The sequence below is a fragment of the Phocoena phocoena genome, chromosome 19 (assembly GCF_963924675.1).
Source record: "Phocoena phocoena chromosome 19, mPhoPho1.1, whole genome shotgun sequence".
Lineage (NCBI taxonomy): Eukaryota > Metazoa > Chordata > Mammalia > Artiodactyla > Phocoenidae > Phocoena > Phocoena phocoena.
In genome coordinates, this window is record NC_089237.1 from 7,958,862 (window position 1) to 8,027,563 (window position 68,702).

At 55.6% G+C, this 68,702-nt stretch overlaps 4 protein-coding genes and 1 non-coding gene across 5 annotated transcripts in view; 2 read left to right on the forward strand and 3 right to left on the reverse strand.

Annotated features, from left to right (window-relative positions):
- Positions 1-28,318: 28,318 nt before the first annotated feature.
- Positions 28,319-37,045, reverse strand: CYGB (cytoglobin). The gene is made up of 4 exons (XM_065896965.1): positions 36,771-37,045; positions 31,648-31,879; positions 31,190-31,353; positions 28,319-28,845 (listed from the first exon to the last, which is right to left on the reverse strand). The coding sequence occupies exons 1-4, from the start codon at positions 36,911-36,913 to the stop codon at positions 28,812-28,814; spliced, it is 573 nt and encodes a 190-aa protein (XP_065753037.1). The 5' UTR covers positions 36,914-37,045; the 3' UTR covers positions 28,319-28,811.
- A 2,521-nt stretch (positions 37,046-39,566) lies between these two features.
- PRCD (photoreceptor disc component) lies at positions 39,567-42,050 on the forward strand. The gene is made up of 3 exons (XM_065898107.1): positions 39,567-39,640; positions 39,929-39,997; positions 42,029-42,050. Exons 1-3 carry the CDS (start codon positions 39,567-39,569, stop codon positions 42,048-42,050), a joined length of 165 nt encoding a protein of 54 aa, XP_065754179.1.
- A 14,613-nt stretch (positions 42,051-56,663) lies between these two features.
- LOC136139573 (small nucleolar RNA R38) lies at positions 56,664-56,747 on the forward strand. Its single transcript, XR_010657094.1, has one exon. It is a non-coding gene; the product is annotated as a small nucleolar RNA R38 (small nucleolar RNA).
- A 3,902-nt stretch (positions 56,748-60,649) lies between these two features.
- The window catches only part of LOC136138725 (alpha-N-acetylgalactosaminide alpha-2,6-sialyltransferase 2-like), a 14,377-nt gene continuing 6,324 nt past the window's right edge, over positions 60,650-68,702 (reverse strand). The window contains exons 3-9 of the mRNA XM_065897549.1: positions 68,021-68,195; positions 67,211-67,379; positions 66,615-66,753; positions 65,016-65,119; positions 63,218-63,301; positions 61,820-61,919; positions 60,650-60,817 (exon numbers count right to left, since the gene is read on the reverse strand). Coding sequence (XP_065753621.1) covers positions 60,650-60,817; positions 61,820-61,919; positions 63,218-63,301; positions 65,016-65,119; positions 66,615-66,753; positions 67,211-67,379; positions 68,021-68,195 — 939 coding nt within the window. The remainder of the gene's footprint in view (positions 60,818-61,819; positions 61,920-63,217; positions 63,302-65,015; positions 65,120-66,614; positions 66,754-67,210; positions 67,380-68,020; positions 68,196-68,702) is intronic.
- Positions 63,401-64,144, reverse strand: LOC136138316 (uncharacterized; the record flags this gene model as incomplete). The annotated part of the gene is made up of 1 exon (XM_065896980.1): positions 63,401-64,144. A coding segment is annotated over exon 1 (744 nt), but the record flags the coding sequence as incomplete, so codon positions are not given.

Genomic DNA, 68,702 nt, shown 5'->3' on the forward strand with positions numbered 1-68,702 from the left:
TTCAAATGATTCGGAAATGTTTTGCTGTTGTTTTGGTTCTTTAAATTAATAATTTTTTTAAGGTAAAATCCACACAACATAAAAGTAAGGATTAAAAAGCGAACAACTTGTGGACTTCCCTCGTGGTCCAGGGGTTAAGAGACTGTGCTTCCACGGCAGGGGGCACGGGTTCTAGCCCTAGTCGGGGAGCTAAGATGTCACATACGCAGCTTGGTGCAAAAAAAGTGAACAACTCCAGGGTAAGCCTTTGTTTCTGAGAAGTCCCGCATAGGGGACATTGCCATGTAGCAGAGCACTCGGCAGCCCCGGCTTGGTAGAACGCCGAGGGCCGTCGGGGGCAGGACAGGGTCAGGGCTCCAGGTGGGCCAGGCCTCGCTCGGCCCTTCGCGTGCATTATCCTGCTTTGTCCTCAAAACACCCTTCGAGATAGACATTATCATCACTTTCATTTTGTGGATAAGAATGGAAGCTCAGGGCTTCCCTGGTGGCGCAGTGGTTGAGAGTCTGCCTGCCGATGCAGGGGACACAGGTTCGTGCCCCGGTCCGGGAAGATCCCACGTGCCGCAGAGCGGCTGGGCCCGTGAGCCATGGCCGTTGAGGCTGCGCGTCCGGAGCCTGTGCTCCGCAACTGGAGAGGCCACGACAGTGAGAGGCCCGCGTACGGTAAAAACAAAAACAAAAACAGAAAAATGGAAGCTCAGAGGGGTTGAGTAACTTGCCCAAGCTCACACAGCCAGGAAGGGGAGCAGCTGGGACTCAAACTGCTCTGGCTATAGGGCCTGAAGTCTCCTCAGGAAACAGGCGCCCCCCCCTCCTTAAAGCTGGGGTACACTTCGGGCTGGACAGCCTCCTATCAGGGAGACAGAGTAGAGAGTCCAGCCTGGAGGGAAACTTGGTTGAGCATCTCAGCACTTTACAAACTGTGTTCCTCAGAGGGCTGGGGTTACCCAGAGGTGCCCAAGGGGCTGCCATGGGGTGAACTGGAGGCCGGGGGAGGGTTTGGGCTCCCCTCTGATTCCATGGGACAGCACCCCTCTGGCTTTACGTATTAGAGCGGGGTCTTTCACTTGGTTGCTGAAGTCGTCCAACTAAAGGTGAGTGAGAGGAACTCTGGGTGCGGAGGGGGTGCCAGAGAGGGATCTGAGGCAGAGCTGGAGGCCCAGGACGCTCCCTGCTTAAGGCCTGAGCAAGACCTGGACATCACCCTTCTACCCTTAGCGCAGGGAGTCCTGACCCTTCATCCCAGGGCAGACAGGCCATGGATGATGAGGCCACTCGGAGATCACAGACGGGACGTGGTGCTGGCCTGGCTGGCGCCTCGGACGCCACTCTGCACCACTCTGGGGACAGCTCCAAGACAACAGCCTCACCTGGGACGCCTGCACAGAAAGCTCTCCAGCTTGGCCTCCTCTGGGACCAGGGTACAGCAAGAAGGCACCAGGTGGGCACTGCCCTTGGAAACTGGCACCAAGGAGGGAGGGATGCAGTGGAGGAAGGCTGGTGGTAAGCGTGGGGCTGCCAGGTTTGAGCTTGGGTAAGGTCACCAAGCAGGTAGGATCCTTCTGGAGCTCACAGCTGATTACATCTCCCCACAGTCAACACCAGTGCCCTTCAAAACCTGCCCCACACACCACTGGACACACCACATCCCCCACAGCTCCCCAAGCTCCTGCTTCCTCTCATCTGAGGCCCTGCACCTGGCCCACCAGGCTCCACCCCATCTGCCTGGCCAACACCTACCAGCTGCTTTAAGGAGGGTAAAGTGTCATCTCCTCCAGGGAGCCTGTCGCATTACCACCAGCCCAAATCAACCACTTTCTCATAGCATCCTACAGAGATTTGCCTACATGTAGGTATCTCCCACCCACCCCTGGGCAACACAGGGTCCACAACCCAGTTAGCCCTGTTAATGGCTAACTGGATGGAAGGCGGGGGAGAGGGTGGGCGCATGCACGGCTGCAGATGGTCAGTCCACACTGACCCTGAACAGAAACTCTTTCAGAATCCCGCAGCCAGCCCAGGAAGTGGCTCATTCTGGAAGGCCCTACCGAGTGCTGCTTGCCCCACCCCTGCTCTGTGACCACTGCCCGGCCAAGGATGGAGGATGCTGTCCCAGGATGAGTCCCCAGAGGACCTCCTGTTTCCCCGCTTCTCCAGCACAGCCCAGATTCCCCAACTAGCCCTCCCATCCCAAGGCCATACCACCCCTGGCTGGGACCCGTAGCCCAGGACTTGCCGTGCTGCTGGCATCTGTCCCAATCTTCTGACAGGAAGAAGGGCAGACTCAATCCAAGGCCGAAGGACTGGTGAGACCGGACCAACCCCAGGGAAATCCTAGGGATCCCAAAGAGAAGTGGCGTGGCCCTGGAGAGCAGAGGCAGGGCTGGGGCACATCTTCCCAGGGAGCCACTTAACTATCTTCATAAGGCAGTGCTGAGAGCCCTGGCCTGTAAGCAGCGTGACCGGCACAGCCTCAGTTTCCTTCTCTGTTAAGCGAAGGGATTGGACAAGGTGATGGCTCAGCTTTGACACACATGAGGCCCACACATTTGGCATAAAAACACCACTTTGGGGACTTCCCTGGTGGTCCAGTGGTTAAGCCTCCGCGCTTCCATCGCAGGGGGCACGAGTTCTATCCCTGTTTGGGGAACTGAGATCCCGCATGCTGCAGGGCGCGGCCAAAAAACAAATGCACAAACACACACCACTTTGCCCCAGTCGCTCTCCACCACAGATGGGAGGGCCTGCTCCTGAGGCCGCGTGCCCCCAACTTGTGCAGAGATGGTAGGCAGGTGCACCAGAAGCCCAGCCCCTGCCTCGGGGCTCAGGGAGGGAGGGGGAGGGGGCGGCAAGTGCTCGGGGCAGATGCAGGGGTCGTCAGACCCACTCTGGGCACCTGCGTAACCCAAGTCCAGGGCGTGGGGCAGCCCAGACGGCAGAGACCAGACAGAAAAAGTGCTGGAACACTGGGAGCACCGCCCCGCCCAGCCCTTACCTCCCGTGCCCTCAAAGTGCTTCCTCACTGCAGAGGAAGCTGTGACAGCCTGGGACCAGGCTTCCTCCTGGCCCAGTCACATCCACTGCTCTCTGAGACCCCCAGGCTTGCGAAGGCGCCCAGACCGTGGGCGGGGGGGCGGGGTTTGAGGGCCTGGCCCACCCGGCTGGCCACTGTCACTTGCCCGCAACAATTTTGGCTTCGGTGGGGCCTTCCCCAGAAAAAAGCCTTCAGCCCAGGATACCTAGGAGAGCCCCAAAGGGCCCTGGGTAGAGAGAGGGGGTCCAGCATGGGGAAGCAGGGGTGCATATCCAAAGAAGCAGTGCACTAGAGAGCTCACATCACCCGGAGGCACCCACGGGTTGACCAACCCAGGGTCTGAACCACCACTGTGCCCACACCCAGTAGCATAACCCCTTTAGCAGCAGCCAGGAGCTGGTACATATGGCAGAAACAGAGACTCAGAAACTACAAGCTGGTGCGGCCGGGGAAGCCGGTTTCCCCACAGAGGGTGGAGCTGGGCACGGCCAGCTGAGCCCGGTCCCGGCAGCCACAGCCAGGGTGAGCCGGGCCTCCCCTGCGGGTCCCCTGCCAGAGCACTACCAGGGCACATGCTGGCAGGGTGCCCCCTCCCCAGGCTGCATGGGCCCACCGTCCCCTCCCCACCTGCCCCCACGTGTGCTTCCGCGGTCCTGAGGAGTCTGGCTCTGGTGCCCGCCTTCCCTCTCCACCTGCCGGCCACCGACACACTAGCAGGTTTCTGAAAGCTCCCCTGGTCTTGCTAACGGTGGATGGATTCTCCATACCCCCGGCTGTGAGGACCTCATGAGCCGGAAGCAGGCGACTGACACGAGGACTCAGCCTGCGTGTGGTCAGAAACGGGGACAGAGAGAAGGGAGGGGTCCTTGGAGGAGGGGCAAGCAGCCCCTCCAGAGGGGAAACAGGCTTTCTGAACCACGAGACATGGTCAGGAAGTTTACGGGACCCCCACGGGGAGGGCCTCAGGCCCCCTGAACAGAGGAAGGGAAGAAACCACCACCTGGCCCAGAAGTTCCTCCCAGCTGGCGGTGGGCAGGCAGTCTGCAGGGAAGGGAGGCGGCCAGGGCTGCTGGGACCTGCCTGTCCCCCGCTGAATCACAGGATGTCGGGGTGAGGGCAGGGGGCAAGGAAGTGGCCTCTCTCCCTGGCTTCCCTGTCACAGAAACCGAAACCCGATGTTTCCCTCCCCACAGCCCTTCTGGGAACTGGGTCATTTTTAGAAAGCAGCAAGGAGGAAGCTGGCCCTCGCCCAGGGTGCAATCCCCAGCGAAACCCCTGGTTCTGCTGATCTCGGAGCCACTCCGGCTGCCACGAGGCCCGGCAGGAGCAGCTTATGTAAAGACTGCAACCTCGCCCAGGCTCCCTACCCTCTGGCCCGCACAGCCGGTGACTCACCAAGGACGCCTCCCTGCCCTGGCGAGAGCTGGTGGGGACAGGAGCTCCAGGCAGGAGGGAGCAAAGGCACCCAGCTGGGGGTCACACAGGATTAGGAAGACAAAAAATGGACAGACCAAGAGGGAGGGAAGCAAAGTGTGCCAGACCCAATCATCAGAGCTAGAGAAGGCGGGGGGGGGGGGGGGGGGGCGCCTATCTATCTTCAGAACCCAGCAGGAGCCGTCCCTGTGGCCACCCTCCCTCCCGGCAAGCAGCCACTTCCCTAGAGGTGCCAGTCGGCACACTTCACAGGCTGCCCCAACGCACGCTCACCCTTCAGCCCAGCTGCCCCCAATGGAGAGGAAAAACGAAACCACCTGTGGGTTTGTGCTCCAGCCACAGGGAGAGGCCCCACTCACAGAGGGCCCTGGCCTGGGGAGGCCCCGATTTCTCCCCCACCTTTAACGGCTTTGCTCAAACTCTAGAAGATAAAGAACCTGGGGACAGGTTCAGGGACCTGGTGACCTTCCCCATCAGACCCCAGGCTCTGGGCTCCCCGTGACTCAGTTAGAGTGGCTTGGGCGTCACGGCTGACCCCAGACACGGGAAGCAGGAGCTGGGTACACGCTCTTGGTGGCAGCCTGGAACCCAGTGTCCGCCAAGAGCGTGTGCGTGCAAGGAGGACGGGTTGCCATGTTCACAACCCCACTCTGTTCCACCCGGAGGCTTTCTCAGGACCACACGCCAGCAGGGCTGGCAGAGATGTGAATACCCCCATATTCTGTGGGGACCCCAATTCCAGAAAGCCAGCTGGGAGTGCCTGAGCCCCACGTCCCCACAGCCTAAGGTGTGGCAGCTACTGGCAACATACAGGGACAGGCATTAATGGAAGTGGAAGCGGCACCAGACCTCCCCAACTGACCACAATGCTGGGCCCTGCCCACCGTGGTGCCCTCTCAGAGGCCCCTCTGGGAATCTCTGGACTCCAGAAGCTGCTGATGGAAGCAGATCGGGGGAGAGCAGTTGAGCAGAGACCTTCCAGACCCCAGGCAGTAGCGGCTTCCAGAGCCTGGGGGCCGATGGCAGCTTAAGGACAACAGCGGGAAGGGAGCAGAGTGGCCGGGTACTAGGATGCTCTACCCAGCAGCCTTTGGGAAGGTGGCCTATTCTGTCCCAATCCTGCTGTTCCCTGAGCATTGCTGTGAAGGAGAGGAGTCAGAAGTGGCCCCTAGGGGTGCAGAAGGTTCTGGTCCTTCCAGGCTAGACACCAGGGCACAGGAGGGATCCTGGAGAGGGATCAGCACCTCTGGGCACCATGCTGTCCCAGGTGTGATGTGAACCAGGCTTTGCTCCAAACACTCGTGAGGATTTACCTCTCTTGGGATCTTGAAGCAGTGGGAGTTGGGTTTCCACTGGACCTTGGAACAGGCAGAGGCTTAGCACATGCTCAGTGGTGGGGGAGAAGGGGGTGCAGCATGGGTGGGGGAGCAGGAGAGGCTCACCTCACTCCTGCTGGGGCTCCCACACCCCGAGGTGCGACCAGGCTGTTTCCAGACACGACTAACCTCGGCACACAGAGCAGGCCTCTGTCCCGTGCTTGCAAGGGTGGAGTCCACCCAGCTTCCACCCACTCCTCGTGGCCTGGCTCCAGACAATGAAAACACTGTCCAGCTGGGGGAGGCACAGGGTCAGAGTCCCAGCCCTAACCACTGTGTGATCCTGGGCAAGCCACTTGGCGTCTCTGAGCCCTCAGTATGTCTATGCATAAGATGCTAAGGAGCGTCCCAAGGGTCTGAAATCTAGGTGGCTTTGTCACCACTAGCTAGGGGTCGCCCTGGGAGCACAGGCAGCTGCGGGACAAAGTCTGACCACATCTCACAGAGAGGTAAGCACCTTACCCAACGTCACTCAGCCGGAAGTCAGGCCCTGGGCTGCCCTGAGTTCCTCACCTCAACACACTCAGGACAGGGCGCTGGGTGCCCCTCACTTCTGGAGGCCCAGGTCAGCCGTCAGCAGGGAGGGAACATGCCAGGCAAACACTTTTCAGCTTGTAAACAGTCATTAAGGAGCTAATAAACCAGACTTCCCAGAATCCTGCCCTGGGGCTTTGCTCCTTCCCTGGAAGAGGCTGGCCCCAGCCCCAAAGGCTGCTGCAAGGGCTTCGGGGCACATGGACGTGGGCCATCCAGGCCACTCAGACCACGGGAGCTCTCCACACACGTCACCAACCCCATCCCCCCATCTTGCTTTGGAGCTGTATGGGTTCTCTTGTTGAGAAATGAGGGCTGGCGAGCTGGAGACAGGGCTCAAACCCTGGCTCGGCCACCTACCCGCTGGGAGACTGGGCAAGTTATCACTTCCGACCGTCAGTTTCCTGCTGCAAAATGATACGATGCAGCCCCCATCCCCAGGGATGACACGAGATCATGAGTGAACAGTGCCTGGGACACAACTGGTGGCTGGGAACTGGTAGCTTCTATTATTCCCAGTGACCTCTGCCACCATCGCTCACGTGTTTCCACATCTGAACCAACAGTTCCAGAGATGACAGATCTCTGTTTGACAGGTGGGGAGACTGAGGCTCAAAGCGGTGAAGTCCCCTGTCCAAGGTTACATAGTCACGTGGTGGGGCTGTGGCCTCCTGCCACCTTGGAACTGGTCAAGCAAAGTGGCAAAAGAATGGGCAGTGGGGGGTGACTCAGGTGCTGCGGACGAGTTTTAGGTGCACAGGCCTTTGACTCATGAGTCCCTCCCAGCCCGCCAAGCAGAAATGACATCACCTAAGGCTTGATGCCGCTTCCCAGCTTATCTAAGGACTTTCACAAACATCCTCTCACCCTTGTCCTTATCTCACGATTGTCATTGGCTGATAAAGCCGTGAGCTAAACAGCCAGGGCTCAGGCCAGACTGCAGCTCCAAGTCCTGCCTCTGCCCGGTCCCTCGGCAGCTCTCCCATCTTCTCTTCCAGGCCTTTGGGGCCCACACTAGAGGCATGACCTGGGGAGAGCCACCAGGAGTGGGAAAAGGTGCTTCTTGCTGGCAGCCGGGCAGGACCACCTGAGGACCTTCTCGTCACAAGCTCCGGGGCCACACGTGGGAGGCAGAGAAAACCAAGCTTACCCTGCTCCCACCTCCAAGAAGCCCGGCCAGAGGGAGCAAGGGCTGAAGGACACGGCCTCCACGACCACCACCCCCACCGTCATGACGCACATGCTGGAGGGCGGGGGCCAGCAGTTCACAGCCTGATCCCCCACTCCCAGATGGAAACCCACCGCTGTTCCCATGGCCTCCGTGATGCTGGGGGTCCCCTCCCCCCCAGACACAGCCACTTCTGCAGGATAACAGCGGTGCTGCCGTTCTGAAGTATGTTCTCACCTCATCCCCCCAACAGCTCAAGAGACGAGGTAAGACCTCTGGCATCACCATGAGTCTGTGCCAGGGCACACAGACACGTTCCTGTTATTGTGACAGCTCGCCCACTGCACTCTTAGTGCAGCGGGGCGCCTGCCCAGGCTTTACATGAATCACCACTGGAATCCTCACAGCAACCCTCCCAAGCAGACTACTGTGAGCCCACTGGGGAAACTGAGGCACGGACTACTTAAGTGACCCCCATCCTACTGACCACACTCTCATAGCCCAGGTGCCTGCCAGCCTTTGGGCCTGGCTCCCCAAGCTGGGAATCACCCCCTCCCACTGCTGCCCCTCACCCTCAGACCAGCGTCCCTGATGGCCCACCTCGTCTGCCCTGCCCGCTTAGCTCCAACCACTTTCCTAGAGGGGCTTGGAATGTGCCTTCCCGTAGCTTTGAAACCTCAAGTCTTGCATCTGGGTCCCTGGATAAACTTACTGCATGAGGGAATGTGGACACAGTGGCTGTCTATACTGCCCTGAAGTTGAAAAGAAACTGTTTCCTTTATGCCAGTCCTGAGAGCTGCCCTTGCATGGCAGCCTCCCTGCCGGGGTCCCCACGCACTAGGTCAGCCGGCACTGACGTCCCCGCCACTCCTCCCCCGGCCTGGCCCAGCCGGATGGGAAACTGGGAGCAGAGGCGTGAGCTCACTCTGGAAATCCCCACGGTGGCCGGGGCAAAACTGAGGCCTGCTCCAAAGTGGGTGTCACAGAGACCCAAGGGGGACTGCAACCTGGAGAGTACATCTCCCCTGATGCTGCACCAGGTGGCAGGCAGGGGGCCGGAGCCACCCCAATCCCGCAACCGCTCATCCCGACCCAAAGGGAAGCGCCAGGTGGCTCATCCAAGTCACATGCACAAACATACACCCCTGACTTCCTGCTGTCATCTGGGGTCTCGCCTGGGGACACGTGTGCACAGCAAATCAACAGGAACCGTGAAGAGCTCTGGCCACAGTGAAAACACCGCCACTGACCCAGAGCTGGGCTCGGACCCCAGCTGCTCCCACAGCGCATTTCCGGTGTGATTATTCCTCCTCTTCGAGGGCCAGGAGTCCCCATCTAGGCAATGAGCGTGTGCCTGTGTGCCTATGTGCGTGTGTGTTATACCAGGCATGGCTGCGGCTCGGAAATGAGCACATCAGGTAGGAGTCACCTGGTACTCTTGCTGGCAGGTGGCAGAAGGTTTTAGGGCTGGGCCTGGGAACAGACAGCCCAGGTTCAATGTCAGGCCCTGACAATTACTTCCTGAACAGCTCTGTCCAAGTCTGAATGCCGCTTTGTGCCTTGAGAGGCACACAACAGATGGGGGTCACTATTATGGGGGTTTTTTTTTTTCAGCTGAACAGATGAAAGTCTCACTCCAGCCTTTTAAACTTAAAAGACCAAAAGAAGCCCCAAAAAGCAAAAGTCAAACCAGAAACTGCCACCTGCCCTCTGACCCCACCAGGGTTCCCAGGTCAGGAGGCCAGGGTCCAGAAGTGAACAGGGTGGTGGGGGGAGGGAGGGATGGATACTGTCAGGAAGTGGGAAGGGAAGGCAGTGAGGTGGCCTGGGCTGCTGGGCATGAACGGCTGCTTCATCCCATCCTGCCCCTCTGTGATAGCCCTCTACCCCAATTCCCTGCAAAGCGGAAGCATACTCCTTGAGTCCAACCCAATTAATTCAAAGTCATGCCTACCGGGGGAACCCCAGGCCTGTGGCTCTGCTGTCCTCCATCTCTCACTGGTGCTAACACCACGAGAAGGGGGCGCATCACTCCACCAGCAGCTGGGCCCACCCCGGGCCTCTTGTCTCACCCAGGGTTCCCACAGCCACGGTGGAACTTTCTACTGCAGGAGGGAAGCAGATTGGGGAGCCGCAAGGAATCAGGCGCCCTGTTATTCCTCGGATGTTATTTTCCCGGTGTAAGTGACTGAGGAGTCAGGTGTGGGTTCAGAAGGGAAAATTACAGCTGGTCACATGGCATCAGGCGTCCAGGCCCACCTAGCAATCCAGCGTTCGGAAACCCTATGAGAACAGAGCTCGCGCCCCAGCCCCCCATAGGGGTATTTGACCTCCAGGGTTGCCCTGGCTCACCCTGCGTGGGAGGTGCCCTAGGGGTGAAACACTCCAGGACAGAGCTGTGAGAGGGCCCCTGTTCCCAGCACCTCCCCCAGAGCACCCAGAACTGCTTCCTGCAGGGCTCATGGTTTAAGCAGGGAAGAGGCAGGCTTGTGGCACCAAGGGAGGCCTACTGCCCTCACACCTCCTTACCGTTTATCTCATTTAGGCTTATTCCAAGTTCCTCCTCTAACCCCTGGGGAAACTGAGGCAGGGAGGGGCAGTCAATGAGAAGTAACTTGGTGGCCCAGGTACTGCGCCAGGGTTGCTGAACCTCAGCACAGCACTACTGACACTTTGGGCTGAGTGATTCTTCGTGGTGGGAGCTTCCCCGTGCACTGCGGGGTGTTTAGCAGCATCCCTGGCCTCCACACCCTAGACCCCCTCCCCGGAGTTGTGACAACCAAAATGTCTCCAGACACTGCCGAATGTCCCCTGGCAGGCAAAAATCACCCCCTGCTGAGGACCACTGCTTTAAAAGAAGCTTCACGGGCTTCCCTGGTGGCACAGTGGTTGAGAGTCTGCCTGCCGATGCAGGGAACACGGGTTCGTGCCCCGGTCCGGGAAGATCCCACGTGCCGCAGAGCGGCTGGGCCCGTGAGCCATGGCCGTTGAGGCTGCGCGTCCGGAGCCTGTGCTCCGCAACGGGAGAGGCCACAACAGTGAGAGGCCCGCGTACCGCAAAAAAAAAAAAAAAGCTTCACTTTCCACTCTTTGCTCTGCTTTACCTACAGCAAGTGACAGTAACATAACACAGACTCTGGGCTCATTATGCCACCCACACAGGGTCCTAAATCTATAGCCATTGGGAAAGAGAAGCCAGTCCACGTGTGGGGTCAAACCCGCAAGCCCTCCCCTCCTTAGACACTCCCTCTTAGGGGCTCCAATTCTAGGCCTTCCCCCTTGGCCTTTCACCCAGTTAGGCTGAGACCTGGGCTCCCCTCTGCTCTGGGGTGGTGGGTTTATACTCTAGAGACATACTCCTCTCTAACCCAATACAGTGCCCTGGGGGAACGGAGGAGGGGCAGCCTTTCCAAGCCCCTCTGTCCGGAAGTCAGGAGTCCTGGGTCCAATTTCTGAGCTCTGGTCCAGCCTGGCTGTGAGCCCATCCTCCCGCACCTGTTTCCACCTCCGCTACACTGAATGGACAAACTCCGCCCCGACCGCGCCTGCTCAACCAGGAGAAAGGGGAGGGGAGGGGAAGGTACGAATTCCAGGCGCTTCTGGGAGGAAGGCGGGACTGCGCGGTCCTGCCCTGGGGCGGTCCCCTCTCTTCCTCCCGGGACTTTAAACTTCTGCCCAATCAGCTTGCCCCCACCTCTGGTGACCCGTGGCCCAGGGACCCCTTAGGCGTCTTGTCCGAGCTGAGTCCCAGGGGTCGGCAGACCCGGGCCAGCGGCCCCGTTCGAGTAGAGCCCCGGCCTCTGGCCTCGGGCTCGGCCCACGTGGGGCCCGAGTGCCCCGCAGCGCCGGCCCCTCCGCCGGCCGCGCACCGCCGCCCCGGGGCATGCTCGGGCGCGACCCCACGGCCCCTCCGGGGCCCGGAGTCCGGCTGCTGCGAACCCGGCCTCGCCCGTCGCCCCGCGCTCACCTCCCTGCGGCCCCAAGTTCCGGGGACTCGGCTCCTAGCGGCGCCCGCTGGCGCCTAGGCGGTGGCTCCTGGGGGCGGGGCCCCAGCGCTCCGCCTCTTCCCTACCTGCGCGCGGGCGGGGGGGCGGGGCCTGGCGCCGGGGGGCGGGGCCCGCGGGGCCCCGCTCGGTCCCAGACGCAAGTGTCCTGCTCTGCTGCTCCCGGCTCGCGCCGCCCTTCCGCGGTCGGCCTAGTGGTGTCCCCTACTGGGCAGAGCCCTATTTTCCGCCGGAGCTGGTCTCTTCCGGGCGCCGTCCTCTCCTCCCCCGACAAAGCGTATACTCTAGGTCTGAAGTGCCATCATCAGGTCAACCCCCAAGAAAAACCACTCCAATAAATGACAGCCACCTTCCATACCCCTCCCTCCAGAGCCTTCATCCTTAGGCCAAACGGGCCTGTTCCCTCGAAACTTTTAGCCCTCACCCTTTCCCTGAAACACATTTGGAGGGTCTCACCTACAAGTCCTGCTGCAGCTCCCGCCTCCGGGACGCCTTCTCTGATCTCCGCCACTGCCCTCGCCTCTCCTCTACAGCGAACGCGCCCTCCTCCGCATCTCCCGAGGCGGAGGCTCCTTCCGAAGCTGAGACCAGGTATTGCTCAACTTCCCCCGCCCCCACCCGCCCTCGGCACTAAGTGCAGAGCTGGCGCAGATGACAGAAGGGTGCCTAGGCTTTGCTACTAGGAGAAGCCCTCACTGAGTGCCTGTGTGGGCGGCGGGGTCTCTGGAGGAGTTACAGGAGTCTCCTTTAGGGCAGATCCGGTAAAAACCCGCGATGCCTCTGTCCCCACAACACAGACCTTCCCGATGGGGCAGAACCTTGGTTCACACGGGTGCCTGCAGCGGACGCAGAGGAAAGCGCTCAAGATCTGGAGATTCGGCTGCGGGGTCAGCCTCCAGGACGGGGTCGCCTGGCTCAGGCCCTAGCCCGTCTGAGGCAGTTCTCAACAACGTAGTGACCCAGGTCCGGCCTTCTCACCTGTGAAATCACGGGCGGTGGGGTCTCTACAGCCAGAGGAGCTGAGTTCAGATCCTGACTCTGCCACTTACTATCAATACTTATGTGGCCTTGGACAAATCCTTCAACCTCCCTGGGCCTCAGGCTTCCTCCTCTTTAAAATGGGGGTAAAGGGAATTTCCTGGCGGTCCAGTGGTTAGGACTCTGTGCTCCCACTGCTGGGGGCCTGGGTTCGATGCCCGATCGGGGAGCTAAGATCCTGCATGCCACACAGGGCGGCCAAAACCAAATAAATAAATAAAATGGGGGTGAAAATAGGCCCTGTGTCTTGTAAGAAGCCCCTTGAAGGGCACGTGGCACGGACTCATAACTGTTAGCAGCTGCTATTGTAACTATAGTTGTTGTTACGATTATCACAGGAGGACCCTAATGTCTCCTCAACTTTGAGCCAGTCTCTCTACTTGCTCTCAGCCCAGAGAAGCTCAGCTTTGATTCCTGATCTCCCTCCTATGCTGCAGCCTCTCCCCTAGCCCTGCTGCTCCCCTGGGGTGGGAAGAGGCGTAGTCCCCATGGCCCCAGGCGCCCACCCCTGTAGTGTCCCTCAAGCATCTGCCCAGCAGCTGGGGCCAAAATTCCTGCACCTTCCTGCTCCCAGAGGCATTATCCACAGGACCCACCTAACTGGGACCTGCTGGGTGGGTGGGGCCCTGGCTGACCCCTGCTGGTGCCCAGTCACTCCATCCTTCTGTCCTTCCCACCACTCGGCTGGGGTCTGGTTGCCCAGGTGGCCCCTTCTCCCTCCTCCTAGCCTCCTGCTTCAGATTAGATGAACAAAACCATTGCGGGGGGCCAGGGGGATGAGACCTGGGATGAGCTCCAAGGTCCAGATGCCCCTTTTTTAGCCCTGGGCTGGCTCTTATCTCCCCCAACCCCCGCCCTAGCCTTGGGGAGGCCTGGCTGGCCCGGAGAAGCAGAGTTTGGAGTGAGACTCAGGCCTGGCAGGAGGGGGACAGGGTCTGGACCTGTTGGGACCAGAATCAGGCAGTGGTGTTGGTCTCAGGGTGCGTCAAGACCCTGGCCCTTTACGGAGCTCCAGACCCCCCCCCACCCCACCCTCCTGGTGTTTATCATTGACCTGGATGGGGGTGGGAGGTAAGGAAACAGAAAGAGGGGGAGGGCGTCCGGAGTGCTGTGGACATCCAGAGAAAGGCATCTCTCCTCCCCTCCCCAAGGCCTTGCCGAGTGAGGGGCAAAGCTAGACGATTGCTCCTCCGTAGCACGTGCAAGGACCATTTATTGTGCACCCACCGCATCCGCATCCCAGGAAGCTGTGGGGTGCAGAGAGGACAAGGCCAGGGCCCACATGCAAAGAGCTGGTACTCTGTAGGGTAGACGGAGTACAGGAGGCACTATGACGGGAAGATTAAGGCAGCTCGCCATCCCAAGTCCTTTCCGTGATCCAGGTGCTGTGATAGGTTATTGCATGTTATCCTTGAGACAACTCCAGAAGTGATACCATGATTATCATCTCCATTGTAGGGATGAGAAAACTGAGACAAAGAGAGATGTAGGGAGAGCAGCTGGGATTTAAACCTCGTCACTATCTGACTGTAGACTCTGGCAAATGTTCCACACACCTGAGCTCTGTGCTCACCCCTGGAACTCCAAGGAAAGCTCTGTAGGAGGCCCAGGAGGGGAGGGATTCCTGTGGGGGGTGATGTCATGGATTTCCCCCACAGGAACATGGCACACTGCCGTGCCACATGGGTGTAGGGATGCTTATCACAGCCTTGGCTGCAACAGCACCTGTCCAGCCCGAGGGAAGGGTGTTAAATAGAGCAGGGGGATAATTTGTACTAATGTCACCCAGCTGTTAAAAGCAGGGAGCCCACTCTCTCTGTGCTCATTTGGAATACGTCCAAGATACGTTAAGTGGGAAAGAGCCAGTACGTGTTCTGTACAATTCCATTTACCTACGTTTAAAGAGAATATACATGTATATGCTGGTAGATCCACAAAAACTGTCTGGAAGTATGTATGTGGAATGACCTCGCATTTGGAGGAGGGGGATGAAGACAAAAACAGAGACTTGCTTTTTATTTCATACCGTGTGCACATATTACTTTTATAACCGACTGAAAAACAGTCTAAAATTTTCTTTTAATAGGCGTGAGGTTGTAGGGAGGATCTTGACAGATAGGAAAGAGGAAAGGGAGTTTCAGGTGGAAAGAACAAGAAGGAAGGCACAGGAGTGAGGAATCCCTGGTTACGGCAGGGAAACTTCTGCTCCCTCGGTTTGGCTGCATCACAGGATGTGTTGGGAGGATGACAGGCGGCGACAAGTCTGGGAAGGCAGGTGGGCGTGTGCTGGAGGCTCTGATGGATCAGGGGAAGGTGTTTTTATTTTATCTTGTAAGTAATGGAAGATTTTTTGTTTGTTTGTTTGTTTGGTTGGTTGTTTTTTTTTTTTTTTTGGCTGCGTGGCATGTGGGATCTTTGTTCTCCAGCCAGGGATCAAACCCACACCCCATGTATTGGAAGTGTGGAGTCCTAACCACTGGACTGTCAGGGAAGTCCCAATGGAGGGTTTTTTTAAACTGGGAAATTGCATCCTAATATTTTACACTCACGTAGCCCTCTGTGAAAAGTGCTTTGTCAGACATGATTACATTTTTTAATCTTGACAGCAATCCTGCAAGGTAGGTAGGGAGAGTTTTACAATGAGGAAACAGGCTTTGTGACTAAAGGCCACACACTCAGTTTTAAAATGAGAAGCTTTGTCCTTTGTATGCACTGCTTTGCAGGAAGGCAGCAGAGAGGAGCCGCCACCGGCAGTTCCCCAGCTCTGCAGAATGACAGGCTTCCTTTCATATCTGAGCAATCTCGAGGACCCCTCATGACATTCAGATCAAGAAGATGAGATATGACCCTCGAGAGAAAAGGGCAGAGGACCCTGAAATCATACGTTCACAAACTCAAAAAGGCTCTGATGACATACCTTTCAAGGATGTCCCTGTTTTTGTCCTGGGGAGTAAAATATTAGGGGTCTCTTTGTTAGCTGAGATTTAAAAATTTTTAGAACACAATGAAGTTCTGTTGAATGAAGGGATGCTGACTTTCTTGTCAAGGTTCAGAGAGGTTTAGGGCTATGCCTAAGGCCACACACCTGGTGGAGCCCAGAGGCGGGTGCTGGACCCGAGGCCAACCCTCTTTCCGGCCATCATGGACCATACACAATATCAGACTGGTTTGGACGAAGATGGGGAGGCCAGTGAAGAGGCTACTAAGGGTTCAGAGACCCAGCCAGGAGGAGGGGGCCAGGAGAGCCAAATGGTGAGGACTGTTGAGAAAGGCATCCCCTCTCTCCAGAATTTGGTGGACACAAGACCCCAGATTTCCTTTCCATTTATGCTCCAGGTTTACCTCCTCTCACCAACGGGCTCCACGGGACAAAGTCAGGAAAGAACGGACTTGGGTGGGGTGAAGCTGAGGGGTTTTCCTGAGAAGGGAACCGGTATCTCCCGCTCACCTGCAGCTGGCGTCGATGGTGCAGAGTTGCCACCTAGTGTCGATAAGGGGTACTGCACCAAGGAACGCCACCTGTGATCACAAGAGCTCAGAGGAGCCGCTTTTCCTTTTCCTCCTTCTACCTGCCTTCTCCGCAGAAAACTTGGCAGTCCCGTCTAAAGGTTACAGGCAGAAGGCCTCGGGCTCACTCTTTTTTTTGTTTTGTTTTGTTGTTTTTTTTTGCGGTACACGGGCCTCTCACCGTTGTGGCCTCTCCCGTTGCGGAGCACAGGCTCCGGACGCGCAGGCCCAGCGGCCACGGCTCACGGGCCCAGCCGCTCCGCGGCCCGTGGGATCCTCCCCGACCGGGACACAAACCCGCGTCCCCTGCCTCGGCAGGCGGACTCTCAACCACTGCGCCACCAGGGAAGCCCCTCAGGCTCACTCTTAAGAGGGCTTGTGAGTCTTAGTAAGATGCTACAGCCTCTGGAACTCTTCTCCCCGCCATCCTGCCTGCCTTTCAGGTCATCATGTGACCCTCTATAGGGGCGCTCAGGTGCTGGAAGACCCCAGGCACCCTGAGAGCTGCCTGCCACCCAAAAGAAGCGCCGGGGCATCCAGTGTCCCAGGGTCTGATGTGGTCAGACCTTGGGGCCCCAGGGATACTTTTCAGCTGTCTCCTCCGGGTGCCGTCTCCTCCCCCATGGCAGCCTTGAAATCCCCACCTCCCTCCCAGCAGCCTGCTCCACGCACATGGTCTTCTCACCCCTCATCAGGGTCACCCTCTGGGTCATCCTGGTCTCAGCCAGGGTTTGGTCATTCCAACTGACCTTTGGGAATGGACTTTGAATGTTACTCCATTGCCCATGTTACACCCCACATCCCAGCAGGGCTCAATCTGCAGGCCTTGGATCGCTACTGCATCTTCCCTCCCCCTCCCCCCTGGGAGGGCCCTGTGGGCTGATGAAAGGGCACTAGCTTTGGTGGAAGTACTCAGGTATACCCAACTCACCACTTACTAGCTGTTTGACTTGTGCCATTAGGCAGGTTACCTAAACTTGAGGCAACGAGGCCTCCCTAGGAAGACACCCTGCCCAGAAGCTCCACCCAGTAGCCATAAATGAAAAGATGGACAGATCTGGTGACATAAAAACTGCAAACTTCTGTGCCATAAAAGGCGCCCTAGACAAAGTTAAAAGCCAAGCATATGGGAGAAAATATTTCCACTGCATGGAACTGATAAAGGACCAATATCTAGAAATGAAAAAAATGGGTCAACAAGTCAATCTTAAAATTGCAAAATAATCTAAGAGAAATGTGCATAAAGCCTAGGAACAGATAATTCAGAGAAGAATCAGTAAAAATGGTCAATGAAGGTAGGAGAAGCGGCCCAACCTTACCAGTAATTAGGGAAACACCAATTAAAACTACGATGAGCCCCCTAGCATCCAGATCTCAGCATCTAGAAGGAAGGCGCCACTGTTGGAACCAGGGCTCCCTGGAGAAATGGCTGCTCCAGGCCTGGGGCAGGGAAAGTGCGCGGGGAGCCTGGGACATCTTGTTTGGGGCAGAAAGCAAGGCAGCTTTCAAAGATTAATGGGGTCATGTCAGAAGGACACGGGAACCAGCTGGAAGGGAGTCCCACTGGCCAAATTGTAACAATTTGAGGCTCAAAAAGAAAAATGATTGTTGGCAATCGAAATACATCAGGCTGATGAAAAGCCATGTGCTCCTAAGGAGCTCTGACAGTAGAAATCCAGAGAAAGTCCTGGGACCTCACTGAGGCATTTACTAAACCAATATCTTGATGAGTACAAGGTGTGTTGAGGGAGCCGCTGGCTTCCATACGGAGTCTTAGTAGAATCAAGACGCGAAATAGGGATTTACCTGGCAGTCCAGTGGTGACGACTCTGCTCTTCCAATGCAGGGGACACAGGTTCGATCCCTGATGGGGGAACTAAGATCCCACATGCCGCGTGGCCAAACAAACCAAAAAACAAAATAACGTGAAATAAAAAACACTTTATTTAGTTCTGTGCAGTGTTTCACCATTCATTCTAGTAAGAATGACACACAGTCATATGCATGTATCAAACTGTGAGCTACCAGTTGTGTAAGTTTGATGATTCTGCAGGTGAGTTTCGTGCTCTTCCAGTAGCATTTAAAAACTGGCAGTACAGGACCTCCCTGGTGGCGCAGTGCATAAGACTGCGCTCTCCCGATGCAGGGGGCCCGGGTTCTATTCTTGGTCAGGGAGCTAGATTCCACACGCATGCCACAACTATGGAGCTGGTGCAACCAAATAAATAAAAAATAAGTATTAAAGGGCTTCCCTGGTGGCGCAGTTGAGAATTTGCCTGCCGATGCAGGGGACACAGGTTCGAGCCCTGGTCTGGGAAGATCCCACATGCCACGGAGCAACTGGGCCCATGAGCCACAATTACTGAGCCTGCGCGTCTGGAGCCTGTGCTCTGTGACAAGAGAGGCCACAATAGTGAGAGGCCCGCGCACGGCGATGAAGAGTGGCCCCCGCTTGCCACAACTAGAGAAAGCCCTCGCACAGAAACGAAGACCCAACACAGCCATAAATAAATAAATAAAATTAATTTTTTTAAAAAAAGTATTAAAAAAGAAAGAAAAAGGATATCATCCACCATAATCTAATAAATCAGCCTTTAAAAAGAAAAAAAACTGGGCTTCCCTGGTGGTGCAGTGGTTGAGAGTCCGCCTGCCGATGCAGGGGACACGGGTTCGTGTCCCGGTCCGGGAAGATCCCACATGCCAAGGAGAGGCTGGGCCCGTGAGCCGTGGCCGCTGAGCCTGCGCGTCTGGAGCCTGTGCTCCGCAACGGGAGAGGCCACAACAGTGAGAGGCCCGCGTACCGCAAAAAAAAAAAAAAAAAAGACTAAAAAAAACTGGCAGTGCACAATACGAAGATGAACCGTTAAAATTCATGCTAATAATTTAAACTTTTATTTTATTTTATTTTTATAAATTTTTGGCCAAGCCATGCAGCATACACGATCTTAGTTCCCCTACCAGGGATCTATCCTGCACCCCCTGCAGTGGAGGTACAGTCTTAACTACTGGACCGTCCAGGAAGTCCCTAAACTTTTGTTTTAAAGTAAATGACATTCATAAATGACATTAAATAGCAAATAAAAAACACCAGGAAAAAGTTTTATATTTTATAACTTTTTAAAATTTTCTATTTATTTATTTGTGGCTGCATTGGGTCTTTGTTGCTGTGCATGGGCTTTCTCTAGGTGTGGTGAGCAGGGGCTACTCTTCTTTGCAGTGAGCGGGCTTCTCATTGCGGTGGCTTCTCTTTTTGCGGAGCACCGGCTCTAGGCGTGCGGGCTTCAGTAGTTGTGACGCGAGGACTCTAGAGCGCAGGCTCAGTAGTTGCGGTGCACGGGCTTAGTTGCTCTGCGGCATGTGGGATCTTCCCAGACCAGGGCTCGAACTTGTGTCCCCTGCATTGGCAGGCGGATTCTTAACCACTGCGCCCCACTAGGGCCTCTTGAAGTAACTCCCAGAGCAGACTCTGGGTTCAGCAGAAGAAGGAACAACTCAAGAGCCAGCAGGGTCCCAGTGGTCATCTGTCCCCTCACTTTAGACCGTGGTGACTGAGGCTTAACTGAGGGTAAGACCTGCTCGCGGTTGCACAGTAAGTCAGGGGAGACGGGAATAGCCTGCCTCCCCTGACCCTGGTCTGAAATGGTGCCACCCACCGTCTGGCCCGGAGAAACAGACTCTTCCCAGGAGCTTTCCTGTCTCAAGGCTCCCAAAGGCCTTTCCAGGTCCCAGAAACGGGTGGCCTCGGGCCTCTCCTCCTGTAGAAGTGAAGCCGAGCTGGGACCCACTGCTTCTCCTCTGTGTGAACACCTGGGCCCCCCACCATGGCCCAGATCTCAGTTCGGGAATAAGAAGCTACGCACATGAAGTCTAGAAACACTCCCGCTCTCCCTCCAGCTCCCCTCGCTCTCAGATCCCAGGTCCCTACTCGACTTCCTTAACCTCCCCCATCAGCTGCTTCTTTTGTGGGGTCCTTCTTTTTCCTCTTTGGCCCCGCCCCGTGGCTTGCGGGCACTTAGTTCCCCCACCAGCGATTGAACCCACGCCCCCTGCCGTGGAAATGCAGAGTCCTAACCACTGAACCGCCAGGGAAGTCCCAAGTGGGGTCCTTCTTTTGTGGGGTCCCAGGACCCATCTAGGACCCTGAGCTGCGACCACGTGATTAAGAAATCGTTGCTGGGCTGCTGGGCGGAGACAGACTGCAGCGGGTGACAGCTCCTGGAGTCCCTTTGATAAGGACACTAGTCCCATCATGAGGGCTCCACTCTCATGACTAATCACCTCCCAAAGGCCCCACCTCCAAGTTCCCCCACCGTGGCGATTAGGTTTCAACATACTGATCTGGGGAGGGCGACCCAACATTCAGATTCTCCTCCAGAGCCATCAGAGGGAGTGCGGTCCTGCCCACACCTTGTTTTCGGACTTCTGGCCTCCAGAACTGCAAGAGAAGACATTTCTGCTGTTTGAAGCCACCCAGTTTGTGGTAATTTGTTCCAGCTGCTACAGGAAACCAACATGATGAGTAATTCAAGTTTCCCAACCACCACCGACTCTAGCTCTGACCTTCCTCACCAGAGCTCCATGCCCTCCTGGAAGAACCCCAATTTATAAGCAGATAGGGTAGGGGGTCCCCGGAGAAAGAGAACCAGGCATGGCTTTCTTGACAGAAGAGAAGCCATTTTTGGCCTAAGCCATTTTGCGATCTAAGCCCGGCCACGATGCTTGCGCTTCAACGGGTCTCAGTAAGTAATGATTTTAAGGGAACAAAAGAATGCAGGAAAACATTATCAGGCAAGAGAAGTAACAATAGCAAAGAAAATGAATCAGTTGTAAAGACTCCCGGTTCTGTTCCAACGGTAAAGATGAGCCTGCAGCACTTTTTTGAGTTGTTTTGCAGAATTTAACCCACCTGGAGGGCTCAGCCACCAGATCAACCGGGACCTAAAGAATGACGCTGGTGTCCGTTTCTGACCCTGGTGACTTCAATCAACTAGAGCTTGGACTCCTTTGCCCCCATTAGATGCTTTAATTCTTCTCCGCTCAAGCCCCTTTATGAATATGCATACATCACCCAACCCCCTTCATGAATATGCATGAACCCTTAGCTTAAAACTTCCCCAATTTTGCGCTTTAGGAAAGATCCCCGGTGTTCTCCTTACTTGCTGAAAGTAATAAATCCTTCCTTCTCCTGCTGTTTGACTTGGTTGTATCTTCTGGCTCAACATCCACCAAGAGGCGAACCCAGTTTTCCGGTAACAAACTCACTGTCTCTGATCCCTGCCCTGTTCTCAGGGACCCACCTGACCTCTTCCCCCCACTGCTTCCCCAGGCAGGGGGATCCTCAGGACTCCCAGCCTGGCCCCTCTCGGGGGAGACCCCTCCTCTCTGTCCCTCCTCCCTCTGCCCACCTGCTTCTGGTCTTTTGCTTTCACCCAGCTCTGTTTTCTCCCCTGCTGCTCCTAACTCATCCAGGGACTGTTTCCGAGCATCAGCTGTGGCTGGACGATTCTAAACAGGACAGAAGGGCAAGGAAAACAGATCCTGTCTTCATTAAAAATGTTGATATTGTCTCATCATGGATTTTGTGGGCATTAATTTCTATTTTAAAAGATATTGGGACTTCCCTGGTGGCACAGTGGTTAAGAATCCGCCTGCCAATGCAGGGGACACGGGTTCGATCCCTGGTCCGGGAAGATCCCACATGCCGTGGAGCAACTAAGCCCACAAGCCACAACTACTGAGCCCGTGTGCCACAACTACTGAAACCCGTGCACCTAGAGCCTGTGCTCTGCAACAAGAGAAGCCACTGCAATGAGAAGCCCGTGCACCGCGACAAAGAGTAGCCCCCGCTCGCCACAACTAGAGGAAGCCTGTGTGCAGCAACGAAGACCTGACGCAGCCAAAAATTAAAAGAAAAAAAGGGGGGAATTCCCTGGCGGTCCAGTGAACTTCGTGCTTTCACTGCTGAGGGCGCTGGTTCAATCCCCAGTCGTGGAACTAAGATCCCACAAGCCGAGGGGGCAAGGCCAAAAACAAACAAAAAAATTGCATTAAAATATGATTTCTCTTGATTCTTGGGGGTTTGGGGTGCCCCTGTAAGTTTTGCCCCTGAGGCGAGTGCCTCACTCATCTCATCCTAGGCCAGCTCTGGCAGGCGAGGTCCACGCCTTCATGGCAGGCTGTGCTAATGAGGGAAGTGGACAGTCCAAAAGTGCAATATCAGGTCATGATCAGGGCCATAGGAAACCTAGACCAGAGCAAAGAGAGAGGGATGAGACAGGGCTGTTGTGTTGGAGAGGTGGTCAGGGAAGGCTCCTCTAAGGAGGTGATGTTTGAGCAGAGACCTAAGTGAAGGGAGGGACAGAGCCATGGGATGATGTAGGGAAAAGCATTCTGGCACAGGGAACAGCAGATGCAAAGGCCCTGGGGCAGGAATGTGCACGTGCCTCTCAGGAACAGCAGGGAGGCAAGTGCGGCTGGAGCACAGAGAGGAAACTGAGGCTGGAGAGATGGGCCCTGGGCTAAATCGTGCCACCCAGTGGGCCAGGCCAGGACTCTGCATTCTGTTTGAGTGTGACTGTGGGAAACTGTGGAGGGTTTTGATGGGGCGGGGAGAGGGCTGACACAATCTTATTCACATGGAAAAGCATCCTCTGGGTGCTGAGTGGAGAAGAGGATGCAGGGGGCAGGAGTGGAAGGTGCAGTCTGTAGAGAAGGACTTGCGGTTGCCTGGGAGGAGATGGTGGGCTCCTTCCCTGGGTCATTTCAAACAGGGGACCAGCCAGAATCCCTGGGAACATGTCTAGCACGCATGCCACCATGGAGTCAGCTGTCATTGTTGTTACTGTGTGACCCCGACGTAAACCATTATTTGGGTAAAAGCTCCAGGAGGCTCCATGTAAGCAAAGAGATCTTGCTGAAACAAACACGTGCCATACGATCCCAACTTAATAAAAAACGCAGTACATGTATGCCAGGTGTGATGTATGCCAGGTGTGATGTGCCAGGTGTGATGTATGCCAGGTGTGATGTGCCAGGTGTGATGTATGCCAGCGTAGGGAAGAGACTGCGAGGATTTACACCAAGACGGTAACAGTGGTTGCCTCTGCTTGGAGGGATCACAGGTGATTTTTCTTCCCTTCTTTGTTTTCCTTTTGTCCCCAAATTCTCTGCAGTGATCATATATTGCTTTTGGAATCATGCAGAACCCCCGTGAATGCTATTTTTATTGTTTTGTTTTGTTTTGTTTTTTTGCGGTACGTGGGCCTCTCACTGTTGTGGCCTCTCCCATTGCGGAGCACAGGTTCCGGACGCGCAGGCTCAGTGGCCATGGCTCACTAGCCGCTCTGCGGCATGTGGGATCTTCCCAGACCAGGGCACGAACCCGTGTCCCCTGCATCGGCAGGAGAATGACCAACAGTTCAGATGAGGGAAGTGTATCAGTGCCAGGTTGTGGGCCCCCCCGCCCCATGGCTGAGGAGCTCGGACCGTCTTTGTGAGGTCATCGGAGCCACTGGACACTCTTGAGGAGGAACAGGGCCCCTTTTGTCCCCAGCAGACTGAGCCGGTGGCCGTGTGAGGATGGACTGGAGAGGGCAGGGAGGCTACAGTGGGGGTTAGGCCTGAAACAAGAGGGCAACAAAAGAAAAGGACAATGGTCAGAGGTGGCGGCTGATTGTTCTGGGTTGGGGGTTTCATGTGCGACAGAGAGGATCTAAGACCAAGAAACTGAAGCTGACAGGGAGTCGTCTGGGGATGGAGTCTCTCTGTCCTTTGCCGAGAAATACTGCAATTGGCCCTTGGTGCTAGTACTGTAGCAGTAGCCACGTTCCCTACCACATGGCCATTGCTGATTGGACCACAGGTGGGCACCTCACCCAGGGCAGCCAGTGGCTTCTACAGTGGCCTCAAATGAGAGCTTTGTCCACAAACACTCACCCAGAAAAGTGGGGTCAAACAGCATCTCTCTGCTGGGGAGTTTGAGAGCTGATTCCTCAGTGGGAAGCCGTGGAAGGCTGAGAGGCTGGGTCCAGAGGATTGGAGCCCCAGGGACTGTGCACACTGCGGTGGGGATGCTCAGGACCACACTGAGAGCCAGGAGATTATGGGGCCTGGAGCTGTCCTCTTGCAGGCGACCACCCAGTTCCCAGGCCCCTGGGCAGCTGTGCTGGGGTCCCTCCTTCTAGTGAGGCCAGGCCATGTGGTTTTTCCTGACTCCCGGAGGCCTGACTCCCTTCCTTCAGCATGTCTGTCCTTCACCATACAGCACCCCTCACTTTGATTTTCCTTTTTTTTTTTTTTGGCCGGCGCTGCGCAGCTTGTGGGATCTTAGTTCCCCAACCAAGGATCGAACCCAGGCCCTTGGCAGTGAAAGCATGGAATCCTAACCACTGGACCACCAGGGAATTCCCCAGCCCCCTCTCACATTGGGAGCCTGAGTGGACCTCTGTTTCCTGTCACAAAAACCTTCTGACCCAGTGTCTCCAACCCTAAGGGACTGCCAAAGTCCAAACTCTTACCCTGGCGTGGCAATTCTTTTATCAAAGGTATCAGCTGAGCCACTCTGAAACCTACTGCTGTGGGAAGTGTGGAGAGGGTGCTTTTTGAGGTCAAGGATGAGTGTTTTTCAGCTGTGGTGCTTTTTGAGGTCAAGGATGAGTGTTTTTCAGCTGTGGTATCTCGAAAGGATATTCTAGGAAAGCTCTGGGAATACGGTGAGATGAATGAGGCACTTGCCTGGGGCACAAAATTTAAGGGGGGGGCAGTAAACAAAGGAAATAATATTTTAAAAAATCTTTACTGGGAAGTCCCTGGTGGTCCAGTGGTTTGGACTCTGCGCTTGCACTGCCCAGGACACGAGTTCGATCCCTGGTCAGGAAACTAAGATCCTGTAAGCCCAAAAAACAAAAGAAAGCCTGACTGTTAAAGAAAAAAAAAAAGATCTTTATTAAAACAAAAATATCCATGATGAACAAAAAATTCAAAATTTTAAACAAAGACAGGCCGTTGTTTCTTTTAATGACCCCACGTACGTGGCTCTTGTGTCCCCAACTGGGTTTATAAGTGTTGACATAGGTGAGCTAACAGCTTGGGAGATGTGGGGTTTTATGTAAAGTCTTTTTAAAAATGGAGCATTTATTAACTTTTTCCGCTTGGGTCAAAACACGGGAGGATATTTTCAGAAGTATACATGGGGTGCACATTTTTTTCTTTTTGCCTCAGGCCCCGTTAGGGCACTACCTTCTTTAAAGCGAGAGAGGAAGTTGGGCCCCAGAGGAAAGAAAATGGGAAGGTAACTTCGCCAGCCGATCAGGCAGCGGCTTCCCGGGTGATGTTCCTGTCGTGGCCAGCAGGGGTCGCTGTGGGGCTGCGCGGCCAGGACGGCTTGGCCGGGAAGGTGCCTCACGGCCTTTGCACCCCCGTTCCTGACACCCCTTCGCTCACCGCCCGTGCACGCCAAGGGGAGCTGACACAGTTGCTCAGCGCTTCGGCGACAAGGTTATCCCTGAGCATAGAGCACAAAACAAAACTCCAGTCGCTGCTCCTGTACCCTGTAGCCCCCCCTGCCCACAGCCTGCAGCCCACCAGGACACACGGGCCCTGCCCAGCATCACCTCTGTTTGGACCTAACCTGCCCCCCTACTCAAGCAGCATCCCTTGCTCAAGTGTAGGCTGAATCGCTAGCTGCCAGTGTCCTCTCTTTGGGGGTTGGGCGGTGGAGAGAACCATTCTCAGGGGCCACATTCCAGAATGATTCCAGCTCTGAGGCCCCTTCACCACCTTCAAGCCAACTGAAGTGAACTGGGGAGGGGTTTTTCTTCCTAAAGACTACCCCCCACCTTCGACCACAGATGCCCCTTTTCCTCTTACTCCCCTCGGCCCCACTGTCCCCACACCCCTCTGGCTCCGGCTCAGCCTGAGCCCGCCAGGGGCCATGAACTGGAAGTCTCTTTCAAGAGTCATTGCTCATCTTGGCCAGCAACCCACCCCCCGCCCTCCATCTGCTGCTTCCGGTGGCCTGACCGTCACTCTGTCCTGAGCATTCTCATGTCCCCAGCACGGTGGCGTGCATCCTCCGTCTTGCTCCTGGTACCTGCCTCGCCAGACAGGCCTCACGTTCACTCCTGTTTTAAATTAGAGGTGACCGTGGCTCAGAAAGTGTGAGTGACTTGCCTAAGGTCACACAGCATGGGGAGACAGCCCAGAGCCCGGGGCTCTCTCTTGCAGCGCCGCCTCCCTGGAAAGGCCTTGCCTCGCTCTGTCCTCTCCACACTGCGTGCCCGTGTCAGTGCACACAGCTCACTCTTGGCCCAGGTACTGGTTTGGCTTTCTAAGAGTGGTATTTATTTAGTCTCTGGATTGCTGTCCAGCACCTCTGCTGTGCCAGGCCCAGGCGATGAAGGCCTGGATTCAACAAGTTCACGGCCTGGGAGACAAGAGCTTTCTTGTGTGTCAGCTGAATCTTCCCAGGCAGCCCGGAGCCCTCCCAAGGGACAGAGGCTGCTTCCTGCTTCTCCTGCAGCCCACCGGGGGTGGTGACCTCCTGGTCCCTCCTCGGGGAGTCGATGCTGCTGACTGTTGCCTCCATCATGAGTGAGGGCTGGGCAGGCCTGGCCCGAGGCTGTGGGGTGGGAGAGAGGAGGGGCTGGGAGCAGAGAGCTCAGGGAAGGTATTGGGGACCTAAGGCTAGTAAGGACACACTTCCTCTTTCTCAAACGCCCAGGGGCTGCCCCACCACTCGTACCTGGAGCATAAGGCCGGGCCTCAGCTCTTGGTGTGGGATGCCCAGCTCAGGTCCAGAAGGTGAAGGTCCTATCCTTGGCTTGCTTGGCTCACTGAACTAGCAGGGCCCTCCTTTCTGAACATCTCTCCCTTGAGTTCTCTCTCTCTTCTCTCCCCCACGTGAGGGAGGATATTTCCAGAACAAAAGAGGAAAATTCCCCGGACTTTTTTTTTTTTTTTTTTTTTTTTGCGATACGCGGGCCTCTCACCGCTGCGGCCTCTCCTGTTGCAGAGCACAGGCTCCGGACGCGCAGGCCCAGCGGCCATGGCTCACGGGCTCAGCGGCTCCGCAGCACGCGGAATCCTCCCGGACCGGGGCACGAACCCGCGTTCCCTGCATCAGCAGGCGGACTCTCAACCACTGCGCCACCAGGGAAGCCCCCCCGGACTTTTTAAAACAAGCACAGACTCCCTTCCCCCTCCCACCTCTAGAGCCCAGCTTCTGTTCTGCAGCTCTGTGCTCCTGAGTGAACAAGCCGGGGCCCCCCACCACCGTCCTGAGCCCCAATCAGAAGGGCCCGCGACCAGCCAAGGCTGAGACACAGGTGAGGGGGACCCTTGGGCTGGGGGGTCGCCTTTCAAGAAAAAGGCCCGAGTCGAGACTTGAACTAAGGAGGGGAGACAGAGGCGAGGGGCAGGTGGCAGGAGAAGACCAAACGAGCGTGCCCAGACACAGGAACGAGTCTGTTTAATGACATGGCTGGGTCTGGTTACAAACATCAGAAACTACAAAAGGAGGACAGGCAGTTACACGGATGGCTGCGCGAAGACGGGACAGGACGACACGGGCACAGTAGCCACAGCAGAAAACATCCTTGAGGACAATACACGTGACCAAGGGGCACACATTGGGGGGGTCCCCAGCAACGCTGACCTAGATGGATGGAGAGGGCTGACTGCAAGCCAGCAGCCAGGAGAGGCAGGGGAGGGAAGGCCCTCAGCCCTCAGAGCCCCAGGAAGAGATGGAGGCATCCACTGCCCCACTGACAGCAGCCTGGATCCCCCTCCCGCCAGGGCCGTCTGTCTTAGTGGCAAAGGCAGATGGAGCTGCCATCCGAGGTTTCTGGACCATGGCCCCTCCCCCGCTGCAGTCGTCCTGTCCAGAGCTTCTGGCCCCCTTGCCCATTTAGGGGCAAGTCAGGGACCTACCTCCTTTTGTGGGGGGCAGAGGTAAGGAACGCCAAATCCTTTCTGCCCGAAGTGGAAAGCAGGAATGTGGGGAGCTGGTCAGAGAGAATGGGCTGGGCTTTGCTGGCAAGCTGGGTCACCCCAACCCTGCCCACGCAGGCCTGGGTCCTCTCCGTGCTGATGTGGGACCCCGTCATCTCTGCCGGAACACTCTGTTCTCTGCCCAGAAGCTGCCAGGACCCCTCGGTGGGCAGAACCGAGGCTTCACTCGTGCCTCTGGGCCTTACTGATACACATTATAGATATGTATGTGTATGTATATATATATATAGATTTATATATAGATTGTATATAGAATATATCTGTATATACGGTAGACGTGTGTGCGTGGTATTCTAGATAAGTGATGTGGAGACCTGTGTGTGGCCAGGCAGATAGAAACAGGGCTGGTTTGCTCCTCCAGTGACTCACAGGCCTGCCCCTGATTCCCGCCGGCCGCTCAGCTAGGTCTCTAACAGTGAGTAGAAAAGCTAAGAAGGGTGTGCCCGGCTCTCCAAGGAGGAAAGGTCCCCCACCCCACAGGCCACCCTCTGCGCCGCTGAGCTGGGGTCAGCAACCAGGCAGCTGATGCAACCTTCCGGCGGCTCCAGGGGGACTGTGGCCGACGACGAGGCAGCCTCTTTCCAGGAAGACGAGTCAGGGATTCCTCCAGCTTCCTTGGCACCCAGAGATGCAGGGTCAAAGAGCGTCTTCAGAACTCGGCCTTTTCCTCAAGGTGCTGCCAGGGAGCGGGGAGGAGAGAGGGGGTCCTATGGCCCCGAAGAGGGCTGCGTGGCCGGTGGGCTGTGGACAAGATAGGAGATGTAGGTAACAGGTTACTAGGGCCTCGGAGTGGGACCAGGGAACCTGGGGAGAGGGCAGAGGAATCAGAGGCTGCAAGGCCGAACGGTAGCAGCCCAGAGACCCACGCGGGGCCCGTGAAAGAAGCCCACTAGACCCAGCTTCTAGGCCCTTTTCCGCCAAGACCTCGGCCAGCCCATCTGAACCTCAGATATTTTTCTCTAAAATGTGAATCATGTCTGTGGTACCCACCTCCGTGGGATCTGAGCGACAGAACTGCCTGAAAGTGTTCCACAAACTGCGAACAATGAGCTCTCTTCCTCTTAATTCTGAGACATGCGCACTCCCTGGTTGGCCTGTGGTGCCCCCTTGGGCCACCCATGGGCATTCTCTGCACACGCATCCCCTTTGCACTCACCACCCCCAAACTCCGCCACCTCCTGACCACACACACACACACACACACACACACACACACACACAGAGTGCGAGCACACCCTGAAGCAGAGACGGTTCAATAAACAGTGGCGTCTGGCTCGCTCTTACGTCTCTGAGAAGCGAGGCTGGATGGAGGCCTTCTAGAACTCTGCCCTGTAACTCTCTCTCGCCCTCCGAACCCATATGGACCCTGGCAGTAGTGGGGTCTGCAGGCCCGGGCCCAGGGAGACACGCCCTCTTCGGGGGGGTCACACCCGTGTTCCCAGGAGACCAGAGGTGGCACCAGAGTATGCAAAGGGATGAGGGGACAATTCCCTCAGCTGGGGTAACCCAAATGTGGGGTGCTCAGGCCCTGGAAGGCGCAGGGCCCCGGCCAGTCCCCACGGTGGCCCATCTCCATTCAGTGCACAAGGAACAGAAAGGGGGAGGCATGAGATTTCAGCGGTTTCCTAATGCTTGGGGTTTGGCGAGATTTAAGTCCCAGGGGTCCAGCTACGGCAAGAGAGGGGAGGGGACAGGGCTTCGTGTCGGGAAATGCTGTCCATGTGTTTCTGATTCACTGGGGCTTGCACAGGCCAGCTCTCTCTCTTCCGTCCCTCCAGGCCCCTATAAAAAAGCCCTTTTCTCTGGAAGCAGGAAGTCTTGTCTCCTGGCTGTAAACAACCTCATCTTTGGCGGCAGGGCCTGCCTGGGGAGAGGCGTGGGAGGGCAAGCCCCCTCCCCCCCACTGACCCCTCCCCTGGCCTCCGGCTGCTTCCGGGCTGCCGGCTCTGCCAGCTCCTCCTCCGGCAGGTAAAAATCGCCTGCCTGCTTCCGTTCACTCTGAGGTCTGGGGCGGCCCGGGCCCAGCTGTGAACATCTGGAGTCGCTGCCTGGCCGTTGCTAGCAGCCCCCGAGGGCTCCGCGCTCTCAGGGTGGCGAAGGGAGCGGCAGCAAGCGGGGGCCAGTATGGTCAGAGGCAGGAAGGCCGGGAGGCCGGGCCTCTGCAGGCTGCCCTCGGGGGACCTACTCCGCGGAGCTGCGCGGGGATGCCTGTGTGCAGGAGGTCCGGCCGGCTCCGCGGACCAGCTCGGAGCCCGGGGAGGGGACGCCGCCTTTTCCCTGGGAAACTGCTGGGAATGTTTCTCTCCAACGCGTGTCCCGAGCTGCTGGCTGACCCCTGCTTCCCATTCCCGCCTCCGCTCCTCTCCCCCCTCCCTACTCCAGCCCCGCCTCCGCCCCTCCATTGAGCTCCCAGAGCCCCAGCCCCTTGGGGGCCCAGGGAGGCCGGAGTGTTCCCAGCCGCCAAGTCTGGGGGCCAGCCTCCCCTCAGGAGTCACCAGGCCAGCCACCCTCCTGGAGCCCGTTCCCCCGGGGCCCTCACCCCAGAACTGGGAACCCGGCCTCCAGGGTCAGCCCAGAAGTAAAACCCCCTGCTGGTGTGCGTGGGAGGGACACCCACTCAGGCCCCGGGTGGGCTCCGGCACGTGCGTCCGTCCTCGTGATTCTCCTGGCTCCAGCCTTGCTGCGGCCAAGGCGGGAGGGAGTGCGGTCAGCATTAGATGCAAAACAGCCCCATGTGATTGGTACCAGGGAGGAAGTGGCCAGAGCTGGCCTGGGCTGCCTCTGGGCCTGATGCGCAGCCTTCCCACCAGGAACCTTTGGAGCCTCTCTGCCCGGGGCAGCCTCGGTCTTGGGGTGCCCTGAGTGTCCACTGGCTCTAGGGAAAGAGAAGGCTCTGCCCGCGGAGAATCTGTTTGGGGTCCTCGGCGTGAGCGGGCCTTTTCCTATCATGCCTGATCTTTAATGTGTCAGACCCCAGATCCCCCCTCCTGGAACTGTTCCTGCCCCGGGGGTCAGTCCCTGGGTGCTAGGAGAGGTGGGAGGCCAGGGGACGGGGGAGGATGCGGCAGGGAGGCTGCCTCCTCACGTGGTGGCGTTGGGGACCTGCTGTACCCAGCCCACTTCCTTGTAGGCAGCGGTCACGTGGCTGTAGATGAGGCCGCGAAGCTTGGCCCAGGCTCTCTGCGTCTCGGGTGGGAAGTCATTGGCAAATTCCTCGGCAATCACCTCCAGGATGACCCCAGAGAGGATCTGGGTACAAAGGAAGGAAGGGGGAGTAAATGCCTGGGCATCCTGCCCTCTGCAGCCCCCAGAATCCCTTCTACCCTGTGTTTGGCCAAGGGGATTGTTCATGAAACAAGAACCTGGCAGCTTTGGGAACCAGACACCCTCAAGACACAGCCCCCATCCTGCTGCCCCTCCCGGGAACAGCCATGCCAGGGGAAGAGGCTGGGTGGCCCAGTGGCCCGCAGGCTGTCATTGGTTATGCGGCTCTGGGGTGGAACAAGGTGGGTGGTGGGTGGCAGCACCCATCCGGTGACATACCTTGAAGTACACAGGCTCCACCTTGTGCTTGAGGGCGTGGGCTTTGCCCACGAGGGCAAGCACAGAGGACACCTTCTCGGGGTCGTGCAGATTCTCCACCACGGTGTTGAGGGCCCCCATGACCCGGCAGGCGTGCTTCCGCAGCTGCGGGCTCCGCTCCATTTCCAGGGGCTCCTCCATATGCTTGAACTGGCTGAAGTACTGCTTGGCCGACGGGAAGTTCACAAAGAACCTGGCAGGAGGAAGCAGGTGGGTGCTGAGCAGGGGGTGGCCTCAGGCCCCACCCTGAAGTGTCCAGATGATGATGGTGGGGGGGTGGTACGGAGGTGCGAGAGGCTGAACCCACCCTCACCCCACCATGTGTAGCAGTTCCTCAAACACACACCCTTCCTCTGGATGACCTGGCTTACATGCAGACCCCTCCCCAGTCCCGGCCATTTCTATCTGCCAGATCTGCAGCTTCCTCTCCCAAGGAAGCAAGCTTCCTTGCTTTTTGCCTTCTTTCCAAACTCCACACACCCTTCGAGGCCTGCTCCAGTCGCAGCTGAGAGGGTAAGAGCCTGCTTTCTGGAATCCCCAGCCGGTGTGCCCTTGGGTAAGTTAACTTTTCTGCAGTCAAATGCTCTATCCCTGAGCTATACCCCCAAGTTAACTTTTCTGAGCCTCAGTTTCCTCATCTATGAAATGGGCATCACTGTTCCTATCTTGGTTGTGAGTCGTTGTGGTTGTTGGGAGGACGAAACGAGAAACAGCATGTGGAGCCCTGGACAGTGTGGACACAGGGGGCTCAGTAAATGCCACCCTTTCTTATGAAGTCAGAGCTCTCTTCCTAAACAAAGGAAGGCCCGAGTGGCTTAGCTGACTTAGCTCAGGTCATGGAAGGGAAGAAATGAGACTCAGTCCTCCTCCCAGCCCAGTCCCTTCCCTATTCACTACCCTGCTTCCCTCCTCAGCCTGCATAGTCATCGGTTGATCTAATTAAAGATATGGATTGATGTCACCAGTCTGGTAAGTCCTTCACGTCTGTCTGTACATCTTACCTCTCCAACCAGCCTGTGCACTTCTTGGGGTCAGACCCCAGGGCTTTCTAACCCTTCCCTCTCCAGTTTATCTGAAATTGTCTAATCCCCCCCCACCCCGCCTAATATCACATTCACTGGGTCGCTCTCATGCTTGAAAACATTCCATGGCTCCCCACTGTCTACCGGACAAAGTCAAAACTCCTTAACCTCAGATTCCAGGCTTCTTAGAAACTGTCCCACACCCGCTTCTCCAGCATGGGGTCCACATTCTTCCCTACGCTCCAGCCCAACAGCTTCACTTACATGGGTTAAAGATTCCTCGGCATGCTGGGCCCTTTCCACATGGTGGACCCACCCCCCCTTCCCCCATGTCATCTGGGCCTCTCCCTGAGCGCCCGGCCTGGCCCCGGGCGACCGCTTTCCCTCCAAGGCCATTAGTGTGTTCCCTGCCACCTTTCACGGCTTCTTCCTTGTGTGTCCGTCTGGGTCCTGCAACCCCCAGGGCAGAGCCCGGGTCTCATGCACACTCTGACCCATCACCTTGGCCCAGAGCCCTGCACTTTGCCGGATGGTGGTGATGACATCTGTGATCCCTCACCCAGCTGGGGCGCGAGGTATGTGGCCAGACTCAATCAGAACTTACATAACTGAAGCCTCAGAAAATGGATGGAATGTCCTGGACCTGTTTTCTCAGGTTGTTTCACACTTCTGGAGTGTCCCCTTTGTGATTAGCGAGAGCTGGTAATTTGCCAAAACAGCCCTTGGGGCCTGGGGTCGGGTCTCAGATCTGAGAGCTGGAACAGATGCAGGGAGAGCATCTGGCCCCGGCCACCCTTTCAGGCTAGGAGGAGGGCCCCTCTCGGGGCCAAGTGTGACCTCGGGCAAAATCGCTTCACAGCCTCCTGTCTGCAAAAGTGTGAGAGAAGTCCATGCACCCCTGCTTGCTACTTCACAGCTATACTGGTGAGGACAAATGACGTGATGGGTCTGAAAATACATTGGATTTCTCTGGAGAAGCGTCGTAATGAAGGACAGATACGAAAAACCCAGTCTGGATTTAAATGAGGATCTCTGACTTCAGAGGTTTTACATTGCAACAAAAATACTAATTTCTGTTTGGCTGGTGAGTAACAATATGCGGAGCATCTCCACTTGTTGCCACGACAAAGTGGGTATTACGTCCACTTTGCTGATGACAAAATAACAGGGACTATTTATTGAGCACTTACTATACGATCTCATTAATTCTTGCGATATCCTCCCGACGTTGGCACTGTTTTTATTCCCACGTTCTGGATTAGGAATTGATGCCCACGGCTGCATCAGTGGGCCAAGCGGAGTGGGTGGCAGGACCAGGAAGGAGCCGGGGCGGCCCCGGCTATGATGGCTTCCCCAGACCGCCTCAGAGGCTGCTCTGCCGGGGATGGTAGCCTGGGACCCGGTGGGTCTCCCGTTATGGCCCTAAGGATGGTCCCAATGAGCCCTTCTTCTGGGCCAGGGGAGTCAAGGGGCCTTGCGCTCTGCTCCTTCATCCTGGCGTTTCTCTGCGCCCCCCGCCACCCCCCCACCCCCGTGTTTACTCCTGACCCTCCCAGTTCCGGCCTGCGCTGCTGGGAGAAGCCTCAGCAGCCAGCTTGGGGAGTTTCTCAGCTTCCAGAGGCATCTGGGCTTCCAGGAGAGCCTGAAAGAGGCTTGTCTGAGCGTGAGGGGGAAGGCGGCAGAGTTACAACCGGGAGAGGAGCCTTCCTAGAGCATGGATGCTCCCTCTTGGTCTCCTCCCGGCAGGGAGAGGAGGCATGGGGTCTGGGCAGCCCCTCTGGCACCATCCTTGAGGCTGCTACCTCCTCACAGGGGGAGTGTTGGGGTGTGGGAGTGGGGAGGGAGGAGGTGAGAGTGCCCGGTCAGAGGGCGACTGTCTCGGGCTCTGTCCCGCCCGTCCTTGTTGATGGGGCGTAAGGACAAGAGGGGTCTGTGACAAAACTGAGGGGCACAGGATCTGGGGAGGGGCCTTATCTGAGAAGCTTATCAGTGGAGTGCCCCTAACACCCCCTACTGGGGCGGACATCAGGAGGAGAAAAAGGAAAGGGAGGCTGGTGGGACTTGGGGCTGGGCGAGGGGGTGCTGGGCCAGCTTCTCTTCTGAGCTGAGCTGGGCTGGGCTGGGCTGGGCTGGGCTCCCGGCAGCCCAGGTGGGGTCAGGCGAAGTGTGCCTGGGGTTATCAGCAGCCCAGATCTAACTGCTATCTCAGGCTTTCTCAGGTTAACTGCGGGCCGGGCCTCCCTCTGAGCCCTGAGCACTAGGCGACCACCTCCCCAGCCCAGACCCAGTGCCCATTGAGGAACGAGTTCCCCTCTGGGGAACTAGAGGGGCACAGAGAGAGGATGAAACCCTTGCCAAGAGCTCAGACTCTCCAGAAACACCTCAGGGTTCAGTTCCTTCCTCGGCACCCCCCATTCCTGGGGAGGTTGGGTGGGACCCTAGGCGCTGGATCTTGGACACATCCCTTACATGTCCTCACTGGCAAACGGCAGGGCGTCGGGACAAAAAATCTCCAAGGTCCTTTGGACTTTGCCTCATTTCCTCCTGGTGACCCATGTGCACACCTGGGTGCATTCTGGGGCCTGGGGGGCCCGCACGTGCCGACAACACAGCTGAGAGCAGCCCTCCGGGGACACAGTCTGGCGCATCTGTGACTCCACTGTCCACCGTGTGCTTGTGTGGGTGCTCGCACGTGCAGAGCTGCACCTCCCAATGTCTGATGGCTTCGGGATCTGAAATCCCCTCTTAGCTTCCCCACCACCCCCGGCTGTTTCTGGGTCTGGGAGCTGCCCAAATAGCTGTCCCTTCCTCAGGAATCCTCCTGGAACTCCTCAAGAGTGCTTCTTGCTCTTTTTTCTCCAAAATCTGTTTCTAAGTTGGAATCAGGGCACATCGATATGGAGCTGAGTAGGTCCCAGGCTTGGGGGAGGCACAAGGGAGAGAGTTGGGGAGAGAAAGAGAAGCCAGAGACGGGGCCAGGACTGGGAGACAGGCATGCACTTCAACTGTCCTTTCCACAGACAGGTCTCACCCCATCTGCAAACAATCAGACTTTCCAGATCTGCCCTAGATTTGACAGCTTGCCTCTGCCAAGGACAGAGGGTTAAGGGGGCCTCCCTGCCTGCGCCCCCAGGGACCGGCATGTGTGGGAAGAGAGCACCGACCTGTAGCTGTAGTCAATGACTAGCCTGTGTGGCTTGGGGACATTAACTATATGGGAATGGTGTGTATGTGCACTGGTGTGTAGGTGTGTGAATAACAGTGTCACTCTGTGTGTGTGGGCGTCCCTCGGGGGCATGTGGTGCCTGAATGACCCCTGAGCCCAAGACACATGACCCTTTCTCCCCAGATCGGGGTTTCAGGGTGGGGCCCTGTCTCCTGAAGCTTCTCCCTTCCCCTCCACCAAACTCGGCAGGGACTGTATCCTAGGGGACTGTTTGCTTCTCCACTCACCTGCACCTCACCTGGGAGCTCCCTGCTGGCCTGGCCCCAGGGGCAGGAAGGGGCCAGCTGGGAAAACCGGACCTCCAGGGTCTACTCCTTCTGACCTCTATTCTTTCGCCCTTTGCTCTGTTCTTCCAAGTCTCTGAATACAGAAAGGGGCTGAGCTGGAGAAAGGGGTTTGCTCCTTTGTCCTCCTTCTTGGCTGGTCCTCAGTTTTCCTGTCTCTAGAATGGGGAGCCCCCAAAGCCCCCATTGGAAAGGCTGGTAAAATGTGTGTCCATAACAGCTCGGTTGCGTGGCTGGGGTCGCTGGTGAGGAAGGCATGGCTGGCTGAGCCAGGAGTTCTGAGGCCCGGGAAAGGAGGGAGATGGAGGTGCCCTCCTTCTGCGTCTGGCTCCTAGTTCCTGGTGAGCACCTCGCCCAGAGAGAGCTAGGAAGGGCTCGGCCAGGGCTTCGTCCACCCCAAGGCGCCCCACGCTGCCCGCACCCCGACCGGCCCGGCCCCAATCGCAGCTGGGGAGGTGGCGCCCGAGCTCGGACCCGGGCCGAGCCCGCCTCTGCCCGGAGCCGCTGCCGCCGTCCCTCCCCCGGGCCCGGCCGGGCCGGGGCGACACCTACCGCACCAGGATGGCCACCCCCACGTCCTCGCAGTTGGCATAGAGCCGGGCCCACGTCGCCTGCACCGCCTTCCTCTCCGCCTCGGACAGCTCCTCGCTCCGCTCCCTGCGCTCTATCTCCATCTCGCCCGGCACTTTCTCCATGAGCAGCTCCCAGCGCAGCCCAGCTACGCTCGGCGGCGGCGGGGCGCGGGGAGCCGGGGCCGGCTGCGTGTGCCGCTGGCGGGCGAGTGGTAGAGCGCGCCGGAGGGAGGGAGCGTGTCTGTGCGCGCCGTGTGTGTGTGTGTGTGTGTGTGTATGTGTGCGTGCGTGTGTGTAGGGTATATGTGCAGGGGGCGGGGGACCGCGAGCGGGGGGCGGGGATGTGGTCTGCTGGAAAAACATGAAAAAAAAAAAGATCCGCTCCAAACCCCCAACCCCTTGTCCGTGAGCCAGTTCCGGCAAGGTGAAGGCTGGGCGGGGTGCCCGCCCTCCAGGCCACCGCGGAGTTTGACTGCCGGGCGGGGCGTAGGTGGGGCGGCTGTACTGGGGGGGTCCCGGGAGGAGGGGCGGGCAGTCACGGGGCGCCGGGCCGCACGGGAGTGCGCCGCGGCGCGTGCAGGTCTGGGGGCACCGGGTCGCGGCTCACGCGCTGGGCGAGGCCGGGGCGTCTGCGCGTGTGCCCCCTTCCCGCGGCGGGGAACTGACTCTAAGTCGAACACTCCCAGGCATTTGCGGCGTGGCCGCCAGCCCGAGGGGGCGGCGCGAGCCCCTCCAGGTGCGCCGCGGTCCGAGCTGAGTTCCCGCTCGCTCCCGGCCTCTCCCGAGCCAGCCGGGGGGCCGCGGCTCCACCCGCAGAGCCCCGGACCCCAGACTCTGGAGGGCTTAGGACTGGGGTCATCTCCCTACGCCAACACCTTACAGGAAAACACCAGTGCGGGGATGGGGGGCGGCTGTCGAACTTGAGCGCCAGAGGCCTGCGCCAGCCTTTCCTTCCCGCCAGCACACTCCTCCCCTTCGGGGCACGCACGTGGCGTCAGAAAGAAGGCCCTGGGTGGCTTACTGATGACACAGGCAGGCCCAAACCTGGCGCCGCTCCTGATTCTGACCGCGGGGGAGAAAAGCTCGAAGAAGAGGCCGCTGGGCCGGGCAGAGCGGACCTGCGATGGGTGGGTCTGTGGGGTTGTCAGGAAGTCTTGGTCGGGGGGGGGGGGGGGGGGGGGGGGGGGGAGGCCCAGGGCGCTGGAGACATCTCAGCCACCAGAACCTGGATTAGGGAGGGGTTCTGTGGGTGGAGACAAATTCTTGTCCTGGTGGCCTTCTCAGGGAAGGGGATTGGACCAGAGGTGGGGACTGTGCCTCTGAGAGCCACCTGGCCCCCACCCTGCAAGCAGCTGCTCGATTCTGGTATGGAGGGGGTCCCACTTCTGACTCCCAGTTGAAGCCTGAGGCCAGACCCGGGCTGCAAGCATCTGAAACATGTGACACATGTGATGGCTCTTGTGGGGTGTGTCCAGTTCTCCCTAACACTCCCTGGTGACACTGCCCTTCCCAAGTCTGTCCACTGCTCAAGTATGGCAAGAGGTGGCGGCTCTCCTCTTCAGCTTTGGTTTACGTGCTTATTTTTAAAAATTCTGTTTCAAAGCAGAGGGCCCTGGCAAAGCCCTAGCTCCGGGCCTTGCTGGAGCCCAGGGTTCAGGTACGTTACTGGAATCCTGGGCGGGAGGCCTCTTACCGCTCAGGTCTCAGTTGAGGGAGGGAAACTCTAATGCCCTCTTCTGGGGGTCTTAGAGAGAGATGGAGGAGAGTGTGTGGGCTTAGTTTCTTACGCCACTCTCAGACCCGTGTTCTCTCTTTTGGCCTGTGCTCCGCGTGCTTCCTGGGCCGCCTCTGATAGCTTCCGAAGAGCCAGTGCAGTGGCCATCCAAACGGCTGCCCAAGAGGTTCCCCTGGGATGTGGGCAGAAAGTAGGAGAAATCTTGCTTCTATTCACTTTGATCTCACCCTTTACAAGTTTTATGTATGTCTCTGGTGCGGGACTGTATTTGCACAGTAATGTAGTATATAATTTATGAGTGGATGCATATATCCCTTTCCCTGAGTGCACACTTAGATTCTGCCTTTTACTGAAGAAGGTATGTAATCAGAAACATTTGGAAACGGCTGTCCAGAGTTTAGAAGTGAACCACTTAGCCAGCCCCTCACTCCCTGGCCTCCCTTGTCTTTCTGGCTTCATCATCTATATTCTTCCCCTGTCCTCCTCCCTTCCCGATGCCTCCCCTGTGACATCATGACTCCACCAATACTCAACTCCCAGTTGCCGGAACATGCCCTGTGCTTTCACGTCTGCAGCCCTGGCGGAGTCTTCTGTCTGTGGGCCCACCCTTCCTTGAGCTCCTGCAAATACAGATGAGCCCAGCTCCTCTCTGAAGATTCCCCTGACGCTTGCAACTCCCAGAGTGCTCTGTAGGCACCGTGAATAGCCTAAGTCTGTCTGTGGTGGTCATTTGTTTAACTTGCCAGTGCGTTTGTCTAGACTCTAAGTCCCTTGAGGGGCAGGCCCAGGGCTTACTTATACCTACATCCAGAACAGACTGAGGTCAATTTACCCTGCCACGGGGAGGGGGGACAACCGGGTCCAGTGAGGTCAATCAGTCTTCACAAGGTCGGGTCTGCTGACCCCACTAATCAGCTTGAGCCTCCTAATCCATCGCCCGCAGGAGCCTCAGGAAGGACCGCAGGGGCTTGGGAGAGCTGGCAGGGGCCATCTTGGCCTTCTCCTGCGGACGCGGTCTGGAGGGGATGGGGCAGCTGAGCCATGTGCACTACCCTCTTCCTGCTCAGCACCTTGGCCATGCTCTGGCGCCGCCGATTCGCCAACAGGGTCCAACCGTGAGAAACTGACCGGGCCACGGGCTGGGGTGGGGGAGAAACTACTGCGCTGGGTTACAGTCAAGCTGAAGGCGGGCGGGGGCTGCCTGGGCTCCAGGGAGGCTGGGAGGGACTTGCCAGGGAGCCCTGAGAGGTTCCCCCTCGAAGTAGGGGGAACTTGGAGCCCTTCAAAGATGCTGGCCACAGCCTCCGGTTCCAGAGCCCAATGTGGCTTAGGTCTCGCAGAGGAGCGGGGTCTGGGGTCTGGGTGCTGCCCACAGCTCTGCCTGCCTCTTTTCCCTCCCACAGAGAGCCCAGTGGAGTAGATGGGGCAGTTATGGGCAGCAGCTTGGAAACAGACCTCCAGTCCTCAGGCAGGTAAGGCAGAAGAGTCTAGGGTGGAGGAGGAAGGGTGTCGCTAAGGAGGCTGCCGCTGTCCCCTGTCCCTGCCCAGGCCCCGGGGGTGTTCGTGGGTATGTGTGTGTGTGTGTGTGTGTGTGTGTGTGCGCGCGTGCGTGCTCCACGCTGGCCCCTCACCCCAGCTACCCTGTTCACTGTATGCCTAGTGGGCCGGCCGAATGTCTGTTTTCTCCAGTTGGGAATGGGACTCTCAGCTTCTCCTCTGGACCAGAATTTCTCTGCCTTGCTTGTCCTAGTGCGGGGTGGTCCCCAGGGTCCCTTCTGTTGGAAGGTGCGGGGGGAGTGGAGAGAGGGATGAGGCAGAAGCAGCTCTGCGTTGCTTTGCTTGCCTTCCCTTCCCCCTCCCTCGCCCGCTGCCACCGCCCCCCCAGCCTCGGCAGCAGCGGAGCTGCCTGAAGCTCCAGCAGGATTCGCTGTCCAGTCCCCAATAGAAGGCGCAGGAGGAGCATGACATCATCAGCACTGAGTGCCATTGGCTGGCAGTCCCTGCGGGCAGGACACTGTCTCCAGTGGCCAGAAAGTTAACTCTTCCCTATTCTGGAGCCATGTGGCCTTTACCGGGGGTGAAGATTGGGAAACTTCTGGACTTTTCCTTCTCCGCTGACTAGTGTCCTTTGATGATAGGGGCTCTATGCCCAAGAAGACACTGAAAAACCAGCAAATATTTCTGAAGCACCTACAGTTGGAAATGTTCATTTGTGCCTTTGGGCCCATCTAGTGGGGGGGACCTATCTGAAGAGTGATATTCTCTGCTGTGGAAGCATCTTCTAGCCCCCGGCACTGCTTCTCTCACTCCCCTGAAAGGAGGCTTAGACGGCTAAGACAGTGAGCATGTACGCTCGCCTGTGCACCCCACGTCTCTTCCAGGGTGTGGGCGATGTGCCTGCAGTGTGCCCCATAAGTACGTCAAGGTTGGCAAGCCGAGAACTTGGGACTTTCTCTGTGTCTCTGCTCTGACTTCTCAGTCCTTGGGTTCCCCCAGGTTTGGAATGTCAGAAGGCCCCCTGGGAAGCCCAGGGCCTGTGCAGGAAGCAGAGTCATTTCTGTGACGCCCTTCCTCGATAGCTGGGCTGGCTGAGAGGGTCACAATAGTGCCTAGTTACGACTACCGGTGAAGTGGGCTGACACGTATAAAATGATGATCACTGGGCCCTCAAGTGCTGACTGGTCCTCGCTGTTGAGTTTGGGTCTGGAGCGGGGCAGCCTGAGTTTAAATCCTTCCTCCGCTCTTACTGAGAGGCTGTGGGCAAATTATGTAATCTTTTTATTCATATGTAAACTGGGATTAATAACAGACTGGTTGTGAGGTTTCTGTGAGGTTTAAATGAGATAACCGTAGTAAAGCACTCAGCACAGAGTAACTGCTCAGTTAACACCAGCTCTATTCTTGCTGTTATATGATCAGTGCTTTATTCTTCCTCAGGGGTTTCTCATACATTAACTCACTCGGAAGTCTCCATGGCCCCAAAGGTTTGGCAGTTCAGGTGTTTCTAGCTCTTGTCAATGATGCAAGAAGCTGAGGGGCAGGGAGACGTAAATGACTTACTCAACGTCGTCTACCCAATTTGTGGCTGATGTGGGACTGACAGGTCCCTGACTTCAGACAGTCCATCTCCTCGACTGAAATGCCCCTGGACCTCCTGTCAGGAGAGAAAAGGCCAAATCTGGGACCATCTGGCCAGGCCTGGTCTGCTGTGGCCTTGCCAGAAGGAAGCAGTTGCCTGTTAACTCCTTGGGACCCAGCTAACTGGCCTACCAACTAACCCCTCCTGCCGATGGTGGCTCCACCGAGGGCTGGCCCAGCGGGGCAGTAGACGTGAAAGTTCTGCTCTCCGGTTCCACAGTCATAAATTCCAATTGGCTTCTGGGGTGTTGCTGTTCCTCAGTAGTGGGGTGAATCGCTAGGCTTGGGGGCAGGAGGAAGGGGAAGGCTGGAAGCGTGGGAGGGTCATCCTTCAGTCTTTTGACTCCGTGTTCTTTTCTGTTTAGAGAGAAAGAACCGCTGAAGTAAGCCCTCGCCTCTTCAGGAGGAGCTCAGCGCCAGGGCCTGGGATCAGCTGGCAGGTAGGGCAGGGGCTGCAGCCTGGAGGAGAGAGGGCAGGGCTGGGGACAAGAAAGGAAGAATACAGAGCACGCAAGGCCTGGCCATGTGGGAGCAGAGCAGGCTGTCTTCAGCTCTGTGGTCACGATGGAGGTTAAGGGTAGGAGGGTGGACTCCTTCCATCGGCTCCTACCTTGAGCCTGTTATGTTCCAGGCCACAGGGCAAGGGTTAGTTTTAAGAGAACTACATGTGATCTCAACAGCATTTTCTAGGCCTGGGGATGGTGGTCCTGCTGGGGGCCTGAGGGCTGTCTAGAGGACTTCTCAGGGAGAGGCAGTGCTCTGGGATGCCCACTCTGAAATACAAGGGCCCGCTCTGGGATGGGAGAGAGAGCCGACCCGGCTTGGTTTTCTCTTTCAGCTCATGTCCTGGTGTGCCCCCCACCCCCAAAGGACACCGTGGTGGAAGGAGCTTCAGGAGGGAGACTAGGGAAAGCAGCCGTTGAGAAGGTAGATTCCCCTTTTCGGCCCCCAGACCCACCAGTCTGCGCTTCCCCCGAGGCCCTGGCTCTGGGGCTTCTGAAGCTGGGCCTGGCCGGGCAGGCGGGAGGGGCAGAGATGCTCAAGCTCTGGGACGGGCTCCCTTCCTCTGAGGAGGCCCAGAGGGAGGGACTCAGTGGGGTCCCCCCATTTAACTCGGGGGCAACCCCTGCTGCCCGGGGCTAGAGGAGGGAACAAGTGGGGGGCGAGGAGACTCGAGAACTGAGGGACAGAGATGGTTCACATTCACAAAGGAAGGGCTGCCCTTTCACCCTCCTCTGAACCCTCACAACAACCCACGGAGGCTGGTCATGTTATTGTCCACGGTTTAGAAATGAGGAAACTCACAGAGAGCTTTGCTAATTTGCCCAGCGTCACCCAGCTAGCAAGTGGAGGACCCCAGGCTCACATGCAGGTTGCAGAGCCCATGCTCTTCACGCCCACAGCGCAGGCCTCCCTGAAGCCGCCTGGAAGTCTGCAGCTGCTCAGTGAAGAAGCGGTTTTACTGGCCTGGCCGCCCATCTTTGGCAGCTCAGCTTGTCCAGGGCTGTGTGGCGTCACTTTGCGATGGTGGCACTCACTTCCTATGACATTTGCCTCTCCCTGGTCCCCAGAGGTCACCCTGCCACTGGCTGACATGTCTGCCTACAGCTGGACGCAAGCAACTCACAGCTTGTCCTCGGAGTGTGTCTTCTGTGTGTGTGTGTGTGTGTGTGTGTGCGCGCGCGCACGCGTGCCCGTGTCCCAAATGGGCAGTAGCATGTGGGAAGGGAGAAAGCATGACACTTGCTTCCGTCCATCTGCTGACGGCTCAGTAACGGCGGCGGCCTCCTTTGCCCCCAGCTGCTCTGCCCTTTCTCTCTCTTTACCATCCTGCCTGATCCTGAGCAGAGAGAAAAGCAGATTTCCGCTTCTGCTCCCCGCGGTCCAGGCGCAGACCCTGCAGGCAGCTGCTGCCAAATGCCTTGCAGCCATTCGTCTTCCAAAGCCCCCCCGAACTCCCCCCACGTGCATCTCACCTCCCCATCCAGCCCCCATTGCCCGTGTAGCAACGAGGTCTCTGCCCGGCTGGGCACCGCCCCTGACTTTCAGGAAAGAGGAGCTGGGGGAGTTCTCTAGACAGCAGGAAAGGGTGAGGTGCAGCCGGCTGGACTTGGGGAACCCACTCTGAAGTGATGGGGAGTTGGGGGAGCTGCTGCAGGGAGCCTGGCGGTTCTGTGGGAGCCTCACAAAGTAGGGCAGGGCAGAGGCAGGGAAGGGTCTCACCAAGGGAAGGAGCTGCACCCCTGACGCGGGCCACGAGTTCGTGACCGCTTCTCTCAGCTCCCGTCAGCACGTCTTTCTCCCTGGGAGGCATTAGCCTTCCTGGTGACAGGACTCTCAGGCTGAGGGCCGGAGCGCACTGTTCTGGGACCCAGTCTGTACTCCCTGATCCTATCTATGCATCCATTCTCTAATCTATTTGCCGTATTCCTGTCACTTCATCCTTGCCTCCGCTCTCTGCCATTTTCAAGTTGCCTGTCTCCTTCCACTGGGCTGAGGAATTGTCAGACCAAGGTCGCCTAGCGGCACCGGGGCTGGCTCACGGCCCAGACGCACATCCACAAAGTGACACCCCTTTGCAGCCCTGTTCTAAGAGCCTGCTCAGGAGATGAAGGCTCCTCTGGGGACTGGTTCCAGATGGAAGGAGGGAAAGCAAGAGGAAGGGGCTGCTGGAGGTGGGGGGATGTGTCTGCCTGGGCTTGGAGGCTGCCCAGGCCCTGGCAGCCGGGGTGCCATGTGGGCTGGGCGGGAGGGGCTCTCTCCCCCAGGGAGCAGGCTGGCTTCGGTGGGAGCAGGTTGTGTTTACACCTTCCCCACACGCCCGGCCCACGCTCGCCTCTTCTTCTCAGGGCTCTCCCACCCCTGGGCTCTCCACACAGTCTGCACATCGGCAGCTTCTACTGCAGAGAGTTGCCACCCTCGGCCCAGAGAGCCTCTACGGGAGGCTGCCCGGGACCGAGGCGCCCCTTCCTCGGCCCACCATCTCCTGTCACAGCAGCTGGTAGGAAGCCCATGCTGGGGGTGGACCCAATGTTCCCAAAAGGCTGAGTCCTTCTCCTGTCCCATTTCCTTGGAAAGAGCCGCTGCTTGGAAATGGGAGCAGGAAAGTTCAAGGGCTTCGTAGACTGACCATAACAGGATGGGGGGATTAAGGGCAACTCGAGAGACAGAGCTGGGTCACTCCTGGTCCGGGGTGTGGGCTGTTATGAAATAATGATAAAGGATCTAAGAGGGAGGAGCCCGGAGTCAGAGCACCGGGTTGAAATCTTGACGCCGCCACCACTTCCTACCTCTGTGGCCTTGGGTAGGTTACTGAACGTCTCTGTGCCTCAGCTTCCTCATCTATGAGACGGAGATAACAGTAAACCTTCTCACAGGGTCATTGTAGTGTTAAATTAGACAGTGCGTGTCAAGGGCTTACCATGTTTAGTGAGTGTTCAATATATGTAAGCTAGTGCGATTGTGTTTATAAACTGTCAATTACTGAAGAGTTAGTCATTTCAGAACAGTTAGTAGGTTCAGAACAGCTAGAGTCCCTCACCCCCTCCCCACAGCCCTTCCTGGCCTGTCTTTCCACATACACACCAGCTGGGCAACGGGCAACTCTGAAACAAATGAGAGGACAGCAGAGGGTGGAACTTCTGGGTGGGGGCCACCTAGTAAGACCCAGCACCCAGTGAGATGGTACCAGAGTGCACCGCTGTTGCTTCTCGGTATCTGGAACCCTGTCCCAACCTCCAGTGGGAGGGTCCTGGCCTGGATACCTTCCCCGCAACGGGCTTTGCTTCTCCGAATGAATCTCAGCTCCCAGAGAAGACAGGAGGTGGTTGTCCTGATTCTTTTCCATCCTCCGTCTGCATGCTAATCTCCCTACTGTTGGGAGCCTGAGTGACAGGGAAAAGCCTGCTCGGAGCTGCAGGGTGGCCAAGGGCAGCAGCCGGGAGCGAGCGGGGAGGTGCTGTCTGCTACTTCTGTGGCTGCAGCTCAGGGCCGCTGCCAGTCTCTCCTGGAGATTGGGACACGACCAGAGAGCTAATGAGGCGCCAGGGGTGGGGCGGGGGAGCAAGGGAAGCAGCTACCGCAGCTGCCTGGCATGACCCTAGGGTGCAGATGCAACCGGAGAGAGTACCCGCCCATCCCAAGCGTGTGACCGAGTGTCTACAGGCAGGATAGTCCTGGGCAGGGGCAGAGAGCACAGGCCCCGGTCCTAGACTAGGGGGGCACGGCGCCTATTGGAGGCTGGCACAATGGCACAGCACAACAGCAGGGGACCCAACTGGTTCCCCCAGGCTCCCAGGGCCCCTCTGCAGGGCCCTCACTGTTAGGAAGAAGCCCAAGACCTTGAGCTAGAGGCAGTAATGCTCCTCTGTGAGCCTCAAAAGGAGGAGAGTAGCCACGTGGCTCATATTAAGGTTTACTTGAACATCAAGACGATGATACTACTCATGTTATCAGTACTGGCTAAGAGGTCTCAGACACTCACTCCGTGCTAGGTGCTGCACCGAGAGCTTTACTCATAAGCATTGTCTCGCTTATGAGGCAGGAACTGCTGTTAACCTCATTTACCCAATACGGAAAGTGAGGTTCACAGAACTCACTCAAGGGGTGGCAAAGCCAGGACCTGTGCCTGGGCAACGTTGATGCCAAAGCTTGTGAGGCTGTCGGGGGAGGAAGGAACTGAGTCTAGAGCGGGGGCTGTGAGGAAAGCCCAGGGTGACCGTCCTCCAGGCACAAGGAACGAGAGCTGCGGCCTCACCCCGGCAGTGCCTTTGCAGGTGGGCCGGGCGGGGTTTGCCAGGGTGATTCACATGCTCTCTCTTCAGGAACCTGGGGTTCAAGGGCGGACCAGACTCTGGGTTCTGAAAGGCCAGTCCTTGTCTACCAGCTGAGGGGAAGGAGGAGAGCGGCCCCTCCAGGATCTGTCATCCCCTTCAGGGAGGAAGCAGTGGCCACCGGCAGGGGTGACAGACGGCGAGGCCAGCACTGAGAGCCACTGCCACTGCCATTCTGCTACCTCCTTCAACCAGGGCAGAGCCCCTGGGAGGGAGACGATGGCAGCCAGCGGCCCAGCTGGAGGCGGAGCTAGAGGAGGGGGGAGCTGTTTGTTTTTGCAGGGGGAGGGCGCAGGGCATGTGGACCAAGGAAGTAGCTTCAAGAGGGATCCACGGACAAACTGGAAACAAGTCCTGGAACTTTAGAACTGCAGACCCTCTCTGTGGAATGCACATGCCCCCTAGTGGGGACTAAGCCTAGAGGGTGGAGAGAAAATTAAAAGAAAAGAGTTACTGATGACCATGACCTACGAGCCTGGGTAGGAAAGGCCAGTCCTATCCTTCTGTGAACACACACACGCCTACATAACATCACACGCAGAAGCCAGCTAAACTAAGTATTAGAGGAAACTCTTCCATTTATTCACTTGCTCCTATCTAACAAGCACGTATTGGGAGCCTACAATGTACAAATCCTGTGTGAGGTGCTGGGAATGAGACAGCGATAAGAGGCAGTGCCTGCCCTGCTGGTTAGTACAAGACCAAGATCCTGGCCTGGGAGGTCCAGTTCTGCCAGCCCAGCCACTGCCTGGTCACTTGACCTTTCCTTCTCTGGACCTCAATCTCCCCATTTAATAGGCATGTGTTGAACCCAGGCGGCCTGGCGCTGGGGACGTAAAGGACTAATGACCATCCTCAGGAAAAGAACTGTCTACTAAGATGCAGGGGATGGACCAGATGACCTCTGGGGGCTCCACAGCTTCTCCCAATCAAAAGAGACTCTGGGGCTTCCCTGGTGGCGCAGTGGTTGAGAGTCCACCTGCCGATGCAGGGGACGCGGGTTCGTGCCCTGGTCCAGAAAGATCCCACATGCTGCGGAGCGGCTGGGCCCGTGAGCCATGGCCGCTGAGCCTGCGCGTCCGGAGCCTGTGCTCCGCAACGGGAGAGGCCACAAGAGTGAGAGACCCGCGTACCGCAAAAAAAAAAAAAAAAAAGAGAGACTCTGGTGGACTGTGTCTGGAGGTGCTAACAAGGGCTCACTCACTCAACAGACATTCATGGAGTGTCTGTGTGCCAGGCACTGTGGATGCAGAAATGAATTAAGACTTCCTGCCACAAACAACCAGAAAACTGAGCAAAATATAAGAAACAGACATTGACAATGCACAGCACACAGGATGGTGACCTCATGATTGCCTCAGCGTCTGCCTCAGACAGTTCCCTGCCTGCGGCGTGGGGAGGGCAGACCATGCAGACCACGGTGGTCTCACTAGGATGAGGAGACATGATGAGAGTTCAAGACGGTGCTGGGTGGGGGGCTTTCCAAAGGACATACATACAGATCAATGAGATCCAAAGACAGGACAAAGGTGATTCAGTGGAGAAAGGAAAATCCTTTCAATAGAATACAGAAAGCACTAACCATAAAAGCAAAATGGATAAACTGGACTTGATCAAAACTGGAAAGACTGGGAGATAATATCTCCCAAGCAAGTATCTGAGAAAGGACCTGTATCCAGAATATATAAAGAACTTTCACAACTCAATAAGAAGATAGGCCAATACAAAAAGGGAGGGTTTTAACAGACACTTCACAGAAAAGTATACATAGGGCCGACAAACACACAGAAAGATGTTCAGCGTGATAGTCAACAGGGAAATGCACGTTAAAACCACAATGAGATATTATGACACACCTACCAGAATGGCTTAAAGACCGACCATAACAGGTGTTGGTAAGGGTGTGGAGCAAGTGTAACTCTGTAATATGTTACTGGGGGAGTGTAAGCGTCACAAAGCACTTGGGAAACCCGTTTGACAGTTTCCCCTGCAGTTATCTAAGAGGGATGAAAACTTATGTCCACAAAAAGGTTTGTACAAAAACGTTCATTGCAGCTTTATTCATCATAGCTCCAAACTGGAAACAGCCCAAAGGTCCACCAACATGCACGGGAATAAAAATGTTGTGGTATATTCATACAATGGAATGATATTCAGTAATTAAAAAGGAAATGAACTACTGATCTAAGCCACAACACGGGTAATTGAGAGAAGCCAGACACAGAAGAGTACCTACGGTATGACTCCATTTATATGAAATTCTGGAACAGGGAAAACTAATCACCAGTGACAGAAAGCAGACCAGTGGTTGTCTGGGGCCGGGGTTGTATGGAGACTTGACTGTAAAAGGGTGTGAAGGGGATCTCCGGGCGATGAAAATGTTCTAAATTATGATGGGGTCGTGGCTGCATAGGTGTATTCCTTATCGGACTACTGCGCTGTACATTTTAAATGGATGCATTTTATTGTATGTAAATTACACCTCAAAAAAGATGACTTAAAGAGTTTCAAAAAAAAAAAACAAAACCAAAAAAAACAAGAACGAAGACTTGACTCTTGCCTTGCTGTCTAGTAGAAAAGCCAGACACGAAAACAAATAATCATAAAACAGTGAGTATTAAAAGAAGTATGTATGTTCACATAATAAGAGTGCCGCTTACTGAGTGCTTCCCCCGTGCCCGGGCGTGCTAGATACTTGGCGTGCACAATGCTAAGACCGTCGTGTGGGGTTTGGGAGAGCCTCTGCCTCTGCCTGTTGCAGATAAAGAACCTTAGAGAGAGGTGAAGTCATCTGCTTGGGGTTACTCAGCTCGAATCAGCAGAGCGTGTGCTAAACCAGCCTGCTGTGGATGCTGAGGAAAGAGCTAGGGGACTGCTTGAGCACCTCAGGTAAGATTTCTCAAGGGGGTACTGAAGCATGAGTCGGGAATTGCTACGCAGAGGGAAGGATGAAGGGAAGGAAATGTCAACGCAAAGGAAACAAACAGCATGAGCAAAGGTGCTGCAGCAGTTGTGAGAAGGCCGGGTTTCTGGGAAGGAGAGATGTGTCCAGAAAACAGCAGAAGAGGTCAATGAGATATTACTTATTCTTCAAATTCACTTATTTTTTAAAAAACCCATTAAGTAGTAATTTTATGAGAGGCAACAGATCCTCCGAGCAGGTGAGTGAAATGTGTGCTATCGGTCAACGCAGGAAAGAATCCACCGCAACCCAAGGTCATCCATTCTCAGTAATTAGGGTTCCTGTTGTTCTGTTTCTTCTCCTCCAGGAAGTTAAAGCTATGTTCAGTGGTCCCAGACTTCTGCTGAACAGGATTTGTGGCCCTCTTTCACAGTCCTGAGAAATTGAAGGGAAAAACATCCTCTATGCTTTTATGATGGGCTTTCTAGCTGGGTGAATTAAAATCACCAGAGTTAACAAAACATGATCCACTGTCATAGCATATTTTTCCAGGAAATCCAGCACAGCAGTTAAGACCATAGGTTTGGAGGCTAGATTGAGCTCTCAGTGCCCCTACTTACTAATGACTTTCATCTTTCTGCACTTTGGCTGCAAAATGGGAGGATAATGACAGGGCAGTTGTGAGAGTCAAATGAGAGAGCAAAGTGCAGGTGCTTAGAATCATCAAGTTTTTACATTAAATATGGGCAGCTTGTTGTATGTCACTCAGATCTCAATAAAGCGGTTTTTAAAAAGAGGTGTTTAGAGCAGTGCCTGGCACGGAGTCAACACTAGACACCAGCTGTTATTTTTTTTCAGGTTGGTAATTTGAATGTGTCAGTTTGTCTTTATTTTACCACGACCCATCCTTCCAGAGAATAATCATTAAAAAAAAAAAATTTTGGAAAATGTCAATCATATCATTTAGGATGATTTTGATTTTTTTTTTTTCTTTTTTTGGCTGAGTTGGGTCTTTGTTGCTGCGTGCGGCTTTCTCTAGTTGCAGCGAGCAGGGGCTACTCTTTGTTGCGGTGTGCGGGCTTCTCATTGTGATGGCTTCTCTTGTTGCGGAACACGGGCTCTAGGCGCACGGGCTTCAGTAGTTGTGGCACACGGGCTCAGCAGTTGTGGCGCACAGGCTTAGTTGCTCCGCGGCATGTGGGATCTTCCCGGACCAGGTCTGCACTGGCAGGCAGATTCTTTTTTTTTTTTTTTTTTTTGGCGGTACGCGGGCCTCTCACTCTTGTGGCCACTCCTGCTGCAGAGCACAGGCTCCGGACGCGCAGGCTCAGCGGCCATGGCTCACGGGCACAGCCGCTCCGTGGCATGTGGGATCTTCCCGGACCGTGGCACGAACCCGTGTTCCCTGCATCGGCAGGCGGACTCTCAACCACTGCGCCACCAGGGAAGCCCTGGCAGGCGGATTCTTAACCTCTGTGCCACCAGGGAAGCCCAGGATGATTTTGGTTCTAACAGAACACCCAACTTGAGACGGCTTAAACAACACGGTGGTTTCTTTCTTAAATCTCACACTCTGTATTTCACTGAACCTAAGATGCCATTGCTCAAAAGATGCCTCCCACATTCAGAAATACTAACATGTAAAAATACGTGTCTCTGAATCAAACAAAAGGTCTGAAGGCAGGGGGTTTGGGGACTGGTTTCTCCAGCAGTTCAAAAGCATCTTCAAGGGTTCATGCTCTTTTCTCCTCTCTGCCACCACAGACCTTCTGCTCTTGCTGGGAAACAGGCGTCACGGATACAAGATGGCTTCGGTGCTCTCAAGCATCTCCTCACGATGTCCCAAAGCCGGAAGAGAGGCTACTGTTTTTAAAAACTAGTAAACGTTCCCAAACCTGGCAGAACTGTGCCGCAGACCCTTTCCTGAAACAATTCCTGGCAAAGGGAATAGCTTTCTATGGCCGAGATGCACTCCTTTGGGCAGGGCAGGGGCTTGCCCAGTAGCTCTGCTGTTTGTAAGACAGAGGAAGGACAGCTGCAGGACTAGGAGTGCCTGCCACACGGGTGAACTTCCCGGGATATCACTGGTGCATCTGCTCCCAGTTAAGCAGCCAGCTGCTTGGGATATACCTACCCTCCTCACGCTTTTACTAATAAAATTAAAGATTCCTTTTCAGGTTAAGAAATTCACCTCAATATTTAAAGACCCTGTTTTCTATATGTGGGTTTCGGATACCATGTCTTAAATCCTAGCAGTGACTGGAACTCAGTGAGCTGACCGCCTGAGCACAGCAGGCCAGCCGACCAGATTTCCCCTTTGCGCTTAGAGTCGAGGTCCCTTGAACGGCCCTGGGGACTCTTGCCCTGTTCAGCTTGTGATCTACTTCTGTCACTTATCACTAGACTGTGTGACTCTTTCTGTGTAATAAATAGAGGTCTACACCAGCCTTGAATAATGTAAAACTCAAACGTCCTAGACCTCACCAGCAACGAGTGCAAATGAAGTCACACTGGCCTTAGCATTTCCGTCTCAACAGCTCTGAGCCCTTGCCAGCTCATTCAGGAATTCTGGTGCATTCTTTGAAGTCTTTCTCAGTTATTTCTGGATTGCCTAAGCAGTGCACCTGACGCGTGCTCAGACACAAGGCCTCTCATTGCATTTTGCTCCGGCCGCTTGGCCACAGCCCAGCAGCCCAGTGACGCTGCCATCCGCCGTGAGCCTGTTGCTGTTCCACCAAGTGCCCTGTCAGGTGTGAAAGCTACACTGTGGCCTCTGGCACAGTGGCCCTTCTCGAGCTGCGACAAATGGCCCTCACTGCACACTGGGTGGCAACTAGTCTGGGACCCAAAACAGACCTGCCAGGGCCCAGAGCCTCTGCCTTTCACCGATCAGCTCCTGCAGGCTCTCACCCTCACTCTTCCTGCCAGAAAGTGGCTCGAAACAGTGCAACAGGTGCCCATCATTCTCCCCCAGTTTCCTCCCTAACCACCCATGCAAACACACAAAATCCCTCTTCCTTCCCCTTCCCCCCAAACCAAAAACCCTTATATATAAGATCCATTTATATATACACACACACGGTGCAGTATAACTGTGGTAAAAGCACAGACTCTACAGGCTGGGATCAAACCCTGACACCACCAGTTACTAGTCGTGTGAACTGGGGCAAGTTACATCATCTCTCAATGCTTCTGTGTCCTCGTCTGTAAAAAGGGGGTAGTGATAATGCACTGCCCTGTGCAGTGGTGAGGATTAAACGAATTAATATCCTTAATTGATTAATATTATTAATTAATTATTAATTAAAGTACTCAAGGAGTGAGTGGCACACAGTAAGTGCTACGAAGTGTTAGCTATCATCGTTGTTTTGCCTGCCGATCACCTGCCTGCACACAAGCAGCTTTTGGCAAATTCCGCACTCAGGGTCTGAGATGAAAGGAATTTAGTTTGCAGGGAGAGACCCCATTCTTTCTTTCAGTATTACACAAAATAATCTGTCTTCAAGGGTAAGACAGAGAAACGTAAGGGCCAATTTCACACGATAGACGCTGTTGCTAAGTTAATGGTTATATTTGTGAAGTACTTACTGTGAGCAGAGGCAGTGGAATACCAACTAGGCCTGTGAGGAAATTAAAAAGAAAAAACAAATTAAAATAGACTTCTGCCTTGAAGAGCTCACAATCCCATTGAGGGAGGCAAACATTAACAAATGTGGTAACTTGAAAATACGTACCCACGGTGTATTACCATATACAGAACAATTTAATCCAGACTAAATGCCACTGAGATCATCGCTGAGGGCTGATGAGCATGGGGAGAAGGTAATACAGAAAAGGCTTCGTGATCTTGCAAGTTTAAACCAATTTCCAAATAGGTGTAGATTCTGGCTCTGACTCTAGTTGTTGTTTTGCCCTTTTGTTATTTCAAAAATGAAGCCGGGGTGATTACCTGAAAATCAACACTCAGGAGTAGCAGAGGGCATTACACTATTCTCAGTTCTTTTCGTAATTTGATTATTTTTCCTTGTCGGAATTAAAGCCACGCCGCGGCGGGGCGGCGGGGCGGCGGGACCTGAGGCGCGGGCTTACCCTGAAGCCCCCGGGTTCAGGGTAATTTAGAGCCCGGCCCAGCCCGTCGCTCTCGGGCGCCCTCTGCCGGCCGCGCCCGTGCCCCACTGCTCTCGCCCCAACTAAGAGCAACTGAGCGGGACGTCGAACAATTCCCCGGGAATCTCCCTCCTCTTCGCTAACGCGGCCAACCACCCGAGACGAACTCGCCCCGCCCCAAATAAAATCCGCAGAGCAATTAAGAACGAAATCCGGCAGGGCCTCAGTTCCGTCAACCGTTCCTCTCGTGAAGTCCCCTCGAGTTTTCTGAGACCTCCACCGCCCACCCAGTCTCGGCCAGGGACACCCTGTTCACTCAATAGATAAATGACTTTGTGGACGAGGCGACAGTCCACCTTCGTTTTCTAACGGCCGTGGTTCTATACAGAGCAGGCCTCTCACCCCGGGCTCTCTACTGTCCCTGGCGGCGGCCACCGTCTAATCCCGGGTCCAGAGCCGCGTTGAGGAACGCGGCTGCCCCGCAGCGGCGGCTGTTTGCACTACATTTCCCATCAGCCTTTTCTCAACAGCGCGAGAGTTCCGGCGAGACTGCCGCGAAGACTTGCGCGCAGGCGCGGCCCTTCTCTCTTTTCGGCGTCGGTCTCGTGGCGGGAAGTCCTGGCGGCTTCAGGCTGGTCCGAGCTAGGCCGGCAACCTCGGACCTTTGGCGGCGGTAAGGCTGCGGAGGTGGGAAAACGGGGTCTTTCTTGACACGGCGCTAGCACACTTGGCCGCCCCCTCCTTGAAGGAGAAATAGTGACTCTTAAGCCTGGTCTCCCCCCCCCAGTAGGGTGGTTGGGAGGATTCGCTGAGATAACTGGGAAAGCGCTTTCCAAAGGGCGCGAGTGTTCATTAGTGAGTGGGGAGAGCCCAAGCCCACCTTGGCGTCGGAGCGGCCCTCCTGGGGGAGAGCGGCCCTTCCGTATTGCGCAACCCCCGCGCCCCCCTCCCCGGCCTCGCAGACACCCATGTGCTGAGCTCGCAGCCCCGCGGCCTTGGCAGGTCCCCAGGTCTTTACACGGGGCAGGCTGACAGGGACGGTTCTCAATTCACTTCAGGGGTGTTAGCGGCTGAATACTTCGCTTCCTCCTCGAGTGCCTTGAGGACGGCCGCGGTCAGTTTTTATGTAACTCCACAGATGCTAACTTGGGGGATGGTGGACTTTGGAAAGCCGTAGGCCGTAGTTTTACAACGACCCTTAACACGCTCATGTTTTCGTTCCCCATAGGCCTTTGTTTGGCAACTGCAGAGACGGTGAAAAGCCGACGTGCACGTTGAAGCTTAAAACAAGCGAATGGAACCCTGAAATGAGTAAGAATGGATGCAGGTAAGACCTGGGGGGGCACCAGAAGTGAGAAAGGGGAGATGGTGTGAAGGCCTACCACATACCGCCCCTTCACACTCTGTTCTCAATTCTGAAGTTCGGCTCTGTGAATCCGGGTTGGCACAGAGGTCCCGTTAGGGTCCTGCCTAGAATCTAGAAATGAGGATGGCCTGAGCCAGCGTAATCGGGGCCCCTAGGTGTCACTGAAATGAAAGTGGATGCCGCTGCATACAGGGGTGAAAGGAAGACTTGGAAAATGAGCTTTGGTTGGCTGGGATTTAGAAATGTTTTGTTACTGGTTGAGCTGAGGTTGATTTGAAGTTATCCCTGTCTGAAAGGACATCTTTTGTGAGGAGCTCTGACTTGCTTAGATTCAGCTTTTTAAAACACCGTTGAGAATCAGTATCTTAAGTTGGTTTCGGTTAGAATGAAGTGTGTTATCCGTATTTGTCTTTTAGGTTAAAGATGTTGGCTGTGGACTTGGAAAAAAGTCACATGAAAACCATCGTTCAAAGATATTGAGTGTAAGGATCTCTTTGTGATGAAATTTCTATGAATGGTAAGATTTTTAGCTCTTTCACAGAATTGCATAGGTTATGATCCCTTTAAGTATTGGTCAGTTAGATTCTGAGATGTGTGGGTCTTCCAGGACTATTAGTGGCTGGATAAGAGAAGTGGTACGGAACTCTGCTAGACCCCTGGCAAGCAGCCTCACAGTATTTGTTACAGCCCTACATGAGGTAGATATTTTCCCTGAGTTGCTACTAAGTAAACCGAGACAATGAGTTCACTCACCCATAGTTACGCAGCTAGGTGTTTTTTTGTTTTGTTTTTAAAGAACCATAAGATATAGCTAATTGATTTTGGGAGGTGGGGGGGTGTTATTATTAAGCTTTTTTTTTTTTTTTTAATTTAGAAAATGTCACTGATGTAATATTGTCAGTTGTAAAGAGGTGTGTCTCAACCAGATTGTAACAAAATTACCACAGCTTATTCCAAAAGAAACTATTAAGCTTTATTGAGGTGTTAGTTGAACAGCTAGTTACTGAGTTAGGCCAGTGGTTCTCAACTTGGGGTCGGGGTGCGCTGGGACGCAGTAGGTACCCCGAAGTACCCTGCAGTGCGCAAGACAGCCCCCACGACAAAGAGCTACCCACCCAAAGCGTCGGTAGGTTGAAATCCCGTGTTAGACTAACTTGACAGATCTAGACTCTGGTCTCAGCCTGTTACCAGGTGACCGCACCAGAGCCTTATTTCTTCAGTTTGTAAAAACAGGAATGGTGCTTCTCAAACCTGGCTGTGCACCTACAGAGGTTTGAAGTAGTATACATGTTCCTGGACCCCACCTCTGGCCATAATGAGATGGCTCTGGTTTAAGAGCGGGTACGGAGGAACAGTTAGATGATCTGATCTACTTTTAGCTCAGGGATTTTTATGACAGCAAGATTATAGTACTGGCTGTTTTTAAGTAGCTCTCAGGGCAGATCTATAATCCCTGTCTTAAAGCACTGAAAGCCACATGGTTGCTCTGCAGTATTGTTTTGCACACAGAGGTGAGTGAAGGAGAAATGACCTTGTTTGATGTCGATTCCTCTTGGCATCAGGTACCCTTTGTGCAGCTGGCCTTCAGCGGTCTGGCTGAAAGGAGTAATCCTCACTGTCTCAGGCATTTCACTGACACCAGAAAGACGCTGGAACATATATACCATGCTTGGCTGCTGGACACTGTGCTAAGGGAGACCCTGGCTTTAAAAGGACAGGAACTGTCAGCGTGTCGGGTCTGGGATGCTGGGTACAGCTAGGCACAGTGCTGCGGGCTGGCTGAGGGGTGGGAGCTGAGTCCATGATGATGTGAAGTTATCCCTGTCTGAAGGCAAAGAAGGGCCTTTCTGTGTGGAATTTGTATATCTGAGACTCAGTTTCCCAAGTTTGTTTTTTTAATGCCTGATTTAAAAGTGAGCTACCTGAGAGAGATTGTGTATATCTTCTTGAATAGGTTTTTCTTTGCAATTTCTCCTCGCCAGGTACAGTCTCAGCCTCAGTTTGAGGCCGAAAAGGATGCTCCAGAACAAGACACTAACTAGCAGCGGTGCCGTTTCAGCTGCCCTGGACCCGAGGCGGAATTTCTCTCGTGTGTGTAATAGAGAAGATCTTTGGAACAGGCTTGGGTGTTCTTTCTGCTTCCCCTGTCCTGGCCTTTGAGTTGTGCTGAGTGGCAGGGAGACTTTGGCGTAGGTTTGTCTTCTTCGCTGGGTGTCTGCAGTGAGTGAGACAGAATTGAACTGCTTTGCCTGAAGCAGGTGAAACGATGATTCTTCTCGTGTTTGTAAGCTTTCTCTTTCGTCTTACGTGTCCCAAAGAAGCCCCACAAGCCTATGATGGTTAGTTATCCCCGTCTGAAAATCTCAACTGAGGGAAAACCATCTGTTCTGAGGCTTAAGGGGCTGGCCCTGTGCTCTTAAAAGAAGTTCAGGCTCTAAGGGATCGAATTGAATGGACTCCACAGGGAATTGTGCATACCCTGCCAAGACCCCAGTGCTAATGCATCATCCCTCTGCAGCTTGAAAACCAGTGGTGTGGCCGCCCTGTCACACTTTAGGCCCCTTGATTAATGGCTCTGAGGGCACAGGCTATAAGAGGTGGCAGAAATGGGCAAGTGGCCCAGATTTGGTTTATACTCTCATTGTGGAATGAAAGAGTGCTTATCACATATTTCAAGAAAATGAATGCGCTATTTGAAACAGACGGGAATGGCGGTTGTATGGCAGCTGTGGCAGTGAGAACACTTCAGGACTATCTGACCTTTTCCCCTTGCACCGTATCCTGACATTCAGGAAAGACGGTACAGTGGCACTAGCAGAGCGATTTGGTCTCCAGGTGCTTTGTTAACACCAGGGAGCTCTCCTGGTGTTTGCTCAGCTCTGTCTGAATGGCATGGCTGGCATGTGAGCGAGAGAGTAGCAGAGTGGAGCTGGGCTTTGTTCCCATTTAAATGCCAGGCTTGAACTGGACACAGATTGCCTTTCTTTTCTGTTGAAGTTGGGAGGTGTGTACAGCCCTTTATATGTAAGGTCACATATTTGTTCGGTCACCAAGGAAGCTATATTTGGAGTGAGATTTAAAGAGCCTGAAAACCGGTCCAAGCAGCTTATAGCTGGGAGTAAAACAAAGCAAAAGGACGTGTTGGCAAGTGGGAAAGTCTACCTCCTGGGTTATAGCCTGCTTCTGCGTGGACTTGACTGCTCTGTGGACCCAAGTGAACCTGTAGGTTTGTTTCTGTTTTTGTTTTTTTTAAGCTGTGCCGCACAGCTTGTGGGATCTTAGTTCCTCAGCCAGGGATTGACCCCTGGCCCTTGGCAGTGAGAGTGATGAGTCCTAACCGCTGGACTGCCAGGGAATTCCTGAACCTGTAGGTTTGACTCCAGAGGGGGGTTGAATATAAATGTGGCCAGCACTTCATGGCCGCTCTTTACTGGTACTGGCCACTTGCCAGATTCTGCGTCCTCAGATCACAGTCTCCCGAAAAGGGGAGTCATCTGGGACCCCCACCAGGCTGCACTGAATTGATCTGGTGGTGCCTTACACGCACACACATGCACGCACGTGCATAATGACTGATTGCTCAGAATGAGTTCCTCTAGGATCACCTTTTTTTCTCTAGTTTTTTCTTTAAAGTTAACCTGAGTTTTGGGTCTCTTAGTTGGCTGCTGCATCAAATGATTCTTTGGTTTTTTTGTTTTTTGGTTTTTTTGCGTACACGGGCCTCTCACTGTTGTGGCCTCTCCCATTGCGGAGCACAGGCTCCGGACGCGTAGGCTCTGTGGCATGTGGGATCTTCCCATACCGGGGCATGAACCCGTGTCCCCTGCATCGGCAGGTGGACTCTCATCCACTGCGCCACCAGGGAAGCCCGATTCTCTGGTTTTATAGGTTGCCTCCCAGTGATGCCAGATGGGATCAGCACAGCCCCAGGTGCTAGTTGCTAACGCCTATAAAATACCACCACCCCCTTCAAAGGAGAATCATTTAAGAGTTCTTTGGACTTCATCTTCAAAAGTAGCCAAAGAATTCAAGTGACGGGGTATCCCAGAAAATCTTTTGCAGTTAGTGAAATCAGGGTATAACTAAGAACATTCAGAATACTGCACACAGTTTAGGTGATCTTGGTACAGTGGTGGGACAGCAGTGATTACAAAATGAAAGTAATTAACATGTGCATGCTCTGTTGCGGAGACTAAAAGGAAAGAGGTATTCAGCCCAGAAAAACATTTCTCAGTGGATTTCCTATGAAGTCACTGTGTCTTGGGTATAACTTTGAAACAAATTAAAAAATTTTAAAACTGACTTACTAGCATTTGTGGATTTCAGATTGAGACCCGTGTAAAAGCAGTGTTTATTCTCTGACTCAGCATATTCTTTTATAAGTGAAAGTTTCAGAATAGTTGCAGGTAACAGGATGCAATCAGATGTTTTGGTGTTTATAAGTTTCCCACTAAATTGTTCTTATACTCCTCTAACCGGTTGACAGGTTTTGGTAACTACAGATGTGATGGGAATAGGGAAAAATAAAGTATGGATAAAAATGGGTCCAGGCATCGGGAAGCTATGGTTTCTCAAGTAGCTGCTTTAGTCATTAAAGCCTAAATGTCCGTTCACTTAATCACATGTCTCAATTTCTAAAGTAGCATTTTGATTCATCCCTTTTGTTAAGTGTGCTGATAGGATCGTCCCTTCAAAACCACAGACCCAAGGGCCAGGTTTTGGGCAGGGAGGCTCTTGCCTACCAGACCTGTGGAGACATCCCCCTGTCCCCTCCACTGCCTTGCGGGGTAGGGTGTAGGAACATCAGACTAGACATCAGGACAGTAAATCCCAGGGTTTGCTTAAGGGGTAGTATGGTGATAACTCAGTTGGTTTACACTTCTAATAGAAGCCCATGTAATCTAAAATAAAACTGCCTATATCAAGTCAAATTATTGAAGCCGTGACGTTTAGTGTCCAATAATGAGGGTTCATTACCCAGTAATGTCCTTTTGGTGACAACGTGGTAATACATCTCCAATGGGACTTTCTCTAATCAGGGGCCAGTAACCTTCTGCATGGTTGACTCCCATCAAATTCCCATGGTTCTTGGATTCTGAATTCTTTGTGCTAAACACCCTGCATGATACACTACTTTCCCCAACACACACAGACACAATGGTTATCCACCATTTATGCAGTTATCTAGTTTCAAATCACATTTATCGGGGCAGAAGTGAGTCGGTCCTGTTCTCAGAAAGGCTGTTCCGACATGGCCTTGAGTTGAACTGCTTTGGAGTTTGCATGAAGCTGGACTTGCTAGTGGGAGGATTTGGGCTGAGAAGCGTGCGTTTGCTTCTACTGCTGCTTGATCTTTGTTAGCTGAGAGACCCTGAGCCGCTCCACTGACCTCCTAGTCACCTCGTGCCACTGCTGTCTTGGGAACGCTCAGCTATGAAGGATGCCTGCCTCACGCTGGTGAGGGGCAGTCTCACCTTGAGAGTGTTATCTTCGGTTTTAAAGACAAATCCAGCAGAGAGCAGTCCGTTTTTTCTTGGCCAGGGTTGGGATGTCTGCCTCAGACCAGATGAGCTGAGGACAAGGTGGGGTGTCCCACAAAGAATAGGCTTCAGTGACAGTCACACATCCACTCGGTGTCCTCTGTAGGGAAGAAGCGGGGGGAGGGTCAAGGACAGTTGGAGCCCCTCTCAGGCCGAAAAGACCAGAAGGCAGCTTTGGCCACTTGAGGGGCCCAGGGCCTCAGCTGTGCAAGAACACAAAGGTCTTGGGTGCTTCAGGGTCAGCGCTGGTACAGCCAAAGGATGCCAGCCTTGTGCAGGTCCTTCCACAGGGTGGCTTCCAGGGACAGATCATGGTTCACGTAGAATATCAGTGGCTTCTTTATTCGTTCGAAATAGTGGTCAGAAAATTTCTGGTAGTTGCTTGTGATGAATCCATAGGCACTAACCTGGACGAGGACAGTCACTGAGTTAGCATTTATTGCGCTTCCACTATGTGTAAAGTGACGTGAATTTAGAAGCCATGTCCCCCTTCCTTAGCTGCCTTGTGTTGTGTGAAGGTGAGGATAAGCGGTTCTCGCCCACATGTTAATACCCTGAACTGTGCTCTTTCTGCACATTTTCTCACTCAGCCTTACAACCATCTTGGGTAGATATTGTCCCCATTTTACAAATGGGGAAACAGGCTTAGAAAGGTAACCAGACATGTGTCCCCCATCACAAACTAGTAAGTAGCTGGGCTGGATTTTGAACTTGGGTCTGTGACACCAAAGCTGTGATGATTACTGTGCTCAAGATAGAGGCAAAAAGCCCCTTACCTCCTATTCTAGTGGTGACTGCAGACAAGAAGACTCCTGTTTAAAACGGGGAAAAGGTGACCAGAGTCCAGTGGTGCCTGGCCTCAGTTCTTGCGCTGGCTTCAGTGTTGGTCACTGCCTTTTCTTGAAAACCGCTTCTCAACCTCTGTCTCCGCGCACGTCATGTGGGCACCACCCCATCGAGAATGTCTCATACAGTGATTTCAGAGATTCCTTGTGTGGTTGGCTGCCCACCTTAGTTCTAGAATGTCTTCTCAAAAAGATGTCTCTGCCCACTTTTGTTGAGAAGATTTTGCTTTCACAAGAGCAGTTGGATAAAATGTGCCTTAAACACCATATGGAGCAGCTGCCCTGGGGCAGAGGGGGTGAAAGAAGCCAGCCCAGGGGAAGGTGGCTGTGATTGGGAACTCAAGGCTGGCACTGTCCTATAAGGGACCCTGAAGACCACTTCTGCCATCCTGTTCCCGAGACCAAGATCACTCCTGCAGCTGGGGCCTCCTTCCCCCACAGGATAGAGGCCCAGAGTCCCAGATCTGGGCCAGCAGGCCTCATGTAGGGAATATCATGGATCGAATTAGGTTCCATTCAAACCTACTTTGCTGCTGTGGGCTCCTGAGAGGGAAGACCTCTTACCTGATCACAGGTATGCAGTGCTGTCAGCAACATGAGGGCTCCAGTACTAGGCATGTATAGGTCTCTGAATTTTGTGTTAATCCACTTGGATTTCAGAAACCTGGAATCAAAAAGAGCCATCAGAACTCAGGACTTTGGGTCTTGCACACTAGCTAGCTTGATGGTTGTGCCATTACACCAATTTGGTTGGAAAACTGCAAACATTTCCTGCCCTTCTACCCGAACCCATCCCCTATTTGGGAAAAGACCAAATGAACTATACACAAAAATCTTTGGTTGAGATAACAAAGAGGAGCAGGTCCTCCCAAAGGACTGCAGATGAGAGCCTTCCCCTTCCTCCTACTCTAGAAGCCTGAATCCAGTCTAACTCACCTTTCCTCTCTGCAACACCCTCCTGCACCACAGTGTCTAGGGCACAGGTGGCCTAGTTAATTAGCCGGAGATCTAAGCTTCTACCTCCAGACTTTGGCCAAGCAGGAGCCACGTATGAGGACAGAGCACACAGGTCCTGTGACTGGAGGCACCGGTGAGGTGATGCATGTGTGTGTGCACACGTACACACATTCAGAGACACCCAGAACAGTCCAAAAGTGAGGCCACAGTATGGTGACCACAGGGCTTGACCTCAGCCCTGGATTCTCATCTAGGCTTTGCTAGGCAAATCACCTAGCCTCTCAGCCTGGTCTTCCTCTGTTGAATGGTCTTCAGTTTGCCCCCCCGACCCACCTGCCACCCCTGGCCTGCTCTGTGTCTTCGGACGCTAGCCTCTGGGCTGTAGTGGGGCTTCTCAGCTGCAGCACTAATGTTACTCAGGGACAGATAGTTCTTTGTTGCAGGGGCTGAGGTCTCGTGCATTGTAGGATGGTCAGCAGCAGCCCTGGCTTCTGCCCACTCGTGGCACACACGCTTTCCTAGTGACAACCAAAAGTGTCTCCAGACCAGGACAGTTGACCTGCCCCCTGATGAGAACCACTGGTAGGAGGGGGGTGGGGTTTGAGGTCTGCAGGCAGGTGTTCCCCCGGCTCCTCCCGTGGTCTCCTGTGTTTGAGCTGTGATCAGGCCTGCAAATGATGACAACTCGGCTTCTAGCAGTCCCAATACAGCCCCACATCTGTGGTCCCCCCATGCCCAACCTAAGGCTTTCTGAGCTTTCCTAGTAAGGAAACCTGATGAGTTCCGTCTCCATTTCCCATCTACCTTGACTGATAGGACACCACCTCCATCAAGGTATAATACTCAAAGTAGTAAGTGAGGCAGTATAAGTGCTTGCGGCATCCTCATACATGGCCCCGCTGTGGGTTTAATCCTTGGGGGGATAAAGCCGGTGCTGCCGGTGGGTGTGGAGCCAGGGGTGGGGGTGAAGCAGTTCTTCCCAGCACCACCCCTACCCCTACCTACCTCTCTGTCAGGTAGCTGATGAAGTCTGGATGGAGTAGCTTGAATTTGCTGGCGGAGGCTTCTGGTCCAAAATAGGTCTGAGGCCTAGGACCCACGATAGAAGTGGGCAGAGGGGCCGGTCCCGTACGGCCCGTTGGGGAGTGAGGAGAGGGGAAGGGTGCCAGGACGGTGGTGGTGTGTGGACCGGTAGGGGCGGGGCTGGACGTAGTAGCGGGAAAAGGGGGTGTAGAAGGTGGCGGGCAGCACCGTGGGGACCACGTGCGGCTTCCCGCCCACCAGGACCTCCAAGGGCGGGGTGTACGTGAGAGAGGAGGGGGGTGTGAACAGAGCGGGAGGGGTCGGGTAGGAGCAGTTGACCGGGTGGTGGGCAGGGGGTGGGAGGAGAGGGAAGTAGAGAGACTCAGCGGGGGCGCGCTCTTGGTTCTGGGAAGGGCAGGGGAAGCACTGGTTTTGGGGGAGTGGTGAGGTGGGAGGCTGAAAGAAGGGGGGCTCCTTAAGGAAGTGGGGCACATAGGGGGCGATGTAGGGCGGGATGCGCCGAATGGGCCCGATGTAGGAGGCCGAGGGTGCAGGGCTGTAGGATGGGAACTGAGCGCCGGGCACAGGGGGAGTTTGGGAAGAGTTTCGAGAGAGAGATTTTAAGCCAGATTGGGAGGGAGATTTGGAGGCGGGTGGAGTGATGTTTTGGGCAGACCCTCGAGGCTGGACATGAGGGCTAGGGGTCAGGGAGGAAGACTGGGAAGAGGGCTGTGAGGCATTTGGGGTGGCAGGTTGAGAGGGGGGACGGGAGGAAGACCCCCGGGTTGGGGACGGGGAAGGGGCTGAGCCACCGGCGCTGGCGTAGGGCTGCTGGTTGGTGTGGTTGGATCGGGACTGGGAGGGGGACTGGGAGGGGGACGGATTAGGGGTGTGGGAGGGGGAGCTCATTGGTGTTGCGGAGGCTTATGTCTGCTCGATGTCTTTGAGCCAGCCCCCCCAGAGCCAGTCCTGCCCCGCATCACAAAGCCCACCCTCATGACCAGCTGCAGCATTGTGAGCTCTTGCAACGGATTGTTAGGTATTCATGAGGGGGGGTGGGGCACAGGGCAGGGCTGGTGGAGCCCGGCCTGGCCTCTGAGGGCTTAACCCCCAAGGAGGCCTCAGAAGCTGCTCTTTCATGGTGGGTGAGATGTCCTGGAGCCACCGAGGTGGGAGGCTGGTCATTGTCACGGGGGTGGCACAGATTTCTAAGGACCTGACTCAGGGACAAGAAGTTGTCTCAGCACCACAGGGAGGAGGTTTAGATGAGGACAGGACATGGTTCAAAAGAGCTGGACACAGGCCTGCTGCCCAGGAAGGTGGGGGAGAAAAGACAGAGGGCCCTTTGTTCCCACTTTGCCGGACACTGGGCTCACATCGCCTGCTCTCCCATTTCATGGGCAGTCTTGGGAGGGTGCCCGCCAAGAGGAATGGAATGGATACTGGCCCCCACTCTTGGTTTCCAGACACAATGTGCTGGACAGGTCCTGCGGCTGCCACTGGCTGGGTGGCTGGGTTGTTTGCGGGGACAGCAGCCCGAAGCTGAGGGGCCAGGCCTGCCTGCTCAGAAAGGAGCCCCTCGAACCTACAGCCCACCTTGTCAGGAGGGTCCCTGGGGGACCAGCAGCGTTACCTAGGCTTTCCTGAGGGTAGGAAAAGAGCTTAATCTTCTAATGCTCTGTTGAACCCGGGGGTTTTCTTGCCGCCTTCACCCCCCTTTCCCATCCGACAGTGGACCCTGGGAGCATTACCATGCCCTGCCCCCTGCCTGGCTGCTCACCTGTCCCCTTTATCGGGGCCCTCAGGGACAGGCACACCTAGAATGGCCGATCTTAGCATCATGTAGTCGCGGATGTCTGAGGGGATGAAGATATAGCGCAGGTCCTGTCGGAGGGACAGAGAAACAGCCACAGTGGGAACAAGACCACGTCAAGATCCTGCTCAGAGTGGACCGCTCTCCGCCCAGTCTGTCTGCCCTGACGGGAGCATTTCCCTCTTACGCCTGCAATTCCCACTTTCAGGTACCCTGCTGGTTTCAGTACTCAAATCCTTCGATACTCTTCCCTTCAAGAAGCGACGCTTAATTGCCATCCCCTTGAGTGTGGGCTGGACTTAGTGACTAATGAACAAAAGGAAAAAGTGGAAGTAAGGAAGGGTATGTGACCTTGGAAAGTGGGTCATAAAAGGCACTGGAGCGTCCTTGCTCTCTGGGATCGCTCACTCTGGGGGAGCAAGGGCTGTGAGGGAGCCATCTGAGCTCCGGCCAGAGGCAGGCCTGAGGACTGCAGCCCCTGCCCGTCCTGACCGCGACCGCTGGGGGACCCTGAGGAGACCCCGCTGAGCTGCTCCTGAGTTCCTGACCCGTGAAAACTGTGAGATAATCGGTGTGTGTTGCTTAAAGCTACTAGGTTTGGGGGTAGTTTGTCATGCAGTTATAGATAATGCCTACAGGTTCTGTGGCTACACCAGAAGTGGAGCTGTCCCATGTTGTTCTGTCACGAGCTGAAAGAGACCTCGGTGCACAGACACTGTGGCTAGGACACCCCTGAATTCCCTGGTCAGAGGAGGAAGCGTCTAGAAACTCAAACCAGTCCTACTGAGCATCCCAGAACCCTTATACTGGGACCTCCCCGCTGCATGTGGTAACCAGCCCGCTCTAGAAGCGAAGCACTATTACAGCCACCAGCTGTGGCTGAAAGAACCTGGAAGCGGCAGACAGACTCAGATTCCAGTTCTGCTCCGAAGCTGGGGCTCTGGGCGTGTTTTCCTCGATTGCTCGGCTGAGCCTCAGCTTCCCGCACGGTCTGCTGTGAGCCCTCAGGAGGGCACACATCATTCTTCCAGTGGGCAGCGTGAGAGATGGAAACAACCCTGCACTGCTGTCAGAGGGGCCTGGATTTTGATGATTCTGGCTGGGTGGTGGCCTTGGACACACCGCCCTCTGGAAAGGGGCTGCTGTGATGCCTGTATCCGGTGCTGGGAAGGGGGGAGGCACTCAGTAAATACTGTGTGTAGCCTGAGCTCTGGGTGCGGGGGAGTCTGGATTTGAATCCAGCCCCGCCGCTGCTTTACTGACTGAAGGGGCCCTGAGCCTTAGTCTCCTCACCAGTAAGACAGGGCTGGCGTGGCCTCTGTAAGTGCCTGGCATTCCATAAGCTTTCAGTCAATATTCATTCGTGTTCCACCCCAGAGTTGTCCTGAGCCACCTGAAACCACAGGGCGCCCCTGCCCAGATCCGCCCCTTCAGTGGCTCCATTGCGTGGGCCCAAGACCCTGGCACAGCCTCTCTATGCACTGGGCTGGGGCTTGGGAACCCTGTGGCCCACCCCTCAGACACGGGTTGGGAAACAATGGCACCGACTGTCAGTGGCAGCCTCACCTGTCCCTGCGGCACAGAGGTGAAGCCCAGGTTTGAGTAGGAGATGAGGGAGTTCTTCATTGTGTTTACAGTGAAACCGTAGAAGGAGGTCTTGGTGCCCACGTCCTTCTCAAAGCCTTTGATCACAGCACCATTGAGTCTGGTCCAAACAGAGGCCCATCAGCCTGCTTGTGGCTACAGGATGCTGCGTGTTTACTTCCATCCCCAGGGGGCCTCACCTGTCCCTGTTCCATCCCCAGGGTTCTGTCACTCCCTCTGCCCACAGCAGCCCCAGTGCCCGGTCACTAGCCCCATCCCCACAACTCGGGACCTGAAGGGATGCCTTGTGAAGTGGACCAAGCTGACCCTGGCAGCTCCTTCCACCTGGGTCCCCTTAGCCGACCACACCCTCGCTTATCTTCAGGGCTTGTTTGCATAATGCCTGTCTGCCGTTACAACTGCTGAGCTGCCTGAGGCCACTGCTGCCTTGGCCCATGCCCTCACCTATGATGCACCCCCCCCCCCCCCCCCCCCCCGCCGCCGCCGGGGGGCTGGCTGGGGACCAGCTCTCCACCCAGCTCCTCTCCTGCTTCCTCCCTGGCCCCTGCCCCACATACCTGAACACGTAGTCATGGGCATCAATGTTCTGACCCTGGCGGGAACCATTCAGAATGCCTCCATTACCCACCACGGCACACCGGATGCAGCCCGGAAGCAGCTCCCTGGAGACAGCAAACAGCCTGGTGCTCTCAGAGCCATTCAGGAGGCTTAGGGTGGAGGCGATGGCTGTGGGTGTGGGACAGGGTGGGGCACCACGAGGGGTCACATGGGTCATTGGGGCCTTCTCAAGACTTCCTGGCTCCCCACCTGCCCGAGGCCTGACACCAGCCCCTCTCCAGAGGCACAGAGGGTGGAGGACAGTGAAATGCCAGTGGGAAGAGGGTGGTGGGGCAGGGGGTTTGGCTGTGCCCTCAATCATCTCAAGATCTCATACCAGTCCTCCCAGGACCGTGTGTATTCCCAAAGAAAATAATCGGAGGCATGGTGGGGCGGGGGCAGCTTTAACGTGGAGGGGGCTCTGGGCGGTTTCCCACAGCAGCAACCATCCACAGGCTGTTTGAGGCCCCACAGCCGCTGTCCTCGGCCACCTCTGGGCACTGGCATCTTTCACACCAGGGAAGCCCCAGGATGGTGAGAGCCACTTGCAGGGGCAACCAGGCCCCTCTTCTGGACACTGTGGTGCTTATAGAGATGAGGGGGGAGGGAGTCAGGAGTCGCACAGCAGGGGTGTTGAGCCCTGAGGCCCGCCTGGGAGGAAGAGGCAGGGGGTCCACATCTTGGTGCTGTGAGGGAGGAGAGGCCCATTCCGGCACCAAGGCCAAAAGCAGGAACAATGGAGTAGTTGAGGCCAGAGGGCTGCAGGCTACCTTGGCTGGAGAGCCCCTGCCAGCCATAGGGGGCTTTGTGCCGGCTCAGGCTGTCCCAGAGCTCCTGGGTGAAGAGGTTCCCTGACAGCAGCACTGGAATGGAGAGATCAAACAGATCCCGGAAGTGAGGGTGCCGTTGAATGGCGAGATAAAGTGGGTGTCGACAGGGCAGGTTCTGTGGGTGAGAAGAGAAGAGGGCTGTTTCTGGGGGTTGGGGTGGGCAGGAGCCACCGGAGGGCTGGGAGGGAAGCGCCGCCCTTCTCCCTCTAGACTTGGGCAACCCCCCGATCTGCAGGCCCAGGCGGCCTGTAGTGCAGCAGCCCAGTGGGGCTGAGAGCTTTCTGGATTTACCCTGCCCAGCCCTTCTCCTGGATGCCACATCTGGGGCCTGATGGCTCTGGCCTCCTACAACTTCACCTCACACTAGGGGGGAACTTTGAGGCATTTTCCCACAAATGGGTAAGACCTGCCTGCCCTGTAGTGGAGGAGGAGGTCCAGCCTGGGCTTAGGAATCCGTCAGCCTGGATCCAAATCCTAGCTCTGGCAGTCCTTGCCGTAGGATTCACGTGGAACAGGCTGCTGGGAAGACTTATGACATGTTTCTGCCGGTCGGTGCCTATACTGAATTGAAGAGTGTCCCCTCCCCCAATTCATGTCTGCCTGGAACCTCAGAATGTGACCT

Coding starts and splice junctions, on each gene's coding strand:
- CYGB (XM_065896965.1), bottom strand. CDS start 36,913: ATGGAGAAAGTGCCGGGCGAGATGGAGATAGAGCGCAGGGAGCGGAGC. Junction 31,880..36,770: donor GGGGTGGCCATCCTGGTGCG/GTAGGTGTCGCC, acceptor TCCTCCTGCCAG/GTTCTTTGTGAACTTCCCGT. Junction 28,846..31,189: donor CAGGTCCCCAACGCCACCAC/GTGAGGAGGCAG, acceptor TCTTGTCCACAG/CCCACCGGCCACGCAGCCCT.
- PRCD (XM_065898107.1), top strand. CDS start 39,567: ATGTGCACTACCCTCTTCCTGCTCAGCACCTTGGCCATGCTCTGGCGC. Junction 39,641..39,928: donor TTCGCCAACAGGGTCCAACC/GTGAGAAACTGA, acceptor TCCCTCCCACAG/AGAGCCCAGTGGAGTAGATG. Junction 39,998..42,028: donor GACCTCCAGTCCTCAGGCAG/GTAAGGCAGAAG, acceptor TTTTCTGTTTAG/AGAGAAAGAACCGCTGAAGT.